The 72,089-nt window shown below is 36.6% G+C and overlaps 2 protein-coding genes across 3 annotated transcripts; one reads left to right on the plus strand and one right to left on the minus strand.

The window, feature by feature from the left end:
• Nucleotides 1-2,826: 2,826 nt before the first annotated feature.
• Nucleotides 2,827-31,611, minus strand: PUS7L (pseudouridine synthase 7 like). Its single transcript, XM_080812247.1, has 9 exons — nt 31,568-31,611; nt 27,493-28,412; nt 18,255-18,414; nt 17,587-17,779; nt 14,347-14,445; nt 11,509-11,590; nt 9,778-10,055; nt 6,756-6,809; nt 2,827-4,763 (listed from the first exon to the last, which is right to left on the minus strand). Exons 2-9 carry the CDS (start codon nt 28,394-28,396, stop codon nt 4,437-4,439), a joined length of 2,097 nt encoding a protein of 698 aa, XP_080668373.1. The 5' UTR covers nt 28,397-28,412; nt 31,568-31,611; the 3' UTR covers nt 2,827-4,436.
• Nucleotides 31,612-31,804: 193 nt separating this feature from the next.
• Nucleotides 31,805-60,265, plus strand: IRAK4 (interleukin 1 receptor associated kinase 4). 2 transcript variants are annotated; one of them, XM_080810916.1, is made up of 13 exons: nt 31,817-31,878; nt 32,661-32,717; nt 39,714-39,883; nt 42,605-42,750; nt 43,598-43,780; nt 44,678-44,838; nt 45,935-45,999; nt 48,586-48,700; nt 49,122-49,231; nt 53,490-53,673; nt 55,224-55,286; nt 58,645-58,803; nt 58,924-60,265. In XM_080810916.1, the coding sequence occupies exons 3-13, from the start codon at nt 39,723-39,725 to the stop codon at nt 58,957-58,959; spliced, it is 1,383 nt and encodes a 460-aa protein (XP_080667042.1). In that variant the 5' UTR covers nt 31,817-31,878; nt 32,661-32,717; nt 39,714-39,722; the 3' UTR covers nt 58,960-60,265. The 2 variants fall into 2 exon arrangements, with proteins under 2 accessions (XP_080667041.1, XP_080667042.1); XM_080810915.1 differs by lacking the exon at nt 32,661-32,717 and having other exon boundaries at nt 31,805-31,878.
• Nucleotides 60,266-72,089: the final 11,824 nt, after the last annotated feature.

Consider the following 72,089-nt stretch of genomic DNA (forward strand, 5'->3'; position numbering starts at 1 on the left):
AGGTTTCAGGATGAGCTGCTGAGAGGTCACGTAACATATTACTGGTCCCACAGAGAGCCATACGCGAAATGGAAAGAACTTGCTTGTTCTTCTCCTTGCCATTTAGCCTGCATATCTCTTTTGCAGATAACAAACATTTCGAATCAAATGTTATCTGAAAGAATATAACATGGCTAAAGCCCTCAAAAGCAGAGATATTATTTGATTTATTTTTGTCTTACCCCCTGGTACCTTATAGAGTGCCTTTAGTTTAGGGGTACTCAAATATTTGTTGATTATTATGTCAGACATTTGGCATTGCTTGGTGGCCTATCAAAAATAGGTAAAGCATGGGCGCCTGGGTGGCTCAGTGGGTTAAAGCCTCTGCCTTCGGCTCAGGTCATGATCCCAGGGTCCTGGGATCGAGCCCTGCATCGGGCTCTCTGCTCTGTGGGGAGCCTGCTTCCTCCTCTCTCTCTGCCTGCCTTTCTGCCTGCTTGTGATCTCTGTCTGTCAAATAAATAAATAAAATCTTTAAAAAAAAATAGGTAAAGCAGAAGGGCTCATGAAAAACAGACTAAGACAATATCATAAGACCTCAAGTTATCCCTAAAACAGAACCTTTCTGAATCTGAAAGCGAAAACCACAGCACAAACACTAAAACTTTAAACTATTTGTATTAACTGCCATTCGTGCCATTAAACACATAATACATAAATTTCCTTCTGACAATATGCTGGCATGAGCCACCAGAAGATCCATTCTGAAAATAATGCCATCCTAATCCACTAATTCCCTTACCTTACCCTCTTTGAGCCTTAACTATTCTTCAGGGCATTATTTTTTTTTAATTTTATTTACTTATTCTTCAAGATTTTTATTTATTTATTTGAGAGAGAAACAGGGAGAGTGAGAGAGAGCATGAGCTGGGGAGGAAGGGGAGAGGAAGAGGCAGACTCCCTGATGAGCAGGGAGCCCTATGCAGGACTTGATTCCATGACTCTGGGATCATGACCCAAGCCAAAGGCAGACACTTAACCAACTGAGCGACCCCGGAGCCCCTTCTTCAAGGTTTTTAATTGCAAAATTAATACACAAATATATTCTTACTTAAAAATCCAAATACTTCAGAGGTAAATTGAGAAAAAAAATGAGAAGTCCCATTTTCCTCACTTCCATATCTTCCTCCAACCTCTTTTTCTATCCTTACATTAATGCAAGGAAACTTCACTGTTAACCTGGGGCTTCATTTTTTTTTTCGGTCTCCTAAAGGTAGTTCCCAGGTGGAAAATATTGAAAACACTGACCTAGATAGTTCTTAAAGATCTTAATTTGAATGAATTGCTCAATACCCAGATTTAGAAAGTTATTTCCACTTACAAAAATAAATAAATCTAAAAGTGTACTGAATTATAATTATGCTAAGACAGAGTCAGATCAGATCTCAAGGGGAAGTCATTAACCATTCCAATATAAAACTTTCATCATATAGCACAGTAGCTGACATTGAGAATTTAGGTGCTGGACACTATTGTTAGAGTTCTATGAGGTTTTCTAAAAAAGGAGCAACTCTCTCACTGTTCTTTTTCAATATTAATATTGTGCCAGGTACCACCTAAAACAACCTCCTATGACCCACAATAACTTTGTATATCAATATGATACAAGTTCCAAAGCATTCTGGAAAATATTCCAAAATGATCTGGGAATTTCCTGATGGATCTCCTCTACTTTTATTTTGGTCTCAGAATCTCAAATGGAACCTTGTTTCTCTCAAGACATGCTCCAATATGCCTATTAATCAGTGGCAAGTAATACTGAGTAAGTAAAAAGGAAAGTCATTAACAAAAACTTGTTTTCAGAAAGCAAGTATTAGGTAGATGAAAACAGTACTGATCTACAAAGCATAATCAAGTTTAGCCACATACTACCTTGTTTGACCTTGGAGAGGTCAGTAAGCCACTCAGATATTTTCCCATCTGCAAAATCAGGGAAAATATTACCTACCTAAAGCTTGGGTACATGGATTAAAATGAGAGAAGTGACAAAGTGCCGGTACCACAAACAGTAAATGTTACTTGAATTGAAACTTGCGTATGACTTTCAGTTTAGCCTAAGTCAAAAACATCAGTGTTTTTAGCTTAATAAAAAGATCTCAATTTGTTTTACCTTAGTAATCCCAAGGAACTAATGCTTAGTTTCAAAAGCAATCTTGAAAATTAAAACTAATCCAAAGATTATCCTTCTGAAGGCCTGAAATGCCCAGGAAAACTGCAAAAAGCTAGGTGACTGGTCATCATATGGTCCAAAGTATATTCAAGGTCTAATGCTGAATAAAAATTAACATGTCAAATATTATAGGCATATTAAATAATTTTCCACATCAACAGTATCTGAATACATTTTATGGTGACTTGAAATAAGTTTAGTGAGTCTCCTTATGTATGGCCCAGTATTAAATAGATAAGATATCTAAAATTATAGTGCCATCTACAGGCAAAGAAAATAATATCAATGATAGCACATTTTAATGCTTTCATATTTTCTAATTGCTATTCAATATTTAAGAGACATCTAGAATTGAATAATTTACATAATTCACTTTCTGATTACATTTGCAGGATATAATTTAGCATGTGAAATGGCACATTTTTTTCTAATATAGCATTTTTCTAATATAGCATTTTCTAATATAGCATTTTATTTTCAATAAATATTAAGATGATAAAGGTAATTTTAAAAATCCAATGGTACTACAAAGTCCAATTTTTGTGTTCTGAGATTTATTTATTATTAAAATATATAATGACAAAAAAGAAACTTATTTTCATGTTTTTTTTCTCTTCCTTTCCAAACTTTCATCTGTGGATACTTATTTAACAATAACTAAGTAGCGGGTACTTTTCTAAGCTGCTTTACATCCGTGAACTTGATAAATTCTCCCAATAATCCTACGAGGTAGGTACATTGCCATTCTCATTTCACAGATGTTGAAACCAAAGCACACAAAGCTTAAGTAACTTGTCTCAAGGCCACATGCCATGTGGCAGAGCCAAGGTTCAAACTTGGGGAGTTTTTCCACAGTAACTATGCTTTTAATCACTACGCCAAAGCACCTTTCTTTGTAAAAGCTGCTTTCAGTGTGTATACTGCATTTGTAATATCTATGTTTATTTTTGAGTGGCAACACTTTCTCACATACCTAAACTTTTATCATCATTTTTAGTAAGTACATATTTTGCTATCAAGTCAATACATCTCATTTTACTTACTTTAGTTGTCTAATGCTGGACTTTCAAACTATTTATAATTTCTTTCATTTTATATAAAAATGTTGCAATGAGCAATTTTGCATTGCATATAACTCTTCCTTCTTTTGAATGTTATTTCCTTATGCTACTATACCCAAAACAGTTTCACTGACTTGAGTATATAAAAGTGCAACATTACTGACATGTAATGCTCTATACTGCTTTTTAAATTTCATCATGTTATACCACCAGCATTGAAAGAATGACTGGCTCTTCCTGATCAATATATACCACCCCTCCCAAATTTAACTGATATAAAGCGGTTAAGGATGATTTATGATATGGGACAAATAATTCAGTCTTCAAATGGGCAAAATGTTTTCTCCCTCTAGCAACATAGAAGGTGGAGACAATCCTATTACTTGTTGCTTAGGAGGTTGGTGTTATCTTGATTCTTTAAGTAAGCCTCAAAAAGAATCAATAACATACCCAAAGTCACTAGTAAGTGTCAGAGCTGGAGTCTAAGCCCAGGTGTGTCTGACTCTAAAATCTATGTTTTAGGTAGTAGGTAAAAATATCACAGAAAGTCAAGAGGGTCAACGTATACTGAGATAAAGAAACTGTATGAAAAATTTTATTTCAATCTTCACTGAAGATAAGTTATCTCATAAAGGGGTAAGCTACCCTGGGGTAGCTATCATAAACATAGGGATTATATTTCCCTAATGTGTTATTCTGATCAATAATTTCAAAAACAGAAAAGAATGATGATAATAATTAACAAAATGCTTCATTTCTCTTTCTCTCCAACCATATTACAATCTAGTTTCATCTACATTCTAAGCAAGGAGCTAGGGGATATAAACATTACTTCAAACATGTTTTTTTTCTTCCATGTTATCTTGCCATATTACTTGTTTTGAATAGTCAAGAAAGATTATAAATTTTATAGCACAGAATAAACATCACTGAAATATTAGATAATAGAAAGAACATAGGTTTTAGGGTCTTAAATTCAGACCCTGCTGCTTACTAGCTATAAGTCCTCTAGAACATGCTCACCAAACTCCTACTTCAGCAGGATGTTTTGTAATCACAGGAGATAAAAATTATAAGGCTCCTAGCACAAGGAAGGTGCGCAGGAAATTTTAGCTTCCTTCCTTTTAAAGAGTGGCATATATATGGTTGTATCAAGGGTAGTGGTTCTAAAAATCATGCTTCATTATCTCCCTCAGACAGACTGTTGCATAACATGAAGCGTCAAGATCGAAAGAGATCAAAAGAGATAAAGTTGCTTTATCAATGTGAGAACCTTCAGTTTTGACATCAGTATCATGTTCTTCCGTTAGTTGGTATGAGACATTACGGGGATGTTTCAGTATCTGTCTATAGCATCCTGGAACACTGAGTTTCAGAGTCGGTACTTTAAACCTACATGTCTGTAGTCCATCTCTGCTAAGTATTTCCTGGTACCACTGCCCAACTTTGTTCTTCGGGTACTGAATATTGTATCCAAGCACTGGAAGAACCACCTGTGCAGAAGAAGGACAAAATTACATGAAACAGCCTTCAGAAAAATATATGATCATTGTATCACTAAGATTCGGTATATAAGAAAATCACTGGGGGGGCACCTGGGTGGCTCAGTGGGTTAAGCCTCTGCCTTCAGCTCGGGTCATGATCCCAGGGTCCTGGGATTGAGTCCCGCATCAGGCTCTCTGCTCAGCGGAGAGCCTGCTTCTCCCTCTCTCTCTGCCTCCCTCTCTACCTACTTGTGATCTCTCTCTCTCGCTATCAAATAAATAAATAAAAATCTTTAAAAAAAAAAAAAAGAAAGAAAGAAAGAAAAAGAAAATCACTGGGGCACCTGGGTGGCTCAGTTGGTTAAGCGTCTGTCTTCAGTGCAGGTCATGATCTCAGGATCCTGGAGTCCCATGTCAGGTTCCCTGCCCAGCAGGGAGCCTGCTTCTCCCTCTCCCTCTGCCACTCCCCCTGCTTGTGCTCTCTCTCTCTCCCTCTCTTTCAAATAAATAAATAAAACCTTAGAAAGAAAGAAAGAAAGAGAGAGAGAGAAAGAAAGAAAGAAAGGAAGGAAGGAAGGGAGGGAGGGAGGGGGAAGGAGGGAAAGAACGAAAGAGAGAGAAAGAAACAGAGAGTAAGGGAGTCATGATCATTATGTCTCAGGATATAAACGTTACAATCAGCCTGAAACATGCTATTGAATGTTACACTACTTTGATTATTTTAAACGCTGCCAGGCAAAGAAAAGAGCTAACTAAAATCAAGAAGGACTCACAACAACCAAGGTAACCAGCTCAAGTCACATATTATTAGACAAACTATTGTTAATGTAGAAGAGAGGAAACAAGAGGTTTGGGTACATTTAATTAGTCGACAAAGATTTAATCTCAATGTAGTCATATAATCCTAAAAGCATATTATTTCTATAACAAATAACCCCTACTGCTCAGTGACATAAATGGTATTTTGGTTGATAACATTACATTCTTCTTATTTATTTAGAAACATGAGAGTGAACCAGTAGCACCAAATAGTGTTTTGCTCAGATCCTTATGAAAAGACACTACAGATTATAGGGCTTTCCTCCTTTGCTGATGATTTTAAACAATACCAAAAGGTAGTCAGAAAAGGGAATAATGTAGGGGCGCCTGGGTGGCTCAGTGGTTAAAGCCGCTGCCTTCGGCTCAGGTCATGATCCCGGGGTCCTGGGATCCAGCCCCACATCGGGCTCTCTGCTCAGCGGGGAGCCTGCTTCCTCCCTTCTCTTTCTGCCTGCCTCTCTGCCTACTTGTGATCTGTCTGTCAAATGAATAGATAAAATTAAAAAAAAAAAGAAAAGGGAATAATGTAAAAAATTCAAATACATACAACATGAATGGATTTCAAACTCATCATGCTAATTGAGAGAAGCTAGACATAAAAGACCACAAACTATATGATTCCATTTATTTGACATTCTTTCAAGGGCAAAATGATCGTGGCAGAAAATGAATGAACCGATCAGGAGTGGGGGCTGGAGCTGGGGGTGGGGGTTGACTAAAAAGGAGCACAGGGAAATTTTAGGGAGAGATGAAAATGTTCTTTATCTCAATTTCTCTGGTAGTCACAGGACTGTATGTTTATCAAAACTCTTAGAACTATAAACTGAGAAGAGTAATTTTTATTGTATATAAATTCTACCTGAATTATAAAGTAGTTAAAAGAAAAAGGTGGGGGCAGAGAACCGATCAAAATTTTGTCTTTTGGATACAGTAGCTACATGTAGATCTAAGCAATACCAATTTTTTAAAAAGATTTTATTTATTTATTTGACAGAGAGAGATCACAAGTAGGCAGAGAGGCAGGCAGAGAGTGAGAGGGAAGCAGGCTCCCCACTGAGCAGAGAGACTGATGCAGGGCTCGATCTCAGGACCCTGAGATCATGACCTGAGCCGAAGGCAGAGGCTTTAACCCACTGAGCCACCCAGGCGCCCTAAGCGATACCAATTTTTAAATAAATTTACCTGATGTATTGCATACGTGTCAGCTGATTCCTCTTCCTCAGTTACTATATGAACCTATATTTTAAAAACATGACAAAAATATGAATGATTCATCGCCTCAATTTTCCCTGTTATGTATAATTTGACTTCTATGCTGAATAAACATATACCCAAACAAGATTATTTTCACAATTTGTTTCTAGACTACATAAAAATTAGAATGATACTTGCTGTTTTGACCACTAAGAACTGAAGTTGGAGCACAAAGAGAATGGTGGTAGCATGACACCCCAAGGCGACATTTCCACCTCATCACCAGCAGCCTTTCCTAACTTACAAAGCTGTTGAGCTGAATCAAAAATCTGCCTCTGGGAAACCGCCCCTCATCTCTGTTGCCAACAAGTGCCATAATGCTCTCTGAGAAGTGGTGATTCTCAAAATGTGAAAATACTGAAAAACATGGTCAAGTACAGAAGACCATGTTTTATGGTTAGAGAGCTCCCTCCAGGTTGATATCAACTGATTTGTTTAATTAACAAACATGCTTTGGGTATATGGCTATTCTCCAACTAGGAATTCATCTAACTTTTTAACTGTCTGACACATTTCTCTATCTTGTTCACAGAGAAATTAAAAGAAAATCTATCAAGTTACTTGAAGTAAAGGTGTAACTGTTAGTCTAGTAAACCTATCAAGAATCAGATTAGTTTCCTACAATTTTTAACTGTAGTTGCACAACATTACATGCCCCATACACCATTTATTAGAAACTTTACTGTCTTTTCATTGTCATGTTTGAACATGTTGGGCCTGTAAATCCTGCCTTTTCTATTCGCAGTGCTTAGTAATAAAGTATAAATGATTGGTCCTCAACTACATAAAGACTTTTTTTTTTCTAATAGAAGGAAACTTAGCAAGATATGAAGGAGAAAAAGTTCTCCTTTCTCCTACAGCTCCAAAAGAAAACAGATACAGTTCTGATCACAAAACTGTCCTTGCAAATGTTACCTTGAACAAAAAAGTCTTATAAGACATGTATTTCAGAGATTATTACCATGTCTTGTCAGAGACTTCTGAAAATCTGAATTAGGAATGGCTAACTTACTAAATAATGTGTAGCCCAGGTAATATTTAAACGAACATGATTTCTGGAATGTGTGAAAAAAACATAATTTTTCACAATTTATCAAAAAAGAATCACTGACATCTCTTCCATTCATGAGGTAAAATAAGACCTATAATGCTGCTAGATTTCTTCTTACAGTTTCAGATTTTGTCTCAGTTAAATGACCATTCTTAGTGATTTATGCTCCCCAAGATCACTTTCTTATCTAAATACTCAAGCCACCCACTCAATGAAACAGTGAAGCAAACATCGGTCACTCTGGCTTGCTCAGCCATTACTCTCTTTTCCGATAGGAGCACCCTCATTTTCAGGGAGCTTCCCTCCCGGTTCTCCAACATGATTTGGGTGATATGGCTCCAGGGAGGATCCTTTGGAACATAGGCTTAGCCGATCACATACTCCAGTCCACAAGAAGTGGTCTTTCCTAGCCAGAGAGACTTAATTCCATGGCCCTTATTCCACTGGGAAGAAAAGTCCTCTTGTCCACAAGTTGTAAGAAATAAGCTTAGAGATGCTAATAACCATCTTGCCAGGGAAAGAACAAGCCAGACCAAGAATGGCTCTAACAGAGGAAAAGGTAGTTGATAGATGAAGAAAATAGGGACAGATTATTTAGGAGACCGGATATAGCTGTGTCTTCATCAGTCAGTCTCCGTTTTCAGAGCCAATGAATTCCTGTCTACTTTTCTTTAAGTTGGTTGGAGGAAGATCTCCATTACTTAAAACCAAAACCAAAACCAACCAATCAAACAAACAAACAAAAACCTTAATTCGTACATCCAGACTTCTACCATTAATTCAGATAAAGCTCCCTTTAGTTCAGTTTAGTTTAAGTTCAGAGTCTATGTTTCTTTATTTTTGAAAAACTGGGCCATGTTCTCTCTCTAGATGCCAACACCTTTTCTGTACTCCATGATTTCTCTGGTAGAGATCAACTCGGGCTAGGTCTTTTAATTCTGTTACCTGTGTCATGTAATCTGGGTCTTGATTTTCATTTCTATAACACAGGAGTTAAAAAAGAGGGTCTCTAAGATCCTCTTCTCATCTAAAATTCAGTGATGTTATGATGTTACATATGAAAGCACTACTCAAATCCCTCCACGTTTATAACATCTTTGTAAGACTAACTTGAGATAATGTTCTTTTTGCATTACATTACAAAATAAGCTTCTTTACTTGATTTAAGGAATTCAGTTTTATTATTCAAACTGCTTAAACCCACAAAGATAAAAGTACTAGTTGGATAGAGAGGAAATGAAAGAATCAACTTTTGTAATATAAATTGTTAAGAGGAAAAAAGCAAGCTTTGAAATTGCAATTATATAAAATCACATTTATATAAAAGAAATACACATATTACAAACCCCATATACCATTATTATAAAAAATTGTATTCTTTATCGTATTTTAAGTTCTGAGCTTTATCTAAGTCCTCCTTTTCTTTCCTCAGTGTTAGCTTAATAGAATAAAAATATACTCTCCTATGTATTTACAGGAAAGCACAGAAAAAGGTCTAGAAGGACATATGCCAAAAAACAGGTTGATTTCCTGGACACAAGAGAGAGAAAGACAGTAAGAGTGGTGAGAAGATGACAGCTTCATATGTAAACTTTTGATTTTTCACTTTTAATGATACTATTTTGTGCATTACTTCTGTAATTCTTTAAAACATATTCTTTAAAGGAAAGTCTACTATCTTTGTACCTTTCACTTAATGCCACTGACTATTTTTATTTTACCATTTACAAACATGTGTTAAACCTTAGCACTTAGCATAGAAGCAGATGATAAGCAAATACAAATAAAAATATAAAACATATGCTTAGTTCTAAATTGTTTCTCAAATCAAGGCTTCTGAAAATTAATGTTCCCAGTGTGGTAACTACTCTTTGACAACTTTGATGAAATGACACTTACTTTACTATTTGGGAAATGTTCATCAATATCTTCATCCAAACAGACCAAATCACCCTCTACTACTCTTGATCCATAGGTTGCAAGTCTGTAAGATACTGCCTCATTCCAAATTTTGCTGCTATATGCATGAACGTAGAATATGCGCATTGAGTGGGGAAAAGAAAACCATGCCTGGATACAACCCTCCTCCGTCATGCCAAAGCGATGCAACGACTCCAACAGTGCTCTCTCACGAACTTTGAATTCAGGCATCAAGGAAAGTGTGCCTTTAGCATCCTCTGAAATAAAGAGAAAATCAGTGAGTCAGCCACTTTCATTTAGAGGCCAGTTATAAAGACTTTTATTATACCTGCTAAATGAGAGGCAATGAACTATGCTCTTATAAACTTGAATATGAAGATGACGTTTAGCACCAACTATAAACCTGGCTACACCTGAAGACTTTGCCTAATAAAGGTCATTAATCATATGGTCCATTCTCCACTCACTTTCCTTGCTTTAAAAAAATAAAGCAGAAAGCACATTAGTAATACCTACTTCAAAATGGAGATAAATTAACTTGTAATTATTCAGATTTCTTAAAAAACAAAACAAAACCACTAAATAAACCTCTGAGCCTACATATTTTTAAAGAGCTATTATGAACATTTATACATAACCTTTTGAGTAAGAAAGGGTTGGATCCATCAAGGATGCTAACAGGCCTTGCTAATGGGATGCTTTTTAAAATTAAATGAACGAACTCTACTGCAAAGATGTTTATTCAGGTAGGAATCCTCATTTTAATAAATGTACCAGGTGTTTCTTATGCTCACTCAAGTTTAGGAATCATTGTCATAAAGAAATTATATTCTCAGAACTCTAAATAGATAGAAACATGCAAGTCATTTTGAGAGTCAAACCCACGTGGATTGACTGTAGAACCCAAACTCATAACCATTTTCTTTGGTGTTTCCCAGGAACATTCTGCATTTAAACCATGATATTGAGCTAAAGTGTCCAAATTGACTGGACAAAGTATTAGATATAATAAATATAAGCAAATATAGATATAGATATTAGATATATCTATATTAGATATATAGATATATAAACAAATATAGATATAGATATATAGATATAGATATTAGATATAACAAATATAAAGTGCACAAAGTATTAGATATAACAAATAAACTTTTAGGTAGTTTGTTTTTAAGTCTCTTCTAGTTGTAGTGTATACTTTCATTGGTACCAGTGTAGAATTTGAAATTCTTAACTCCTCTGAGGATTTTTTTTTTAAAGATTTTATTTATTTATTTGACAGACAGAAATCACAAGTAGACAGAGAGGCAGTCAGAGAGAGAGGAGGAAGCAGGCTCCCCGCCAAGCAGAGAGCCCAATGCTGGGCTTGATCCCAGGACCCCGGGACCATGACCTGAGCCGAAGGCAGAGGCTTTAACCCACTGAGCCGCCCAGACGCTCCTCCTCTGAGGATTTAGACCAAGAAAAACTAAGAAGCTATTTCTCCCCTCACTTCTACCCCCAAGCAAGAGTTAAAACAGACAAAAGTCCTGGATATCTAACCAAAAATGAGTCTTTGACATGTAATAAAATTATTAAATGTATAATATATTACAAGCTATTTCTTATCACATTTATGTAGCAAAGCAACAAATGCCCTCCTGCTGACATAACATTTGTATTACGTATTTGCATGACTATGTATAGGGTAAAGAAATTTTTAAATACCAGTTTGAAGAAAATATTTCTTTGCTCTATTTACAGGATCATCCAGATCTTCTGGTGTAAGAAATAATTTTATAGCCTCCACCTTTAAAAATCAAGCAAGCAAACACACGTTAAACAAAAATGACAAATTACTTTTTAAAAAAGATACAAATTCTCTGACACCATAAAAGAATAGTCACTTAAATAATATTTGAAACTATAATTTTATCTTCAAGTTTTCAAAAATTAAACAGCACTATATTTGGAAATAGATCTGCACAAAGAAACTTCATACATAGGTTTAAAATATTATGGACTGGAAAAAGTACCCATCATTTCCATAGTTCTACTTCTGTCATTCTTTACCTCTATCATCAAGCTTAGAATGCGAGTATGAAGTAATCATATAAAACTCAGACTTGACCAACATATGTAACAAAAATTGGGAAGGAAGAAAGCGTAGGGAAATGGTGAACCACTAATTTCATTTCTGTTCTCAAGTCTTGGAATTGTCTAATCTTTCAAATAATTGCCAAAATCTTTTTTTTTTTTTTAATTGCCAATTGGAGTACCTGGGTGGCTCAGTCAGTTAAGCATCTTTCTTTCTTTCTTTCTTCTTTCTTTCTTTATCTCTCTCTCTTTCTTTCTTTCTTTCTTGTCAGAGAGAGCGAGCGAGCACAGGCAGGCAGAGTGGCAGGCAGAGGCAGGGGAAGAAGGAGGCTCCCGGCCAAGCAAGAAGCCCAATGCAGTCCTCGATCCCAGGCTGCTGGGATCATGACCTGAGCCGAAGGCAGCCACTTAACCGACTGAACCACCCAGGTGTTCCAAGCATCTGTCTTTAGCTCCGGTCATGAACTCAGGGTCCTGGGATCGAGCCCTGCATCAGACTCCCTGCTCAGCTGGGAGCCTGCTCTCCCTCTTCTTTTGCCCTCTCTTCTCTCAAATAAATAAATTAAAACCTTTAAGAAAAGAAAAAGAGGGGCACCTGGGTGGCTCAGTGGGTTAGAGCCTCTGCCTTCGGCTCAGGTCATGATCTCAGGGTCCTTGGATGGAGCCCCACACCTGGCTCTCTGCTGAGCAGGGAGCCTGCTTCCCCCTCTCTCTCTGACTGCCTCTCTGCCTGCTTGTGATCTCTGTCTGTCAAATAAATAAATAAAATCTAAAGAAAAAAATTTGCAAAAGAAAGAAAAAGAGTCATGGTTGTTGAAATTTTTATGGGGCACCTGAGTGGCTCAGTCAGTTAAATGTCTGCCTTCGGCTTAGGTCATGATATTAAGGTCCTGGGATCAAGCCCCACATTGTGTTCTCTGCTCAGCAAGGAGTCTGCTCTTCTCTCTCTATCTCTCTCTCTCTGCTCCTCTGCCCTGCTCATGCTCTCTCTCAAATAAAAAAAATTGCCAACTTTAATATTTTCTTTTAAAAACTAAATAGATTAAAAGATGCTCCTTTTTTAAATGTCTCTATAAGGTCCTGTATTGTTATTGTTATTATTATAGGTCTTCAGTACCGTGATTTCTAAGTATGTGTTTTAGAATAGCAAAGGATCTTAAGATAGATTATTCAACCTAAAATTATACTCAATCTTAGAGTATTCATTCATTGATTCAAATATATATTCAGAAGCTAATTCATTCAAATAAATATTACTAAGCATCTGCTATGAGCTAGTAGGCACTGTGCACTATACTAGGGATAGAGTGTTGAGCAAAAGAGATATGATGTTTGTTTCCTGGAAAAGATCAAATAAACAATAACAGTAAAATATACTAAAACCTAAGATGGGAAGTCCAAGAGGCTTTGAGGTCACAAGATAAGAAGAATTCAATTTTTCTTGGGAGTGGGATGAAAATTTAAATTGAGATGCAGAGAATGTACAAGTTGGGGAGGGGATGCTTCAAAGGAAAGAAAATATGGCTTTCTAGCTGTGGGGCCAGCCTCTAAGTTGGCCCCCGATGATCTCCACTGGCTGGTACTCATGCCTACCACAGTCCTCCCCCACACTTATCAGGGTGGGTCTGTGCGCCCAATAAGTGGGATAGAGCAGGAGTAAAGATGTCACTTTCCAGATTACATTATAAAAGACATTGAGATTATGTTATGGTCTTATGGTCTCTCTCACTCTTCTGTGCTCCTGGACTCCTCTCTCAGGGAAGTCACTCCATGAGTAGCCCTATGGTGAGAAACTAAAGCTTCCTGTCAACAACCATGGGAGTGTGCTTGAAAGCAGGTTCTCTATGCCCATTCAAGTCTCCAAAGACTGTAGCCTGGTTGATAGTATGACTGCACACCATGTGAGACCCTGATGTACCCACACCCAGCAAGGCTGCTCCCAGATGCCTCACTCTCAGGAACACTGAGACAGTAAATGTCTGTCAATATAGGCCACTCAGTTTTGGAGTAGTGTGTTACACAGCAACTACTGATAACGCTCCAGCAAACTTCACAAAAATGAGAAGCATGGAATACGAAGTTTAAAAGACAGAAGAGCTTTTGTTTAAATGTTATGAGAAACAGGAATTTTATACAATTTGATGTCATATTTTTGGAACTGTAGGGTGTTAAGTTTTCTCTAAATCCTCTACTAAGTTTTTTTTAAGAATTTGGTGAGTGCTGGCCAATTCTCCGTTAAGTCTCAAACAAGTAATAAACACAGGGACACTGCATACAGTTTGCTTTATTATAATGTGATACTAAAAATATAGTAGCTGCTCAAAAGTGTTCAATAATGTAGTATATGGTATATGTATGTGTGTGTGTATACATGCATTTATATGGTGGGTTAAGAAAGCAAAGGGCTGGCTTATGTAGTAAGTACAACCAACAAAACAAATCAGAGCATAGTTTTATTTAAATCCATACCATTTCACTCTTCAGCAAAGCCAGTCCAATCTGGTCAGTGTGAACTTTCCTTCCCATCCCAAATCTCTGCGGCCCGTAGTAATTTACAAATCCTTTATTCTACAAATACAAGAAAACCAATTAATTAGAAGTATATTGTGGGGCCCCTGGGTGGCTCAGTCAGTTAAGTGTCTGCCTTCGGCTCAGGTCATGATCCTGGGGCCCTGGGATCAAGTCCCACAGCCTTCTCCCTGCTCAGTGGGGAGTCTACTTCTCCCTCTCCTCCTACTTGTGCTCTCTCGCATGCTTACTATCTCAAATAAATAAATAAATACAATCGTAAAAAAAAAAAACAAACTATATTGTTATGGATCGCATGCCCGTGTTCCCCCCAAAATTCCTATGTTGAAATCTTAACCTCCAATGAGATGATATTTAGAGGTGAGGACACTGGGACACATGACCTTTTTAATTAGGTCATGAGGATAGAGCTCTCATGAATGGAATTAGTTTCCTTATAAGAAAAGAACATGGAGCTAGCTCCCTCTCGTTCCACCATGTGAGAATACAAGAAGAAGATAAGGCTGGTGCCCTGATCTCAGGCTTCCAGCCTCCAGCACTCTAAGAAATAAATTTCTGTTATTTAAAAGTCACCAAGTCTATGGTTCTTTGTCACAGACCCAAAGTGATTACAATAAATAAGTATAATTACTGTGTCAGAATATGTAACCAAGTCTTTCTCTTCGTATTTATTTTAATAAAAGAATATTATAATCACCGATACACACATAAGAGCCAAATGGTCTGAGAAATGCTATAAAGTGAAACAATAGAAAGGAGAAAACCAAACAATTAAAAGACAGAAAATAAGACCAACGAAAAAGCTTTAAGAATATGTCAGCTTTCCATTCACATTACTGAAGGGATTGTGGGATGCAGGTCTTCCAGTGCTAAACCAGCAAAGTTCCACAACAAACTGTTTACCTAGGACTGGATCTGATTTTTGCCCTGAAGCTCTTTCTGATTTTGAGATGCTTCTGCTGTCTGGTGATGCTGGGAGTAAGAAATAAATTTACTTCAAACCCACCAAGTTTTGGTTCCTTTATACATAACAATTCATTTTTTAGTTATCTCAGTTTCTGAAGGCCTGGGTCAAGTCAATGACATGGCATCACTTCCCAGGAATAGAAAATTATAAATTACTCTGCAACCTTAAAGACACTGGTCAGGGGATAAACATGCTCTCACAAAGAAAACGCTGGGTCCAGATGGTTTCTTGAAAGGTAAGAATTTTTCATGCTAACTTTATGAGTATTTCTCATAACAATTTTTATTTCAAATTTAGAAAAATAGTATCAAATAACACTCTAGAATAACCAAAAGAGCTTTAAGTACCTCTTCAAATTACTTAGGACTGGATATGACAAAAGTTACAAAAGTCAAAGTTATAACCTTCTAAAACAAAACTTCAAAGACTTCTTATTTTCAGAATTAAAGGAAAGTTGGCTAAAGTTAAAATCATTCTTAATGGAGATTTTATGATAGGCAGTTGTATATTCGTAAATTCCAAATGAAAGATAGGCAATAAATGCTATCAGAGTCCAGAGAAACTCCTTTTTTTAAGGAATATCATTTAATAACAATTTTTTGAGGGAGGAAAAAGTTTAGATAGGTCTAGGAAAAAAAGAAAAACCCATCATATAAAGAATATACAATCACAAATAAATGTGAATTTAGAAAATCTTTAGTTGGAAGTCATTTTCCTGACCATAAGGCATAATACTGATTTAAAAACCAGTTTTGCTTATTTGTTTTCCTTTGGAGAGGAATAAAATTGTGTAAAAAGGTCTTTGTGGTCAAGATCTTAGATCAGTGTTTCTCAGTGTTAGCTGTAGAGTAAAATCACCCAAGGAGTTTTTAAAAAATACTAATAACCAAAGCTGCATTCCCAAATGTTCCTATTTAATTGGTTCGGGGGTAGGGACTGACTGCTGAGATTGCCTAGAAGCACTCCAGGTTGAGGATTACTAGTCTAGATCAGGGGTTGTCAGACTACTAACAGCCCACAAGTCAAATGTGGCCAACACTTTTTTTTTTTTTAAGATTTTATTTATTTATTTGACAGACAGAGATCCCAAGTAGGCAGAGAGGCAGGCAGAGAGAGAGGAAGGGAAGCAGGCTCCCCGCTGAGCAGAGAGCCCGATGCGGGGCTCGATCCCAGGACCCCGGGATCATGACCTGAGCCGAAGGCAGGGGCTTAACCCACTGAGCCACCCAGGTGCCCCAACCCTTATTTTTGTAAATAAAGTTTTACTGGGACACAACCATGCTCATTCATTTATGTATCATCTATGGCTGCTTCCACACAAGGGCAGGAGAGTGGTTGCAACAGAGGCCATATGCCTACAAAGCCAAAATTATTTACTATCTGGTTCTTTACAGAGAAGCTTGCTAACCCATAGTCTAGATGATCAGACTGAAGGCTATGGCATATTGAGATGCCTGGAAAATGTCACTTATATATTTTAAATAGTTATTATTGTAAGACATAATAAAATGTGTATGATTTACCATTTGTATGCATTGAAAAAAATTCACAATTAGATTGAGAAGAAAAAAAGATTGTGCATAATTCTGATAAGTAATATAACTATTTACCAAAGAGTTCTGGAAAAAAATCACTGAACAAAATTTCCTCCCAAATTAATCCCTTTGCCTAAAATACTATTCTAGGGGCGCCTGGGTGGCTCAGTGGGTTAAAGCCTCCACCTTCAGCTCAGGTCATGATCCCAGGGTCCTGGGATCGAGCCCTACATCGGGCTGTCTGCTCAGCAGGGAGCCTGCTTCCTCCTCTCTCTCTGCCTGCTTCTCTGCCTTCTCTGCTTCTCTGCCTTGCGATCTCTGTCAAATGAATAAATAAAAAAAATCTAAAAATAAATAAATAAAATACTATTCTATATGGCATATGCTAAAAAAACAAACACACAAGCAACAACAAAAAACACCTCTCTTCTTATGCAGATAGATTCCCCCCGTAACTCTATTTTTTAAATTAAAGTTTTGTTTTTTAATACAAAAAATGTACTCAGAAGAAAATTAAAAATAAGCCAAAGTACCCTAATTATCATTTTTTAAAAATAATGACATGCATATAAAAAGAAATGATACAAAAGAAAAAGAAGTTTCCCTTCTTGCCTCAACGTAAAGAGAAGGCCTACAAAGATTTTCCTGTAACACTATTTTAAAATTGAGTTTTCTTACCTTAACATTTTCTATTGCCTCCAAAATTCTTTCTCTCAGGTTTGCAGAGTCATTTATTTGGCTTCTTAAATTTCTGATGATAATATCAAAATGATTTCCTTTGAGCTGACCGAGTCTAAGGGAATCATCTACAGATCGAATATTAAATACATTCATTCTTTTCTTTTCAATTTCTTTTTCAATATTTTTCAACCTATAAATGATAAATCATATAGACTTGTTAAGTATTACACTTAAAAATTAATATAAGGTTTAAATGACAGTTGCCAGACAGCCACTTGTATCAGAACACTAAAACTTTTTTTGGAATTCAAAAGGTAATGCTATTTTAACAAATGTGCACTAAAAAAAAATTACTCTAGGATTATATTCACAAAGTTATTTTAAGAACTGAACAATGCAATCATTTAAAATCTGCCACTTCTCAAAGTTTGTGCCTTAAAACTACCTATATTTTCAGTGTAAATTTAAGACGTAACATTATTTAGAAGATAATTATATTAAGGCAGAATGTGCTGCTCAATAAGCCTTTAATCAATTAATTACTATTGATAGGAGGTTAAGATGCTCCTAGTTAATATGCTCTCTAGTGAGTTTTTAATCTCACATTTATTTATTTGATGCAATAAGAAAGTAAAGTTCTAGCTTATAAAGTATTATCAGATTACCTTTCTGGAGTCACTTTTCTAACAACCATTGCTTGATAGGTGATGGCTTTCTTGTCTTTTAGGCCTGCATAACTAAAATCTGAAGGAATCACACCAAGTTTGATAGCTAAAAATCCAAGTGCTTCAAACATTTCCAGATTTTCTTTCCGTAGGGTAAAGGCTGAAACAAACAAACAAAAATCCCAGATTACATACACACACACACACACACACACACACACACATACACAGAGCTACAATACATCAACTACCTTCTTAGTAGACTAATAGATTAATATAATGAATCAAATTATTAATGTAACTATTTTTTAACAAGATACAAAAGCAGTGTCTTAGATTTCAGCAGTCATTTGAAAAATGCTAATTGGGTCAGAAAAGGCTTATAGAAAAAACATCTGAATTCCTTAATTTGGCCTTTATATCTGAACTCAGTCTCCCTTTTCAGTCTCTGCATGTATATCCTGTATGACACAGAGAATGTCTCAGAATCCGTGGGTGGATTTAGAGCCTTCCACAGCTTTGTACTTTCGCACATTTGAATCCCTCTGTTTAAAATGTGTTCCTTCCATTTTACTGGCCACACTTGTGTTTATTCTTCATGATCCAACAGCAGCAGTAGTTCTCCCTTAAGTTCTTCCCAGGTTCCCAAGACTGAATGCTCCTAAAGCAGGGATCATGTTTGCTGTCTCAACTGTTATACCCACAGCCTAACACACAGCAACTACTCAAATAATTGCTGAATGAATAAATAAACTCCACAAGGTTGATTACACAAACTTGCATGTCTCCACAAGTTGTCATTATCAATACCGTGACACATGCCACCATGCATTATAATTTCTCTCTTTATGTTTGCCCACCCCATAAACTGGGAATTTCAGCAGTTTCAGAGATAAAAACAGCATTTGCTTTGTGGTAGGTGTTTAAAACAGGGTGGGAGTTAGATTGTGAAGGTAGGGAGAAGGAACAAGCCCAGTACCAACTACCACCAAAGAAGTTCCCCCAATATGCTGGCCTATACACCTGCCAGCATTGATAGTAACAAAATACCACAAGTCACCGTTCACCATATTTACTTATAAGATAACATCAAACTACTGCCCTCTTCCCTCAAACCATGAAAACAAATTTAGGTTTTTTTGCTGTAACTGTCATCAGCAGCTACAAGGGTTTCCCTGAATAGTGAATACTCTATGAAAAATGAACATTAAACATAAATGTGATTCAGGAAGTAGAAGGATGTGAAATGTATGTATATATCTATCCATCCATTTATGAATATATAAAATAGCTAAACATAATATCACATTTTAGAATATCATAAGTTGCTTAAAAGAATGGGGAAGATCTATATATTTATATCTTCATATGAATAATCTCTAAAAACACAAAAATAGTAGGTTTTAAAAATATGCATAGTGCACATAATTTATGGGAAAAGTTAAGAATCTACAATGCAATGTATATTTTCAATGTTTTAATTTCTACAAGAAAAATATTTTTAACTTAAGTGTCTAAAAATTGTTAAAGTATAAACAAACAGCTATAACTTCTGAAGAATATTCAAGCACTATCCATTACTTTCTAGATTTATTTTTTACCACCAGGGCCATTATTTTTTGTACTTTCATACAGCTCCCCAGATTTCTCCAAATTTTCTATTACAGCCATGATAAGTTAAATGTACTATGATCTCTGTTATTCTTAAAGAACTGATAAAAGAGGTACAAGGAAGGAAAGAATCATACAAGCTAATTCTGTGTGCAAAATCACAATTTGTTCTTTACACTTTTAGGGTATCCTAACCAAATAGATTCAAATATAAACATCTGATTCCAGGACAGCTGTTTTTATGACTTACTTCAAATAAAATGAAAAAAAATTTTATTCATTTGAGAGAGATACAGAGACAGAGACAGAAAGAGCACAAGCAGGGGGAGAGGCAGAGGGAGAGGGAGAAGCAGACTCCCTGCTGAGCAGGAAACCCAACATGGGGCTCAATACCAGGACCTGGAGATCATGACCCAAGCCAAAGGCAGATGCTTAACCATCTGAGCCACCCAGGTGCCCCAATAAAATGAAATTAAAAGCCCATTCTTAAAATGTAGAGAAATTGTAACCTCAAGATATTTCAGCTTTTTAAGATTTAATTACAAACTTGAAATAAAATGATTTCAGAAGATGTGCTGGCTAAAGATATAATGGTCAATAAAATAAAAATGATCCCTGCCTTGGAAGCATTTAGTCTTAGGAGGCTGAAAACAATTTGAGAAAGTGTTGCTCTCTGGGGGTTTGAAGAACGAAAAGAAGTATGGCAAACAATCAAAGCATTAAGATCAAAATATCAAACATTTCAGTATTTGTAGGATTTGTGGGACCCTATTATTTTATGGGGTCTATAGTGTCCTCCCTTTCCCAAATACATACCTGTGTAAAGGTGAGTTTTATTCTTTTGATTCAATCAAAACAAGAAATTCCAATAGACTGAATGCAAGAACAGATATTAGAATCGAGCTGACTTTTATTAAGGCAGATATTAGAAAGATTTGCAGAACTGTAAAATAATGCCTCTTGTCACTAATTTTTGAGTTGAAAAATATGGTTATTTTTCATGTTACTAGTAATAGGTTTCTTTAAACTAATTCATTATTTTTGATTTTCTGGGGTTTTTTAATTGAAGTATAGCTAACACACAATATTACTTTAGTTTCACATGTACAACATGGTGGTTCAACAACTTCTCTGTTTTAACAGGTTAGAAATCAATAGGTCATAACCACACAAATAAAAGTTGTTTGGGGTATACAATAACTTATAAGAGCTATACTCTTCAGGTGTCCTAGAACCAAATGTTTGAGAGTCAATTAAGAATAATGTGAAAAAATATAGTAGCCCCTCAAATATATCAAATCTGTGGAACTAGACAGAAATCACTAACATATCTTAAGAGTAAAAGAAATGCAAAATCTGGTGAAGTGTTGCAGCAGGCTGGCTAGGTGTTACAAACTTTTCAAAGTAGAACAGGAAACTGTTCTACATAGAAGAATACCAAGAGACCAATTCGTAAAAGTTTTAAAGTTTATGTGTTTGGTAAGTGGAATTTGAAAGGTCAAATCTGCCCCTGCCAATCTGGGCATGTTAAGCAAGTTGTTAAGCAAGCTCAGCCATGCAGGAAGGAACCTCCAGATTGTCTGAAATTATATAATTTGTTGCTGGTTAGCCTCAGTGCATAAGGATTTTTTAAAATTTGTGATTATTTAGAACTTAGAATATTTAGGAGAATCAAATCCATGATTTCGGTATTTGTGTTAATAAATCTGTGTCTTATATATGTGGAATGTTTAAGAGAATGAGACTTACCTAATTCTAATTATAAATGTGTATAAATTTATATAATTATAAATTATAAATGTAAATCAAATTATAAATTGATTTAAATTTGTCTTCTTACATTGAAATCTCATAAAGTTAGTAAATAACACAGGAATACACAGGAAAACTTAAAGGCCACCAAATTTATACTTTCAATTTATAAGATTTATAACATTTCCCGATTACTTGGAAAAAGTGAAGTGTTTAAAAAGAAAATGAACTATACTAAATTTTAAAATTCAATTTCCACTTCTAGCCATATTGGAATAATCAGTACTAGATATGACCTCCCATTATAAACAGATAGAAAGCTAGACAAAACATATGAAACACCTGTTTTTAGCCACTGGAGAACAGGCAGCACAGAATTATGATTCAAAAAGAAAAGGAAAACAAAGGAAGTGAGCCTAAAATACTGTGTGTTTTTGTTTGTTTTGCCTAGATAGTTTCTAGACCATAGCACAGGGAGGAAGAATCCAGGTAGAACACAGCATTTATGCTGAATTAAAAGGGTTAGAGGTTAGAGCTCAGGAAGGCTGAGTGAGCAGGAATCCACAGGGCAGAGTTCTAGATAAGACAAAGCTCTGTAGGCAGAGTTCCAGAAATCTGCATGGGTGATCCCTTGAGGTATCTGCTTATTAGTGATCTGCACATGCCTAAGATTAACTGCTATATACCATTTATCTAATATTGCATAACAAGTCACCCCAAACCTTAGTGGCTTATAATGTTCACTTATCTCTCATAGTGCCTGTGGGACAGGAATTCAAGAGCACCTTCGTTTGGTGGTTTGAGCTCAGGCTCTTCCACGAAGTTGCAGTTAGATGTTGCTGGGGCTATAGTTACTAAAAAGCCTGACCGGAGCTGGAGGATCTATTTCCAAAGGGACTCACTCTCATGGCTGACAAATTGGTGCTGGCTGCTGACCAGAGGCCTCAGTTCTCCAATGGACTGCCTGGATATCCTGACAGTATATTAGCCAGCTTACCCCACAGTGAGCAATCCAAGAAATATAGGCAAAAAGTAGAACGCTTTTTATGATCTAGCCTTAGATGTTACACACCATCACTTCTGCCATATTCTACTGGCCACAAAAGGCATCTGTGTGAATACCAGAAGAGCACTGAAAATCTACTTGGGGTTGACAACAATGATCCATCTTCTGGCACTAATACTATTAGTCTCACTACACACACCCCAAATTCAAAATATACTCTCTCTTCCTGTCAAATAAATGTACTTAATACCATTAAACTGTACACCTAATAGTGGTTAAAATGGTAAATTCTGTTATGTGTATTTTATAACAATAAAAATAAGTTTTTTTAAGTGTTCTACTTTTTAGATAGGTGTATTTATTAAGAATTTTTTTCAAATGCATTATTTTTGTTCTTACAAAAGGTTGGCCTGTGCAAAATATGGGCTAGGCATACTTTACCTTGGTCTTTTTCTTTGTTCTCAGACTTGTAGATATCCCAATATCTCCATACAATTCTCTGGTGAACCATCAATTCCTCCCCTTAATAAATCCATCCAATCATTCATAGTTTTTATAAAACTAATTTAAACTAATACATAAAAAGTTTCCACAATTTTTTAGTTCAATAATTCAAATTAATACGGTGAGAATTTCAAGCAGTATAAAATCTATAACTGCTTAAATCCCTTATCAGCAACTCTCCTTTCCACATTGAAAGCTACTTTTGCTTTTCCTTCAAAATAGATTTATCTGTTACCATTTACTGCATGCCTCATGCGTCAAGTGCTGTACTAGCAGCTTTCTCATGGATAAGGCAAATCACACACCAGACAAATTTCCAGGACAGAAGACATCCACATTTGAATAATTATATATATTAAAATTTTTCATTAATTATTTCATTTAATAGTTAGAATATCATTGTGAATTATGCTTTACCATTACCCCAATTTTAAAGTACAACCAAAAGTTACAACTTATTAAGTACCTTGCCCATGGTATTATTTTTTTCCATTTTTCCATTTGTGGAAATAAGTCTTAAAGAGATTAAAAAGTTCATAGACCTTTTTTATGAACTGAAGTCATAATATAAAATAAAACCCACAGAGATTCAAGGTCCAATCTCTTCATTTATACCAGAGTCCCTACATTATATAATCCTGTTTCTGTGCCTCATACAATCTGTGCGAATTTGTGTTGCTGCTTTTATCTTAAAAGCATTGCTATATAAGGCCAATATTTCTGATGAAGACACATGCAGAGATCCTGAACAATATCCTAGCAAACCAAATCCAAAAAAAAACTGAAAAAAAAATCATTCACCAATCAAGTGGGATTTATTCATGGATTGCAAGGATGGTTAAAAATTTGCAAACGAATCAATGTGATACATAACATCAATAAGAAAACCATGTGATCATTTCAATAGACACAGAAAAAGCGTTTGACATACTACAACATCCATTCATGATAAGAACCCTCAAAAAAGTACGTATAGAGGGAACATACTTCAACACAAAAAAGGCCATATATGAAAAACCCACAGCTAACTTCATTTTTTTTCATTTTATTTTATTTTATTCCAGTGTTCCAAAATTCATTGTTTATGCACCACACCCAGTACTCCAGGCAATACGTACCCTCCATAATACCCACCACCAAGCTCACCCATTTTTTATGAGAAAGAACTGAGAGCCTTTCCTCTAAGGTCAGGCATGAGACAAGGATGTCCACTCTCACCACTTTTATTCAACATAGTACTAGAAGTCCTAGCCACAGCAATCAAAAACGGAAAGAAATAAAAGGCATCCAAATTAAGGAAGAAGTAAAACCTTCACTATTTGCAGATGGCATGATACTATACATAGAAAACCTGAAAGACTTTATCAAAAACCTGCTAGAACTCATAAACGGATTCACTAAAGTCACAGGATACAAAATCAATGCACAGAAATCTGTAGCATTCCTACGCACCAATAATGAAGCAGTAGAAAGAGAAATTAAGAAAACAATCCCATTGACAATTGCACTAAATAATAAAATCTTTAAAAAAAAAAAAAAGATACCTGTGAATAAACCTAACCGAAGAGGTGAAAGACCTATATTCTGAAAACTATAAAATGCTTTCTTTCTGAAAGAAATTGAAGATGACACAAAGAGATGGAAAGCCATCCTGTGTTCACGGACTATAAGAACAAACATTGTTAATATGTCTATACCACACAAAGCAATTTGCACATTTAATGAAATCCCTATCAAAATATCAATAGCATTTTTCACAGAACTAATCCTAAAATTTGTATGAAACCACAAATGACCCTGAATAGCCAATGCAATCTTGAAAAACAAAACAAAATAAAACTGGAGGCATCACAATTCCAGACTTCAAGTTATATTACAAAGCTGTAGCAATCAAACCAGTAGGGTACTGACACAAAAACAGACACATAGATCAATGGAATGGAAAAGAAAATCCAGAAATGAACCCATAATTATATGGTCAACTAATCTTCAACAAAGCAGGAAAGCATATCTAATGGGAAAAAGACAATCTCTTCAACAAGTGGTGTTGGGAAAACTGGACAGCTACATGCAAAAGAATGAAACTGGACCACTTTGTTACACCATACACAAAAATAAATTCAAAATGGATGAAAGACCTAAATGTTAGACCCGAAAGCATAAAAATCTAGGAAAGAGCATAGGCAATAATTCTCTGACACCAATTGTAGCAACTTTTTCTGTAGATAGGTCCCCTCAGGTAAGGGAAACAAAAGCAAAAATAAACTACAGGCACTACGCCATAATAAAAAGCTTCTACCCAGCAAAGGAAATAATCAACAAAACTAAAAGGTAACCTATAGAATTGGAGCAGATATTTGCAAATGATATATCTGATAAAGGTTTAGCATGCAAAATATATAAACTCAACTTCCAGAAAAAGTTGTTAATACAACTCAACATCCAGAAAACAAATAATCCAATTTAACAACGTGCAGAAGACACAAACAGACATTTCTCCAAAGAAGACAAACAGATGCCTGCCTGGGTTGCTCAGTCTGTTAAGCATCCAACTCTTGATCTCTGCTCAGGTGTTGGTCTCGGGGTCATGAGTTCAAGCCTGCATTAGGCTCCAGCCTGGGTGTGGAGATTATTAAAAAAATAATAATAAATTGGATTATGGACATTGGGGAAGGTATGTGCTACGGTGAGTGCTATGAAGTGTGTAAACCTGGCAATTCACAAACCTGGACCCCTAGGGCTAATAACACATTATATGTTAATAAAAAAATAAAAAAGTTTTTTTAAAAAAGGGAAGGAGAAAGAAGAAGAAGACATACAGCTGGCCAACAGACACACGAAAAGATGAAAGATGTTCACCGTCACTTATCATCAGGGAAATGCAAATCAAAACTACAATGATATATCACCTCACACCTGTCAGAATAGCTGAAGTCAACAACACAAGAAACACAGGTGTTGGCAAGCATGTGGAGAAAAAGGAACACTCTTGCATGATTAGAACAGCCACTGTGGAAAACAGTATGGAGTTTCCTCAGAGTTAAGAATAAAACTTCCCTATAATCCAGCAATCTCACTACTGGGTATTTACCGAAAGATTACAAAAATACTAATTCAAAGGGATACATGCAGCCCTACATTTATAGCTGCATTATTTACAATCGCCAAGATATGGAAGCAATCCAAGTGTCCACTGATGGATTGATGAATGAATAAACAGGTTGCATATACATAAAATGGAATATTACTCAGCAGTAAAGAAAGAATGAAATCTTGCCATTTGCAATGACATGGATGGTGCTAGAGTAATGCTAAGTGAAATAAACCAGTCAGAGAAAGACACATACCATATGATTTCACTCATATGTGGAATTTAAGAAACAAATGAGCAAAGGGGGGAAAAACAGAGAGACAAATGAAGAAACACTCTTAACTATAGAGAACAAACTGCTGGTTACCAGAGGGAAGATAGGTGAAGGGGATGAGTGAAATACGTGATGGGGATTAAGGAGTACACTCGTCATGATGAGCATTGGGTGATTAAAATAAAAACTTAAAAAATAAATAAAATAAAATAATGTGTTTAACCAGGAAAAAAAATTAAAAAGCTTTGCTCTATCTATAAAACAGACCTATTCTTCATGTAGGATATAGACCAATTAAACCTGATCAGTCAAACTTGTAGAATAGGATTTTATCAGTTTCTTCCAGGCCTAGGAATTGAATATATCTGCTAAACAGTGATTTTCAAAATGTGGTCCCCGGACCGAGTAGAAAAAGTATCACCTGGGCATTTCTGAAAACCCTGCCCCAAACCTTGTAAACCAGAAACTCTGAGAATACAGCTCAGAAATCTGTTTAACAAGCCCTTTTTGTGATTTTTAATGCATGTTAAAGCTTGAGAACCTCCTTCCTAAAAGAGTGACAAAGAAGGAGCTCCTTGAAAGGAGGTTCTCTGCCTTGCGTGGTAAAGTTCATTTGTTTAGATAACAAGGTGTTCTCTTCACTTTCCCAAGCACAGCAGACATATTCTACTTATCTGAGTATTTAATTTTAATTAAAATAACTTCTAAAATATGAAATCAAGATTTATCTCCAATAAAACTTATTAAACACAAAATAACTCCTTCAACCTTGTACATTTCTGACTATGTTAATTATAAGCATCTGTGTTAACCACACTTTGATCAATAAGGTTAAATCTTAAAATTAGTGTAATTTAAAAGGCTTTATCTTCCACTAAAAACCAGACCCAAATATTTTTTCCGACAACCCTCTGGTTAAGTCTATTTAACTCATTTGAAATAATTCATCTTTCACACAAATTTAACTAACTTTATCAAAGAAAATGATTTATTACATTACCTGTATATATAACTTTTTGATCCCGGCATTCAAAAAGAGACCTCTTCCTGTGCTTGTGTGTTTTTTCCCGAAATCTTACTGTAATCACTACATTTGGACTACCAGTACTGTAACTGAGTTCAGGGAAAGATTTGGTTTCTACAAGGTTTCCAAACTTTTTGTTGACAAAATGATGGACTGCTTTTCTGTGGTCTTTGTTTGTATCAGGTTTAAAGGTAAATTTGGAATTTGCTTTCTTTGCATCCAAATATTTAAAAAAGTCCAACGCTTCTTCTTCAGATACCAAGTGACAAAGTTCCTTAAACTCAAGATTTGGTTTTACAACAATCTCACTGTTTTTACCAACAGTTATTAAAAAGGGGAATTTCTGCCTAACAGCACTATGCAAAATAGCCCTCTGGTTTTTGTCAAGGATTCTGCCCAATGAGAATTCAGGAGATAATCCAATTAGCTCAGTTTTAGAATTCCACTTCTCTTTTATATCACAGGCAAAGTGATTCAGTAATTCATTAGTTTTTTCATCTAACAAGTTGCCTAAAACGTCAAGTTGTTCTTCTTCACTTTTGGAAGTTCCATCACTGATAGTATCTTCCTTTTCTGAAGGAGATTGACCATTCTGGTTATCATCAAAGCACCCAGTGAAAGTATTGACTTCTTGGTTCCTTCCCCCTTTAAAGGATAAATTTTGAAAATCAAGTTTTGTTTTTTTGGCAAAATTATTTGGCTCAGGTTGTACTTTACTAATCAGCTCATTGGTGGCCTTATTAACTAACTGTCCCTGTTCATCAATCTCTATAACAACAAAGTCACTTGGTGAGCTTTTTATAGTGCCATGAAATCCAACATGATCAGTAATGAAACGCAAGGAACTAAACCTGATCCTAAAATCTGTATCCTCTTCCATTCTTAAATAACAATGCCTACAAAAGAAACAAAGAGGCAGTCAGTTACCAGAAAGAAGTTATGGATAACAAAAAAGAAATATACTTGTAGGATTTTTCTTTCTCCCTTTCAATCCTGAGTCCCCTCAAAAGGCATTAGCAATTTATTTCTATATGTCATGTGTATTTTCACCCTTTTATACCAAGATGAATTAACAGGTAATCTTTTCTGTTATAACTGATGATTTGCAACTTCATTCTTCACCCACTCCAAGCTTCCATCTATTATCCGGGATTGAAATGGATCAGTTTCAAGTTTACTTTAAAAATACCACCTGTTGGCCCACAAAGAAAAGACCAGAACATAGGACTTAAGGCTATTTGTCTAAATCCCATCCCCGAAAATTTCCAGCTAATTCCAGAGAATCTGTGGCTAGAGGTTTATATATTAGGGGTTAGAGATGAGAGAAAGGACTAGAAGACAGGAAGAAATAGTCCAAATTGATAGATAAATGAAGTTCTAAAAACCAGCTTGCAATTTGATTATGCTTCAAAACACACTTAAATTAATCCTGAGCCTTAAACTTTCTTGAAAACCCAGTTCCAGACTTTTACAGATACAAACTTTTGATGTTGACCCACAGGAAAATTCCAACCATGCTACTGGCATCAGAGAGAAGAACACTTCACAAATCTTAAGCAGTAGGTAAGAGAATAATCCTCTGAAAGAGCCTTTATTCACTCTTCACACAGCCCACAGTTACCATAGCAGATAGTGCTATATCAAAGATAAAATGCCCAGGGACCACATGCTATTCACATACTAACGACCTCTCTAGGTAACTCATCATCTTCTGGACCTTCATCCCATTTCTAAAATGTATTCTACTAATCTGAACCAATTTAGTAAAGCGCCCCATGCATCGTGTCACATGGAAAACACAGCAAAGTCTCTATATCCTAATTTCCTAGACTACATAAGGATATATTTATTTTCCTCTGTTCCTTTAATTTCCTGCACAGCCTCCTCAGTTTCTTGCCATAACTGAAACCTAGCTATTTCCCCATGCTGCTGCTTCTCTAGTCCTCTCAAGTGAAGGCTATTTTTCCTTTCACACCTACTTATCTTAGGACCTGGAGGAAGTAAATATTTTCTGTTTGCCACTTCTGCAAACCATTTCTCACTCCTCTACCTCCCCCAAATCCCAATTCCTTTGAAGTTCATGCGATCAGGCTTTAGCATCTGCTATCATCCTCTCTTCGTCCCCAGACTCCTCTTCATTCACAGATGATTTTAACAACTCCCTCAATGTCCTCCCATCCAGCATGACTTCCATGTCCATCCATATGCATCATCTGTTTAACACCACAGTCCCTCTGTTCCTTGATCTCCACTTCAAGTCACTTTTAATTCATCTTGGTCATAACCTTGACTTTCTCAACACCAAAAATTACATCAACTTTAAGCATCTGGCTCTCTGATTACTCTTGCTGTCCTTCCATCATTTAGCACTCCCATCTTAGAAATTCTTACATATTGTGAAGGTCTCGAATCTGCCTCTACTTAACTAGTCCACTATTGTCTATTCTCCACATGGCCAGAACGATAATTTGAAAGGTAAGTTAAATCATATCACAACCCTCCTTAAGACCTCTAATCATATTGATAATGAAATCTAAATTACTTACCCTGGCTTCCAGAGACCTCTAAGATTCTGGACTCTATCTGTTCTCCAAATTTATCTTGCACCCTTTCTCCATTACTCACTATACTCTAACTACAATGGCCTTCTTCAATTCCTTGCGTTAACTGTTCCCGCTGATTAGTCATTCCTCAGTCACAACTCTGAGAGGTTGTCCCTGACGGATATAAAGGAACCAACAGGACAATCTCTTCCCTCAAACCCTAATGAATTTTCTGCACAGTATTTCTATCTAATAACTTTATTATTTATGGTATATCTTTCCCAACTAGAAGTTAGCTCTATGGGAGCAAGTACCTTGTCTGCGTAACTCACTGATAATCTCACATTTAGAACAGTGTCAAGCACATAGTAAGCAAGCAATCAATACTGACTGTTGAATAAATGAAACAACTAGTACAAAATAAGAGCTGTAAGAGTAAAAGGGAAGAAAGAAGGGATCACTTTCACCTACGATAACCAGAGAAAGCATAATACAAGGGACCATTTAAGTCCTCCAAACAATTCAAGACATAGAAATAAGGTAGAGGCATATCATAGGTACATACAAACAAAATATGCAATGTGTTAGGGACAACTAAACAGCCCAGATACATAAACAATCGGAGGAAAAGTTTTGTAGTACAGTTCTGGAAAATACAGCTAGGATTAGAACCAAACTGCCAGACAGTGAATGCCCAACCAAGAACTTGGAATGCGTCGAGGGGTCAACATATAGCTACTGGAGGTGTTTGAGTAGAAAAACGACACAGTCCAAAAAGACGTTTCAGTAAGATGAATGACGGCACTGAGCAGATCAATGTGATGAAGAAGTCCAAGAGTTGGAAAGCAATGTCATCGAGAGCAGTTTTAGGACTGTCCTAGTAAAGAATAATGATGTACTCTTTCCTCAGTAGAAGGAAGAAGCTATAAAGACCTTCTAAGCTACTGGGTTAGCTAGAACGCCTTGGGAAGAACGTAACAATCAGGGAATTACAACTGAGCATCTTAGTAAAAGAGTGGAACTGAGCTGGAGGGAGGCTAGAAGCCCACGTCGAGTTTAACACAAATAGGCAGTATTCCTAGACAGCAGACTTCTTGACGAGGGTGCGGGGCGGAGAGGAGTGGGTGGTTTGGCTGACCCAAGGTTGGGGAATTGTTGACTGAGGGCAGATTCTGCAGATTTCTGCTGTTAGAAAGGCAGCAGGTAGCGCTTTCCCCCTCATGCTCTTCCTTCAAATGCCAACGTTCAACTGCAGTCACTCCTATTTGCTTTCCGCCACCAATTCGCAGAACTAGTCTCTGACGGCGTTGCCTTCTGGCGCATCAAAAGTACCCCGAGAACAGCCAGTGTCTCCACCTGCTTATCCCTCCACAGCCCCCGCCTGCCCCAACGCTGATACTTGCTCATGTCGCCTCCCTCTTTCGGGCAAAAAGTCGGGGGTCCCAATGCTAATCTCGTCATTGCCCCGCACAAAGCCCCACATCTTGCAAGAAGCTCTATGGGTCTACCTCGCGTCCAAGTTAAGGAATTCCTGGGCACAACGCTGCGCGCATGTCCGGAAGTCCTAAATTACTTGGTCTCCGACAGCGGCGTATTTAAAGGGGCAGGCTCCCACTTAAAGAAGAGCTTTACGCGAGACCTGGAATTTCTCCCGCTGCAGAGCCGCCTGGCGGCGTACAGAGGAGGTACGGGGCGGGGACTGGGGCGGGGACTAATATTTTGGGCCACCCCGTCCCCGTGCTCTCGCTAGCCGGGGTTCTTCCGCAGCCGGCTGAGCGGGGCGGTGCCCCGGCCGCCCTGGCGCCCAGGTACTGGGCAGGTAAGGAATTCCCGCCATGCGCGTCTTCTTCACAGGTCTTCCGCGGTCTGCGCTCCGGTCTCCATCCGTGTGCCCCAGGGTTGTTGAAGGACGATTTCGGAAGAAAAACCGCCTTCTGTCTTCAAAATGAGAAAAGTTAGAGAGGAAGTAGGGTGTGTGGCACAGTTTGCTCCAGGGTAGGTTGGGTGGGTTCCCGAGGATCAGTTCATCCGACCTGAGGAGGAAGCCGGGGCTTGGAGAGGCGGCTCCAAGTCCTTCTGTGGCTCAGTCCCACCTCGCGTCAGGTTTCGCAACTCCGAGGGGGTGAGCTGCGGGAACCGGTTTGCAAAATGAATTTCTTTTCCTGAGAACCAGGAAGTAAGGTCAGCTCTGGGCAGAGATGCTCGTCGCGTGGAAGGCGTTCTGGGCCTCCTCAAGATTCTGCCTAGCTTGTCACTCTGGCTTCCACGTTTCCAGGAAATTAGAAAGTGGAGAGGGGTGTAAGGATCAGATAAGTACATTGTCAGATGGGGAAAGTATTACCCGACTGCCTGAAGCAGGAGAGAAAACAGGGGGATAAAAAGCAGACCCTGAGAAAGGGAGAGCCCATCTGGGAACCAGGAGCTCTATTACTGCCCGAAAAACCTGTCTGCCCAAGGAGCCCTAAGAGGAGAGAATATTCAGGTCTGCCTTTTACCTGTCTGGGGTAATCCTGGAAAAGATCTGTTAGGAAGTTCCTATTTCTTTTGTGCTCTCATGCTGAACGTTCATTTGAAGTTTGCTTTCTACCTCTACCTCTCCAGGGCAAGCTCCTGATCTTGCGGGCCAGACCTGCTCCATCCACAGTCTTCTCCATCCAAGTAAATGTCGAGAAACGTTCAGGCCAGAAACCTTGGCGCAGCCTCCTCACCCTTCATTTCTGCACCTGGGATTCTGTTTGCTCTTCTTGGGAAACTGTCCAGCATCCTGGGACTGCCCCTTCCCTGCTACCACTCTGGTCCAAGCCACCAGCACCTCCCGCCTGGATCGTTGGTGTCCTCTGCTAGTTGGTCTCTTCCTGTTTCTCTGCTTAGTCTAGTATCCTTTACTCCCAGCAGCAGCCGCGGTGTCTTTTTTAAGACCTGAGTATAGAGCATATCTCTCCTATTCTTGAAGCCTCCACCGTCTTCTCACTCAGAGGATACACAAAGTCAATACAAAAGCTATAAAGCTTTAGGAGACCTGGTGCCTTACCGGTCTCATCTAATCTGCCACTTTCCTGCTCCTTCCTCTCCTGACTTACTGTCCCCTGCTGTTCTCAGTGAGCCCACTTAAAGACTTTTATGTTTTTAGTATTTCTTTTACCGAAAACTTCTCCCACGGATATCCCAGTGTCTGACTTTCCAATTCTTGAGACCCTTAGTCACAGTGCACCTTCACACTGAGGCTTTCTCTGACTACCCTGTTTGTTTGTTTGTTTGTTAAGATTTTTATTTATTTATTTGACAGACAGAGATCCCAAGTAGGCAGAGAGGCAGGCAGAGAGGAGGAAACAGGCTGTTTGCGGAGCAGAGAGCCTGATGTGGGGCTTGATCATGGGATCATAACCTGAGCCGAAGGCAGAGGCTTTAACCAACTGAGCCACCCAGGTGCCCCTGACTACCCTGTTTTAAAGTGAAACTCCTCTGTTTATTTTTGTCCACTCTATTTGGAACCATCTAGCCTAGTATAAAGTTTATTTGCTTATTGCCCGGCTTCGTCTATTAGAATGTAAGTTCTATGAGTTTGGTTATTTTTTCCTTATTTTCCTAATGCTTTGTCTCCAGGAACTTGAATCAATATCCAGCACAAAGTAGACACTCAGTAAATATTTGATCTATTTCAATATTCAATATTTCAGAATATTGAAAAACAATGTTTTTATGTTTTTAATACATCCAAACATTATATATATTTTTAATATATCCAAAGCAAGGGCACCTGGGTGGCTCAGTCATTAAGCACATGCCTTCCGCTCAGGTCCTGATCCCAGGGTCCTGGGGTTGAGCCCCACATTGGGCTCCCTGCTCCACGGGAAGCCTGCTTCTCCCTCTCCCACTCCCTCTGCTTGTGTTCCCTCTCACACTGTGTCTCTCTCTGTCAAATAAATAAAATCTTAAAAAAAATATATATATATATATACACACACACACACACATGTGTATATTCCAAAGCATTTTAAATTACTTAGAGTGAATTAAATCCGTGCTTGAGAATTATGTATTATTTTTAATATACAGCATACCAACACATATCCTAGTTTGAAAAGGGCAGCCCTGTATAATTTAATAGGTCCAGAAGTGTCACCAGCTTTTGCCCATGATGCTGGTACTGAGTTGTCCAGAAATAAAGACTAATGGTTATCTAGCATATTTCACTTAAGAAAGCATGGGAGTGCATAATGTATTTTAGGGAGGTTATAAATATATAAAAAATGCTGTGCTTAATAAAATAAGATTGCTGCTACCTGAAAAGCTTAACTATATTCTCAGACCTCTTATTTCTGCTCTGTCAGTAGCCCCTTACCACTATTCTGAAAACTGAGCTTTCATACAAATCTGCACATTTCTTTTCTTTTAAAAAAAGTGTTATATAAGAATAACTCTGCCATAAAATAATTATGCCAACATTTTTTAAAATCACCTAATAAGTGATAGGCACTTTGCATTTGTTGGTTTAAAATCTTACAGCAAGTCTTAGGTATTATCATTTCTGTTTTTCAGATTAAAAAAATAAGATCCAAGGAAATTCAGTTATTAAGTCTGGTCATAATTGGTTGGTGGAAGAGCTTCATTAGAACCCACGCCCATGCAACTTCTTCCTCCCCTCTATACTCTCTTCCTCTGATCAGAGTGCTAATGAATCAGTCTTAAAATTTCATTAATTCATTTGACAAAAATCTTTTATTTCCTATTTGGGGCACAGTAATTTGTCTTTTTGAGAACATCCATATGAGTAAGAGGTATTGATTTCCACAAGGAAACATTTGTTTTAGTATATTTCTCGATTATCATCTTATCTTTGTTCTTGTCTGAGTTGTCTTATTTGAAAATATGAATGGTCACCATGAGAATTAATGGTGTGAGAAAAGTCACGAAGATATTTATTTATTTATTTGTAAGCAATATATCTTTTTCTACTTATATTAATCCTAAGCACACTAATTTTTTTAATTTAGTTTTATTTTATTTTATTTTCAGTGTTCCGAAATTCATTGTTTATGCACCACACCCAGTGCTCCATGCAATACGTGCCCTCCATAATACCCACCACCAGGCTCACCCCCCCACTGCTCCCCTCCAAAACCCTCAGTTCATTTCTCAGAGTCCACAGTCTCTCATGGTTAGTCTCCCCCTCCAATTCTCCCAACTCACTTCTCTTCTCCATCTCCCAGTGTCCTGAACACTTTGAAAGAAGTGATACTTTTTCATTTTTTCTCTACAGTAATTTATTTTTTTTATTGAAAATGCAGAAAAGCAAGTGAAAACAAAACTCGCATAAAAATCACCATCAAGAGATAATCACAGTTAATGTTTTACTGCATATTCTTCTAGATGTGTGTGTGGTGATATATGAATGTGTGTTTAAAGTAAAATTTTAAATTCTGAGATTTAGAACTTACAGACATACAGAGAGAGAAGAATTGTCAGAGGCTTTCCTTTTTTTTTTTTTTTTTTTTTGGTAGCCCTGTGCCATCACCTCTGCTAGAAATCTGTGTATAGGAAAGCTACTGAATTTATTCCTGGTCCTAAGACAGACTTTTTATTCTCAATTTCCTGTAATTTAGTTGTAGCCTTTAGGATTACCAAGCAGTCCTCCTTCTACTAGTTTTGTCAATCACATTGTACTTCTTAAAATGGAGAGAAATCTGAGTAAATAAAGAAAAATAATGTGAACGGAGCCACTGCAAAGTCTATAGGCAGATATAATTTCTTAATTTAAAAAAAAAGTCTTTCTCTCACTCAACACAATATTATAAGTAGTTGCTAAAGCCCAGTTTGGTTGGGTCTCTGCTTAGGAGAACACACCATCTAAAAGAGAAGGCAGACACATAAACAATAAAATATGATAATTGTTATACTAGAAGAATGACTGGTGACAGTTTGGAGCAAAAGATATGACTCTCAGGGAAAGCCAACAGTGCCTTTTGCATTGAGCTTGAAGAAATCATAGGCATCTGCCCAGTGACCCTCAAGGTGATTGGGCAGTTCTTTTACCTAGCACTAGGTGACCTCACCTCCTGCTTCACCAAGAAAATAACCTTGTGTGGGAGTTCTCCCTCTCCCTTCAAATATGTCTGTATCCAAACCCCTCTTTCTAGATTTGGAAGAAAAATTTTCCTTCAGTTCAGGGCTGATGTCTTTACATATACTCTGTTCACTATCCCTTTTGTATCCTCAACCAAGCTTAACTCTTAAAACAAATCCTAGGGGCGCCTGGGTGGCTCAGTGGGTTGGGCCTCTGCCTTCTGCTGGGGTCATGATTTCAGGGTCCTGGGATCAAGCCCTGCATGGGGCTCTCTGCTCAGTGGGGAGCCTGCTTCCCCCTCCCTCTCTCTGCCTGCCTCTCTGCCTACCTGTGATCTCGGTCTGTCAAATAAATAAATTAAATCTTTAAAAACAAAAAACAAAAAACAAATCCTAAACCAGGAGTTTTAAGGGCGTGGTTGGGGCCCCCAAGTCTCTTTCAAGAGATTCATAGAGTCAAAATCACTTATGGGTAAAAGATTCATCCAGAGTACAATGGATTTTAATGAAACAAAGTTCATTGATACGGTTTCAGATTTCACATTGCAGCTGTTAGGAAATTATTGTATCAAGTTTCACTATAGTGTCAAAGAGAAGTATCTACTACTTTGTGAAAAGAGTATTAAAATTCCATTTCCAGCTCTATGGATTTTCTTCATATGTGTCAACCAAATCAGTATAATGCAGCAAAGTAAATGCAAAAACAGATATGAGAATCCAGCTGTCTTCAATTAAGCTGAATATTAAAGAGATTAGCAAAACTATAAAATAATGTCACTCTTCTTTTTATTTTGGAGAATGTAGTTATTTTTATCAAAATATATTATGTATGCTAACATGTAGTATATTCCTTATTTTTAATCAGTTAACGAATAAGTAATTTTTAAATTTTTCAGTGTCAATTTCTAATAAGGTAATTATTTGTAGATATAACCAACATAAACAAAAGCTCTTTGGATTCTACAGAAATTTTTAATAGTGTAAAGGTTATCGAGACCAAATTTGAGAATTTATGCCTTCCCCCGCTTCCCCTCAAAGCCATATTTCTTAGAAAATGCATTTTTACCATTCACTCACTGAGCCATTAAAACTTTTCTTAAGTCACCCACTTTCCAAATCTAACACACCTATCAGTGTTTATTGGACCTCTCTGGGTCTTATATACCAACCTATCCCCCTTTCTAGAAATCTCTGATATGCTATTGTCCTAGTTTTCTTCTTACCTCCATGGTTCATCAGTACTTTATTTTTTTTTTAAGATTTATTTATTTATTGGGGCACCTGGGTGGCTCAGTGGGTTAAATCTCTGCCTTCAGCTCAGATCATGATCTCAGGGTCCTAGGATAGAGCCCCACATCGGGCTCTCTGCTCAGCAGGGAGCCTCCTTCCCCCTCTCTCTGCCTGCCTCTCTGCCTACTTGTGATCTCTCTGTCTCTCTCTGTTAAGTAAATAAATAAAATATTTTTTTTTAAAAAAAGTATTTATTTATTTATTATTTATTTGACAGACAGAGATCAGACTCCTTGCCTGGGCCTAATCAATGTTCTCCGTGCTATTCCTACTGCCTGGAATTTCCTTTTAGGTTGATCCTCATTCCTTTTCACTCATCCTTCCAATCTCTCTCCCCACCCAGATATGTCTTGATTTTTTTTTTTTTTGATATGTTTTCTTCAGACTGCCTTCACTCAATGCTTGTCTGGGCCTCCACACCCTGCACACACCACTTGGAACATTTATCACTCACTGTAATTATTCGTATCCTCTGCTGGACTGAGAAGCTTGAAAATAAAGATTTTTTTCTCCTTTCTGTAGTTCTCATCACTTAGTACAGAGCCTGACATACATTGAATATATGAATAAATGAAAGGAAATGTCTTGTTTTTATAGAAAAGAGAGTGACTTGAACAGTGCATTGAGTTATACAAGTAGGGACCTATGGAATGAATTTTGGAGTCAGATATGAGTTCAAGTCCAACTCTCATTTACTGTCTTTGTGAAGTAAAGATGATAAAATTGCCTTCATCAATTTAAGGACTAGGTGAAATATATGAATCACCTAGTATGGTACTCGACAACAAATTCATTCATTCTTAACTCTTACCAGTAATATGTACAAGTCCCTAATCAGTAGTTATCTATTAACAAATGAAATGGAGTCACGGAGCTTACAGTCTAAAGGGGGAAGCAGATAATAAACAAACAAATAAATATATGATTACAATTACATTGTGCAGTGATGAAAGATAATTGGGTTGAAGGCAGATAGACCTACTTAGATGTGGTGGTCAAAGAAGGCTAAAGGGAAGAGGATACAAATATGGAAGCCTATGATACAGGGTGACGTTTTGGTTTTTTACTCTTATAGCTTTTGAATTTTGTACCACATAAATATATCCTTTACTCCAAAGATTAATTATGTTACATTTTAAAGATAAAAGTACAGAGGGAATAAGGAGAATAATTGACAGAAGAGTATCTGAATCCCTGTCTTGATTAATTAGACGAAAAGTTGCCACTTGCTGAGAATGAGAGGCATGGAGGTCAAATAAAACCACATGGAGAGAGGGAAAGGCATGAAATAGTCACTAAGGACAATGAGCAAAGGCAACAGGATTCACAGCAGTGTTGAAGGCTGCATGGAAAGAGGGTCTCCATAAATTTGTGTTCATACCGTTCTGCTCAGCTATCTAATTCTCTATACTTATGTTCAGCAGTGCCTGTGTACAAGTAGAATTGTGAAATGTATCCCTGGCTCTCACTTTCCAGGGTGGAGTGGCAAAAGAAAGAGGGGACTGAGGAAATCAAGGTTTTCTCTAGAGTGTAATTAAGGTGGTAAACCACAGGGTTTGGCTTAGTAGGGAATGAATTATTATCAGACAGTTTTGTTGGACTCAAAGTGATAGGAAAAGTTAGTTATTTACCATATCTTTTAGTTATTTCATTTTTTTTTACTTCTACCAAAGAGTGTTGGCGAATGTTTAAATAAATACTGATTGAGAAAAATATTTTAATTGAAAAATAAATATTTTATGAATAGAATTGATTCCTGAATATCTTCTGAATTTTCTGAAAAAGTGAATTTTTCACTTCTTTGTGTAAGTTGTACTTCAGAAATGTCAGAAAAATAATTCTTCAATTTGTCATGGATAATTATAGGTGGAGAAAAAAAGTAAGACCAGAGGACAATTAGACAAATAAACCACAATTTTAATTTCTTCATAGAATATCAATTAGTTGGGGCGCCTGGGTGGCTCAGTGGGTTAAAGCCTCTGCCTTCAGCTTGGGTCATGGTCTCAGGGTCCTGGGATGGAGCCCCACATCGGGCTCCCTGCTCAGCGGAAAGCCTGCTCCCTGCCCTCCCCGCTGCCCCCCCCGCCCCCGCCGCCTGCCTCTCTGCCTACTTGTGATCTCTGTCAAATAAATTTAAAAAAAAAAAAAAGAATATCAATTAGTTGACTTTGGACTGTTCCTTTATTATGGTGTAATCAGTTGCCGACATTTCACATATTGTAGCAAAATGTGATTTATAAGCTTACAGATGTCATCCCTAAAACTACCATAAAATTTTAATGAGAATTTTCCGTATTTTAGGAATAGAAGATGAACAAACCCATAACATCTTCAACATATGTGCGCTGCCTCAATCTTGGACTAATTAGGAAGCTGTCAGATTTTATTGATCCTCAAGAAGGATGGAAGAAGTTAGCGGTAGCTATTAAAAAACCATCTGGTGATGATAGATACAATCAGTTTCACATAAGGTAACGTATAAAATTCTCTTCCTTTTTAAATTCTTACATAACAATCTAGAATGATTAATAGATATAAATATCATCTAATGTTGCAATTCAGAAAATAAAACTCTCTCAGGGGAAAATAATGCTAATAAGTAACCTCTTTTTTTCCATTTTTGCAATTTTTGGTTCTTTCTCCATTATGTCAGCTAGGCTAGTGTTGTGATCTTGAAAATAAGTTTTTGGGTTAGAATCAAGATTCCCACTTTTACTCTAGTTTTCTGTTTAGCAAGCTGATAAATTTCCCTCTGCCTCACACTTGTCACATCCAGATTGAACATAAGGATATTATAAGAATCTCTAGTAAAAATTCTAGTGTGTAAATTTCTACTTCACCTTAACAGTATACTTCAAATTGACATTTTAAAGTTGCTTGTAAATATACACATCTGTGAACGGAAGTCTCAGTTCTTAGTGAGGATTTTACAACACTGTCTTCAGACTATCTCATTCTTCATCTCTGTTTAACTCTTCTTGATTTACTATAAAATGTGTGTACAGATTTTATTTTTGTCAGTGATTTCAACCCAAATTTCAGCCCCAAATCTGTGTTTGGAAGTAAGAAAAGACATTAATTTGTGATTTTCAGCATTAACCTGATAAAGATCCCAAAGCCATAACTCCCATCTTAGTCCTTATTCCTCATATGAAGGATAAATATCTTAAATTACTTGAAAGAAACTTAGGTTTAGGAATGCCTGGGTGGCTCAGTCCGTTAAGCATCTGCCTTTGACTCAGGTCACGATCCCAGGGTTCTGGGATCAAGTCCCATATCCAGCTTCTTGCTCAGCGGGGAGCCTGCTTTTCCCTCAGCCTGCTACTCCCCCTGCTTGTGTTCTCTCTCCCTCTCTCTGTCTGACAAATAAATAAATAAAATCTTAAAAAGAGGCAGATTAAGTTGAAAGCAACTTTCAAAAATAATTTATTGATATTACTATTAAAAACTTTTGGAGAATAGTTGAGACAATGGTGGTAAGGAGAAAAAGCTCTTCTCTACAGAATAATGGTGACAAATAATTATTGAAAGATTTATAAAAAGTTACCAATTTACAATCACCCATGAGGAACTGATGCATGCAAGATTCATCAGTGTCTCTAATACCACAAGATAAAAAGTTGTTGATGAATAAGATATGCACAGGATTTTGAAGTATTCCACAGGTTACTTATGAATTATGAAGGGTAAAGGTACTTTTATAAAGAAAATATCTGAAGTACACCTCCTTAACCAAGTAATCAAAGTTTGGGTCACTGATAATGGCACAGAGTGCATTATGTGGATCTGGTTGTGGTAGAGTGGGACGAACACATCACCTAGTTAGTATTCTTACCAAACACTTTTTTTTAAAGATTTTTTATTTATATATTTGACAGAGAGAGAGAGATCACAAGCAGGCAGAGAGGCAGACAGAGAGAGAGGGGGAAGCAGGCTCCCCGCTGAGCAGAGAGCTCATGCGGGGCTCAATCCCAGGATCCTGGGATCATGACCCGAGCCAAAGGCAGAGGCTTAACCCACTGAGCCACCCAGGCACCCCACTTACCAAACTTTTTTTTTTTTTAAAGATTTTATTTAATTTGATAGACAGAGATCACAGGTAGGCAGAGAGGCAGGCAGAGAGAGAGGAAGGGAAGCAGGCTCGCTGCTGAGCAGAGACCCTGATGTGGGACTCGATCCCAGGACCCTGGGATCATGACCTGAGGTGAAGGCAGAGGCTTTAACCCACTGAGCCACCCAGGCGCCCCCCAAATATTTTTAACCTGAATTTAATCATGAGAAAGTAGCCAGACAAGTCTAGACTATGAGACATTCTACAGGGTGTTTAGCTTACACTGTAACATGTATGCATGCACACACACACATACACACGGGGAGAGGGAGAAGGCAAGAATACAAGCGTGGCAAAGTGTTATCCACTGGCCAGTTGGTGTATCTAGGTGAAAGGGAAAGAGTTTTTCATGGTATTATTCTTACAACTTTTCTGTAAGTTTGAAATTTTGCAACATAAATAATTTGGAGGCAAAGCAGAAAAAATTGTTAAGTTTTTAAATGTTACTTTTCCAAACGAATTTTTGAAGAAGTAAGAATGAAAAACTAATCTGTTTTTCCTTTAATGTAATTGAAATATAGTAAGGATCAAAGGAATAATTCTCCAAGTTTATGCATAATATTCTTTTTCATTAAGGAGAATGATTTATTAAAAAATCCTATGGCTAGCAGAGTCATAAGTCAGGTTGGGAAGTAATACAGCTTAGTAGGTTGAGAGCACACCCTTATGTCAAGTGAGAGCTGAATTTGGATCTCAGTTTAAATACAGTGTTTTGGCTGTGTGGCTATGGGCTGGTTACTTGACCTCTCTCCATACCTGGCTTTCTCATTAATAAATGAGTGTTGTATCCGTAGTATCTTTGAGAATTAAATGAGTTCATGTGGGTGCATCCTGTGGCCCCCTGAGAAGATACTCAGTAAGTATTCAGTGTATGTTAACTTACAATATCATCACCTTCAGCATCATTTTCCCTTCTGCCTGTCTTCCCGGTTCTCTGTAATTCTTGCTGGTTTTCCTGCTGCCCCTTTCCTTTAATACTGTAGGAGGTACTGTGGGCAAGGCGGGAGCATGGGGGAATAATTCCTATTTTCAGCGAAGTCTATTACATACTAATTTTGGGTTTTTGTCACTTGCTTTTAAGGAGATTTGAAGCATTACTTCAAACTGGAAAAAGCCCCACTTGTGAATTACTGTTTGACTGGGGCACCACAAATTGCACAGTTGGTCATCTTGTGGATCTTTTGATTCAAAATGAGTTTTTTGCTGCAGCGAGTCTTTTGCTACCAGGTAAACGGAGTGTGAGTAGGGCATCAGCAACTAGGGTGGAAAGGCAAGTGGCAGAAATAGGAACATGTCTCCTTACTCTTATTTTTTTCTCCTGGTAGATGAGCCTTACATTTGAGACTGCTTTTCATTCTTTCCACGCTCCCCAACTCATACAAGCACCTTAGACATAAGGCACTGCGGACTTGCCACTAAGGAGATAGAGGCTTCATGATCGGGTCTGAGCCCACCATTCAAGTCAGGGAGTTTTGTGCCAGTAGGAAGTTTAGAAGGACGGAAATTAGTTTTTTGGGTTTTTGTGTTTTTTGCGTGTGTTTTGTGGGGGTGTTTTGTTTTGGGGGTTGGTTTTGTTTTTTGATTTTTTTTTTTTTTAGCTCTTTCTTTTTTTCACCCTCAACTTCTACTCCAATGGGATCTGTGGCCATGATTTCCCTACATTGTATTTTTTTGGGTCACTGTCTAGATGCCTTCCTCATAACCTTATTTTTTCCCTTTGGTGCCATTTACACCAGCAGTTCTCACTATTTTGTGTGTAGATTCCTGGCTCTATTCCAGACCTCATATCAGAATTCTTGACTTGGGTTAAGGCCGATGTTTTTAAACAAACACTTCAGTGCTTCTGATGTAGGTGGCTCATAGATTTTTTTGAAAACATCACCTTACCCTCTCTACTCATCTTTATCCAAAACTTACAAATTCATACTAGGTAGCTTTTTGTGTATGCTGTGAGAAAAGGAGGTTTAATCTGTGGAAATGGGAATGACATGAAATGATCTGAGTTCCTAGTTTAACTTTTTCATAAACACTTTTTCTTATGAAAGGACAACTTGTATCTTACTTCATTTGGCAGATGCTGTTCCCAAAACAGTTAATACACTACCTTCTAATGAAGCTGTAACGGTTCAGCAGAAACAGTTGCCTCTCTATGGCAAAGACAGGACATATGTGTTACCTGTGCAGAATCTTGAACAAAATTATATGCCACCTGACTCCTCAAGTCCAGAAAATCCAAGTTTAGAAGGTAGTGATACACGTAAGTAGCATTTGCAGTGCTTTCTGCTAGTGGATTTGTCATTAAAACCACCGTTGCTTTTAAATAAATCTCTCCTTTTTTTGTGCACACTGGCCATAGCTTTTTTTTTTTTTAAGATGTTATTTATTTATTTGAGAGAGAGCACACAAGCCATGGGAGGGGCAGAGAGAGAGGAAGAAGCAGGCTCCCTGCTAAGCAAGGAGTCGACATGGGGATCGATCCCAGGACTCTGGGATCATGGCCTGAGCTGAAGGTAGACACTTAAACGACTGAGCCACCCAGATGCCCTGGCCATAGCTCTTCTGTGGGTTTTCTTTTTTCTCTCCTGACTTACTGAGCACCATCATCATTGTATTAGTCAGTGTGTTATCAGTGAGTACAGGCAATAGGACATACAAACAACCGCAGAAGTATGACAAACTGTGTAAATATTTACATAACTTGAAAAGATCATTTTAGGGGACCTGGATGGCTCAGTCGGTTAAGCGTCTGCCTCCGGCTCAGGTCATGAGCCCAGAGTCCTGGGATGGAGTCCTGCATCAGGCTCCATGCTCAGCAGGGAGTCTGCTTCTCTCTCTACCTGCCACTCCCCCTGCTTGTGCTTTCTCTCTGTCTGTCAAATAAATAAATAAAATCTTAAAAGAAAGAAAGAAAGGGTCATTTTATAAAGAAAATAAGTGACTAGAGTTTTGGGTGGAGGATCACCAGGCAGAATTCTCAAGATGAAGCTTAAATTTTTATTTTTAAAAGATAGCTGTACTCTCTCCTATCACACCTAATCGAAAGTTGTAAATATTTGCATATATATGAAATAATCAAGTTGAAAAAATATTAAAGTTATTAAAACCAATACCTTTTTTATCAAAGTAATTTTTCCTTATTTTATTGACATTATAGGTTTTCATAGTTTTTCATTTTATGAGTTGAAGAATGTCACAAATAACTTTGATGAGAGACCCATTTCTCTTGGTGGCAACAAGATGGGAGAGGGAGGATTTGGAGTTGTATATAAAGGCTACGTGAACAACAAAACTGTAGCAGTGAAGAAACTTGCAGCGGTAAGTTATACGTAGGAGTAAAAAAGAATTAAAGGAAAAGTTGCTTCCTGGTGTGCTATATTGTAAATTTTAAATTAATCTTTGGGAAATATATTATTTCAGTGCATGTTTTCTTTAAACATCATTCTAAGTTGGTAGTTCTTAACACTTAAAAATTTGTTGAAAGCTATGGATCCTGTCCCTACAGAAATGTAGTTATGGGCATACACATATGAGTATACATGTAATTCCAGAAGATTCACAAAATGAAGTTGAGAAGCCCTGTTCTACATAGTGCTTCATGCATAATCAAGATGAAAATGGGAAGATACTAAGAAAATTTTGTTAAAACAACTTTCTTATGTTACTTTTCTCATTTAAAAATAAGCTTAAGGGGCACCTGGGTGGCTCAGTGGCTTAAAGCCTCTGCCTTCGGCTCAGGTCATGATCCCGGGGTCCTGGGATCGAGCCCCGCATCGGGCTCTCTGCTCAGCAGGAGCCTGCTTCCCCCTCTCTCTCTGCCTGCCTCTCTGCCTACTTGTGATCTCTGTCAAATAAATAAATAAAATCTTTAAAAAATAAAAATAAAAATAAGTTAAAAAATATAATAAAAAAGATTGGAAAAAAATTCTTGTCTAAGTCCTTCATTCCCATTTCTCCTAGACCATTCACCATGTACTTGATTTGTTATATTATAACTCTGTTATTATATTCTAGAAATATCCATATAATATACATTTATATGATGAAGATAGTCACCTGTTGTCATATATGTTACAAATATTTTGTAGATTTTGTCTTTTTCCCTTCAAATTTGCTTATGTTTTCTGTTACAACAGATGTTTTCTTCAGAATGCTTCTCATATTATTTCATTTTGTTTCTATAGTAACTCAGTGAGGTTTTTATGGTTATATGGTTTATAAGGTTTTTTTCCTTCCACTAACTAGCCATGGGACTTTGAACAAATCATTCATATTCAGTTATTCTGTAAAATGGGGAGAATAATGCCTTACATTTTAAAGAAAGCAAGATCAGCCAGGCCATCTTTTGCACCTCCTTTTAGCTTTAAGAGTTTTGAGGTTATTGTATTGTATTATATATTCTTTTATTTTTCAGATGGTTGACATTAGTACTGAAGAACTGAGACAGCAGTTTGATCAAGAAATAAAAGTTATGGCAAAGTAAGTTAATTTGACAACATGGTAGAGTGGAGAAGAGCAGCTCAAGGAGTAGGAGACCTGGTTTCTCACTCAGAGTGTGCCTTGAACTAGTGATATTTCCAGATATGTAGAATTAAACTAAAGGGTTTAGATGAAAGGAATTGAAGGAACTTTGATTCTACAAGTCTGTGACTACATATACTCACATGCCTGGAGCTTAAATCGCTCTTGTTACTTTACATCAGAGCAAAATTCCAAAGGATTTCAACTATGTTCCATTATCATCTTTGTGGCTCCCAAAATTCATGAGAAATAAGTTACAGAGGTACCAAAACAATTAGAGAATAATTGGCCCTTAGATATGTTAACAACCTTAAACCAGGAAAAACCTGTATGCCAGTATCCTTAGAAGACATGGATCCGGTATGCTTGACAGTATTGGGCGCCATCAGGAAGAGTGAGAGAAACAAATCAGGATTCTATTCTGATAATTGTAGTGCAGTGTATTTTGTGTGTCTGGTCTCATTTAATTTTCATAACAGTTGTTATAACCTTCCCTACCTTTTTTTTTTTCCCATGAGATTTAGAAACATTATATAACTTGCCCAAGACCACATAGCCAGTAAAAATCAGTTTTGGTTTTCATATCCAGACCTGTCTGATGCCAGAGCCTGAGCTTTTTTCTTTTTCGTTTTCATAAATTTATTTTTTTTCACTTCTGAAATGTAATTGACATCCAATGTTAATATTAGTTTCAGGTATAACATGCCAACTCAACAGTTCTATGCATTACTCAGTGCTCACCACAATAAATATAGTCCCCATATGTCATCTTACAACATTATTGATATGAATCCTGATGAAATTTACCAATTTTACACTCAGTTACACCCTTTGCTATAAATTACCAATTGTGATTGCTTAACCTCAAGAAAGAAAGAATAGACTGGAATTAATTCAGTCAGTAAAAATAATGCACACTGATTAAAAAAAAGAAAAGCCTCTTTCTTTCAGGATTTTTCCCCCATCACTCTGCAATCCTACAAGTAATTTGTTCAAAGTAGAGAAATAATAAAAAGCATCTCTTAAATATATCACTCAGAGCAAGCCATGGCTAATATTTTGAGGTACTTGCTTCATGATGTGTGTGTTAATTTTTCCCATGTCATTAAAAATAATTTTAAAACATTTTGGTAGTCTATTAGTTTTAATTTTATAGTATTGCATACTAATTATTCAGCATATATGATGATTATATTTTATTAAACCAGTACCCTACTAGTTTTGTTTGTAATTTTCAACATTACAAATTAAAGTTCCTTTAAATCTCCCTTTATATAAATCTTTAAATGCAACTCTGCTTATTTTATCAGGTAGAATGCTAGAAGAATCACTGGTTCAGAATGCATGAACTTCTTAAAAACTTTCCAAGTACATGTCCAAATGGCCTTATAAATAAATTATGGTAATTTACATGCCTACCAGCAATGTATTACAATTTAAATTTCACTGCTACTTCACCACCATTGAATATTATTACTCTTTCTTAATAAGTACCAATTTCTGGATCTTGCTAGCAGAATGAGCCAGCCAAGTTTCTTAACTATTAGTTTTTCTCATCTATAAAATGGGATAATAATAGTGGTTACTTCATTAAGTTATTGTGAGGATTAAATAAAACAGAGCAGGTAAATCACTTACCACAGTGCCTTCTATATAGTACAAACTCAGGAAATGTTACCTACTTGTTTTTAAAATGTGCCAGTAGGGGTTAATATCCACATTTGGTGAAGTTGCTGAGGCTCGGTGAGATGTTAACTTGTTAAGTGTTAATTTGGCCTATAGGTCAAATATCCAGGGGGGCAGCAGAGCTGAACTTTAAACTTAGGACTTTGCCCAGTTTTCTTTCTACTCTACCACAGATACCTAAGGTTTTGTTATAGTTCAGCTCTCTTTAGTTTTATTCCTTTCAAGTAGATAAAACTGAAATTAGGTTATAAATAATAAGATATCATTAAAGATCAACTGTGTATAAATTAGATGTAGTTAGAGATCAGATGTCTATAAATCAGTGCTTTGGATATGTTAGAAAATTTTTGAAAGGGTTGTCATAGCAGTTTCAACAGATTTCTTGAAATCTTTCCTGTAAAACTATCATTGAAAATTGTACTACACAAAGGTAATTATCAGGCCAGTCCTTAACCAAACTATCACAGGTTTCAAAGTTCTAAATTATTGAGCTTTTACTAAAAAATAGAAACAGTAGGTGCCTGGCTGGCTCAGTTGTTCTCAGAAGAGCATTTAATTCTTGACCTCAGGGTTGTGAGTTCAAGCCCCATGCTGGGAGTAGAGATTACTTAAATAAATAAAATAGAAAAAGGATTTTCTTCTAATGTTGATCAGTATTGACAAAGAACTACAGAAAATTATAAATGGTTACAATAAACAAATAAACATGTTATAAACATATGTATCATAATATATATAGCATATCATTATTTTCTTGTGCTTTTTTTCTGTTAAAGCTCTAAATTGAATAACCTCCAATCAACAGCTGAATATATGTATGTGTCATAATAATTTTGAGTGGTAAATTATTTGTCGTAGGTGTCAACATGAGAACTTAGTAGAACTGCTTGGTTTCTCAAGTGATGGAGATGACCTCTGCTTAGTCTATGTTTATATGCCCAATGGCTCATTACTAGACAGGCTGTCTTGCTTGGTAAGATATTTGTTCATCAGATTGTTTGGCTTTCTGTTTATGTATTGGAATACTAATATTCACCTTGTGACAAGATTATTTAAACCACATTAATCTTAATATTTTTCCTGCTCTTTGAAAATTATATGGTTGACAGATAAACAACTGGGATTGCTATTCTGTAAAGTGATAATCTTAAATACAAAATTACCAGCCAAGACAAATCTTTGAAGGTGCTCCTGTATATTTTTATTGTCAAATAAGAAATGTTGACTCTGACTTGATCTTACTTAGAGATTATTTTTGAACAATTTTTAAAAATTACAATCCCAAATTCTTGGTGATACAATATCATTTTCAGTAGTTGCTTGGAAAAATGTTCTGTTATATATTTTCTATAGATTTTTTATCCTTTTTTTTAATGGGTTGGTTACTTCATAAGGATGATACTCCACCACTCCCTTGGCATATGAGATGCAAGATTGCTCAAGATGCAGCTAATGGCATCAGCTTTTTACATGAAAACCATCATATTCATAGAGACATTAAAAGGTAAATGCTACTCTAAAAATGTTTTTGGAAAACCATCTTTGTAGAATAACTTGCTCTTACTCTTTCTATTCAAATTTCATATGCATGTCAACTTACAGTACTCCTTGAAAGCTCTTCTCATTAAAGCATCTATAATCTCCTTTATTCAAAACCCACTGAGCTATTTTTAGTACTCATCCTACATGATCTTTTTTTGAGTAGCATGGCATTTTGTTTCTCTTGACTACTTTTGCCTTGTCAAAATTACTTTCTGGATCACCACTGTTTTCTGAATCACTGTCATCCTCCATGGGTGCATTTCAGTTTTCTTTCTTCTTGCATAAATAGCCAATATTAATTAAGCACCTACTATGTGCTAGGCACTGTAGATAATATAGTTAGCAAAAGTAGCACATGTAGTGTTTGACATCAATCAAATGATCACTAATAACAGAAAATTAGTAAGTAGCCATAGTGTTTAATGTACAGTATTAGTATAAACAAGAGTTCTCTGAGGAAGTGATATTTTAGCAGAGATCCAAAGAATGAGTAGGAAATAAGTGGGCACAATTTGAGGGTAACTACAGAAGGTAGGGAGAAAAGCATTCTAGACAGAAGGAACTGCATTTTTAAGACCAGTATTGAGAGGGAACATGAAAGCATAGATAAATTTTAGGAAGTGAAATGAATACAGTATAACTGAAATGCATAAATTAAAGGAATGATTGATATAAAATAAAATTATAGAAGTCAGCCTGGCGCTAAACCTGTAGGATCTAACAGACTAATGTAAGGACTTTAGTTTTATTATAAATGTAATCGGATGCCACTGAAAAATTATAAGTAGAGATGTGGCATCATGTTTAAGTTTGGAGAAGATTCCTTTGACTTGAGTGTAGAGAACAGTTTGTAGGAAGGGCTAGTTAGGAGGCTATCACAGAAGTCTTGGTGATAGCAGTTCATTTTCAAAAGAAGTGAACAGATTTGAGAGATTAAGATGGCAGGACTGGGTGCTGGATGTCTCAGTAGGTTAAGCGTCTACCTTCGGCTCAAGTCATGATCCCTGGGTCCTGGGATAAAGCCCCAAGCAGGGAGCCTGCTTCTTCCTCTCCTTCTGCCCCTCTCCCCACTCATGTTCTCTCTCACTTGCTCAGCTCACTCTCTTTTGCTCTCACTCTCTCTCAAATAAGTTTTTAAAAATCTTGAAAAAAAATAAGATGGGAGGACTTCCTGATATCTTGGCTGCAGAAGGATCAGAAAGAGGGACATGTCAGGAATGACTCCTGGATTTCTAGCTTCCTGAATTGCATTCTGAGATGATTGTGGCATGATTCACTTACATGGAAAGCACTGGAAGAGGACCAGGTTGATGGTTGAGAATGTGAAATCTCTTTTGTACATGTTGTGTTTAAGATTCTTTTAAGATACAGAAGTGGAGGGCGCCTGGGTGCCTCAGTGGGTTAGGCCTCTGCCTTCAGCTCGAGTTGTGATCTCAGGGTCCTGGGATTGAGCTCCACGTCGGGCTCTCTGTTCAATGGGGGGCCTGCTTTCCCCTCTCTCTGCCTGCCTCCCTGCCTACTTGTGATCTCTCTCTCTGTCAAATAAATAAATAAGATTTAAATAAAAAGATATAGAAGTGGAAATGTTAGTGTCATATACAGATATGGAGCTGAAAAAGTCTGAGCTGAAGATATAAATTTGTGAATTACATATAATTGATAATTGAAGACCTACTATATGATTATAGTCTCTTAAGGAGAGATAGAGATTAGGAAAACATCCCAAGATTTAGTCCTGAGGAACTTTAAGACTTAATGGCCAAATAGAAGAGAATGATTTCAAAAAGGAATCTGAGAAAGTAGGCACAGAAAGGTCAGATGAGAACCTGGAGAGTGTGGTATCTGTGAAAATGAGGAGAGTATTTCCCAAAAAGGACTAGTCTAAAAAATGTCAGTTGCTTTTTAGAGGTCAGGGTAAGGGCTGAAGAATCACCATTTGATTAGTGCCCTGAAGAGCATTAGTGTCTTTACAGAGCCCTATTTCTGCACAGTGACTGGGCAGAATTCAGGATGTATTTGAGGAGTGAGTGGGAGCTAGAGAACCAAAATGTGAGTGTAGACAAGTCTTTTATGATATTTAGATAGTGAAGGGTGATTGCTGGAAATAATGTGTCATTCAGGAAACTTTTTTTAAGATGGCAGAGACTAAAGCATCTTTTTATGCCTATGGGGAAAGGGAGATGATAAAATAGAAGAGAGAAGTGAGATAATTTATGGAGTGAGGTTCTTGAGAACATAAAAAGGAGTCCAAGTAAAGGGATCAGCCATAGATGAGAGGACAGCACAGTCTCTCATCCCTTACATATTGGTATATTTCCTCTTGTTCTCACCTCCTGTCTCTTCTGTTCCCACAAAGTGTTCTTGCTGACATTATATTGACTTCACCTGCTATCTATGTGTGGGTGACATCAAATCTGTATCATCAGCCTCCGATACTATATTTTCAGTATCTCCAGACCTTCGGTGTCCCAGAAATCAAATTCATTTTCTCTTCCAAACCAAAGTCTTCTTCCCGTATTCCCTTCCTGGTCAAATGAAGTCACTATTCCTCCTGTCTCCCAAACTAAGGACTTCCTCATTCCTTGCATCATACTCATTACAAAGTTCATTGAATGTGCCTCAGAATTCTCAGTTCCTTTTTTTACTTCCAGTGTTCTTTCTTTATCCAGACTCTCACTATCTCTCATTTGCTTTAATACAGCTTTCCTGGTCAGTCTTTACCTAGTCTGTTCCATTTCTCAACTATTCACTACTATACCACCAGATCCTGTTTTTAAAAATCAAGTCTAGGGGCACCTGGGCGGCTCAGTGGGTTAAGCATCTGCCTTCAGTTCAGGCCATGATCCCAGGGTTGTAGGATTGACCCCCAAGTCAGGCTTCTCGCTCAGTGGGCAGTCTTCCTTCTCTCTCTTCCTCTGCCCCTTCCCTGCTTGTGCGTGCTCTCTCTCTCACACTCTCTCAAATAAATAAATAAAAATCTTCAAAAAGAAATCAAGTCTAATAGCACCAATTCCTTACTACGAAAACTTCTGCTGGCATCCTGCTCTCACAGGATCAAATTCATATTCTCTCCATGTTTCGTTGGCACCAGTTTCTTTCTTTTTTTTTTTAAAAGATTTTATTTCTTTATTTGACACAGAGAGAGATCACAAGTAGGCAGAGAGGCAGGCAGAGAGAGAGGGGGAAGCAGGTTCCCCGCTGAGCAGAAACGCTGATGCAGGGCTCGATCCCAAGACCCCAAGATCATGACCTGAGCCGAAGGCAGAGGCTTAACCCACTGAGCCACCCAGGCACCCCTCATTAGCACCAGTTTCTTGAAACTGGTCGTATGTTTTTATGTTTTCATCACTCTGCTCATGTTACTCTATTTGCCTGAAATGGCTTTTTTCCCCTCATTGAACCCTCACCTTCTAATAATTCTTGAAGACTAAGCACACTGTTCACCCTCTCCTTAGAATTTTTTCCAGTTCTTACAGGCATGCAGTTGTTCTCTCAGCATTGTGTACCTAAAATCACCATTATGGAGTATTTATTGGATTTTTAAGAATTATTTATGTACCTTTTTCATAGACGAGATTTGAAAATCCCTCCTCCATGCAAGACTGAGCTTAAATACTATTATACATAGTGATTCCTTGATAAAAATTTTATTGAATACAACTATGCATGTATGAGCAAATGCTTGTAATGAATAAATGAAGACCTTTTAACCATGTTCTTTCCTCTTTGAAAGATTTCAGATAGTACCAAAAAAAAAGAATAACACCTGAAACTAATATAACTGTGTGTTAACTGTACTGGAATTAAAATTAAAAACCTAAAAAGAAGAATAAAGAAATGAATAATTGAGACACTTTGGTTGGAAATTTGTTTTTAAGTGAGTTGAGAAATATTAGGAAAGGAACAAGAATTGTGCTTTAGGAGACCGAGGGAAATTTTCCCTGTGATAAATTACTTTGAGATAATGAAAATATCTCTCACTGATGTGGACAGTTTTATTTCATTTTTATTCTCCTAAAATTTTTCCTCAAGAAACAAAAAGGGAAAGAAAAAGATCTTTTCTTTCTTTAATCTGAAACCTAGATTTATTTATGTGAATTTCAGGTTTTTATGATATGTATTATAAAATGGTATAGTCTGTAACTATGTACATATGTTCTGTATATATAAATATGAACTGTTTGACTTGGTTGAAAAGAAAAATATTTTTTTCTTTTCAGTGCAAATATCTTACTAGATAAAGACTTCACAGCCAAAATATCTGACTTTGGGCTTGCACGGGCTTCTGAGAAGTTTTCCCAGACAGTCATGACTAGCAGAATTGTGGGAACAACAGCTTATATGGCACCTGAGGCTCTACGAGGAGAAATAACACCCAAATCTGACATCTATAGCTTTGGTGTGGTGAGTTTCACATATGTATTTAGTAAAAATAATCATTTTGGCTATAACTGTGAAATTGAAATAGAATATTTTGGAATACCTGTCTTGCTTAGCTTTCTAATATAAATGCGCGTGTTGTTTACTTTAACCCTTAGTTAAATGATAAAGTTTTAAAAGCTTCTCCAAATTTGTGGAACTTTGTAAAATGGATTTCTGAAGTATCTACAAGAAATGACTTTTTTACTACACTATCCTCATGAATTAGTATGAAGCTTACATAAAATAAGTGCATAAAATAGAGATGCCTGGGTGGCTCAGTTGGTTAAGCATCTGCCTTTGGCTCAGGTCATAATGCAAGGGTCCCGGGATCGAGTCCCACATCAGGCTCCCTGCTCACTGGGGAACCTTTTTCTCTGTCTGCCATTCCCCCTGCTTGTGCACATGCTCTCTCTCTCTCTCCCTCTCTGACAAATAAATAAAAATCTTTAAAAAAAAAATTAGTGCATAAAACAAACCATGTCATACAGCATACCTTTTAATGTCATATTTTTTCAATGAAATATTTTTTTAAAGATTTATTTATTTATTTGACAGACAGAGATCACAAGTAGGCAGAGCGGCAGGCAGAGAGAAAGGAGGAAGCAGGCTCTCCACTGAGCAGAGAGCCTGATGCGGGGCTCGATCCCAGGACCCTCGAATCATGCCAAACTGAAGGCAGAGGCTTTAACCCACTGAGCATCCAGGCACCCCTAAATGAAATATTTTTTAAAAGACATTCACTTTGGCATTTTCTGATATACTGGTCTGTTCCAAATAACTTTTAAGATGCAGTGAGTGGGAGTGGTTAGAGAAATCAAGTTCTACTTCATCTTATTTTTGCGTGTATGTTTCCTATATGGAAATTTAACTTCACAGCACTGTGAAGGTAAGGCACAGAATTGTAGGATATGCCTAAAATTTAGAAAATAATATATTCTAAAACCCAGAGAAAATTATTTTTGTGAAGAGTCCCCTGCAAGACAGGAGAAAGAATGTCCAGAACACATATTGAGTGGAGCTGATTATTTAATAACTTGCTAATAGAAAAGTACTGCTTGTGGGCATTGGTGGAACCCAAGGTTTCTGTGAAGGAGTGGTGGTGAGAAAAGACCAACTCATGTCCTTCCTGCTTTTTCTTTTCTTTTTTTTTTTTAATATTTTATTTATTTGAGAGAGAGAGAGAAAAAATGAATGGGGGGAAAGGGCAAAGGGAGAGAGAGAGGCTCTCAAGCAGACTCCCCACTGAGCAAGGAGCCCAGTGCGGGGCTCCATCCCAGGACACCGAGGTCATGATCAGACCTGAAACCAAGAGTTGGACACTTAATGGACTGAGCCAGCCAGGTGTCCGGTCCTTCCTGCTTTAATGCCTAAAAGGCATAATGCAATGTATGGAAATGATTAATCAGATTTCATAATAAAGATCCATATTCTTCAATTTATGTTAATTTAAAACAAAAACCAAAAAAAGATCCATATTCTTTTCAAATGTTGTCTTGAGTGTTACAGTAATGGACTTATTTTTGTCTTCATAGGTTTTATTAGAAATAATAACTGGACTTCCAGCTGTAGATGAACACCGTGAACCTCAGTTATTGGTAACTGAAAGATTTATTATTTTTTCCAGCCCTTTTCTCTTTGCATTTATAATCTAAATTTATATGGGTAAATTTGGCATCTAGCAATGTCTTTTTCTTTTTTTTTTTTTTCCTTTTTTTTTTTTTTTTTTTTTTAAAGAATTTATTTATCCACTTGACAGAGAGAGAGATCACAAGTAGGCAGAGAGGCAGACAGAGAGAGAGGAGGGAGCAGGCTCCCCGCTGAGCAGAGAGCCCGATGTGGGACTCGATCCCAGGACCCTGGGATCATGACCTGAGCCGAAGGCAGAGGCTTTAACCCACTGAGCCACCCAGGCGCCCCAAGCAATGTCTTTTTCTATTGGCAATCTTTTCATTGGCGATTATAAAGTGGCATATGGAAAGAGCATCACATATTTCTAATCTCAGCTCTGCCACGAAGTATTTGTGAAGCTTGGAAAAGTCACATATATTCTATGTTCTGGGTAAAACCGGAATAGAACTATATGACTGTTTTAGGTCTTCTACAGTATATTTTTATTTTGTTTACTTTCAGGGTGATTACTAACAGCTTTTTCAGCTCAGAGAGGAAAAACAAAATGGCTTCCACTCAGATTTGTATCAGAATGGAATTGCTAGTAGAATTTTCTATCCATTTCCCTAATGGGATTTTATTTATAAAGTTATGATAGAAAATATTTCCTGTGTATTTTATTAGACACTCATTGGCAATTATATAAATAGACTAACTGAATGCTAAAACCATAAGAAAATTATGCCTTACCTTTTTTTCCTATATAGTAAATTTTAAGAACCTGGAGGGTCTTTTTATAAAAATAAAAAATTACAGAAATCTTTTATAATGTAAAGATTTCAGAAATATTTACTATCATGAATAAGTTTTTCTTAAAACTAGTATAATAACTATGCTGACTTTGTTCTAATTTATGTATTCTAATGAGGCAAACCAGTGAGACAAATTCAGATAATATATGTATAACAGATTATTCCCCTAGAATGGAGATTAGGAAGTCAAAGGGTATGATATTTTTGCTGAAGGGATTGATGCCATTTTTCACTTTAAGAAAAGCTATAAGTTTGATATCTATATATTATAATATTGTTACTGGTGTCCCTTTCTAAAAAATACATTATAAAACTTCCATTGGGGCACCTGGATGGCTCAGTCAGTTAAGTGTCTGCCTTTGGCTCAAGTCATGATCACAGGTTTCTGGGATCGAGCCACACATTGGGCTCCCTTCTCAGAGGGGATCCTGCTTCTCCCACTCTCTCTGCCTACTGCTCCCCCTGCTCATGCTTTTTCTGTCTCGCTCTCTGAAATAAGGAAATAAATAATCTTAAAACAAAACAAAACAAAAAACCTTCCATGGTTCCCTGGATATGCATTAATGCAGTATTACTTGTTATATAACATTTCACATTGAAGTATATTTATAGAACATAATATTATTGTGAAAGTTATTATTTGCATAATATCTGGATTTTTTTATAGTAGTACACAGTGATACTTTGTCCTCATCAAGAAATAAAATTATCTGTCCCATTGGGTGTTGGGCATCAAGACAGAAGCCTGGGCTGCAGATAGTTTTGGAGCCATTAGTGTCAGGCGTAGATAAAGCTTTGGATATAGATTGGATTATACAGAGAAAGTGTGTGCATTAAAAATACAGGAGGACAAGAGGGAAAGAAAAAGAACTCTGTTTTTTCCTACCTTGTAATTTTTTATATTTTTAAGCAAATCCACCTGTCTAAAGGTCTAAATCCTTTTTCCTGAGACTTGTTCCACTTTTAAAATGTTATAAAAGCTTCAAACCTGTGGTTTGAGTAAGTATGAAATCCAGAAAAACACAGAATCCATCTCAGTCATAAATTTTACACATGACCACATAATAGTGAAAAATCATAAAACCTCAGGGATGACTATACTCTTTCACTTATTCTTAACGTTTGAAAGCGGTATGACTATAAACTAGTAAGATATTATCACAAGTATAACCAAAAGGGAGTGATCCTTCAAAGAAGCTTTGTATCACTAGATTCTGCCATCACTCAAATGCTTTCAAAATACATTTGAAGAGTTTGTGGGGAGTTTATAATTGACCTCATATAAATAGTCTTTTTCATGATATTAGTTTCCGAGGGTTTCTGTAAAAAATTTAACACAAACTGGGACTTAAAGGGACTGACATGTATTCTTTCATAGTTCTGGAAGTAAGAAGTCTGAAATCAAGGTGTTGTCAAGGTCCATCCATATTCCCTCTAGAGGGTCTGGGGGAGACTCTTGCCTCTTCCAGCCTCTAGTGGCTGCTGGATTCCTTGACTTGAGGCCACCTCACTCCAATTTCTGCCTCTCCGGTCACGTTATCTTCCCTGTGTCTGTTTTCTTCTCTTTTTGTCTCTTAGACAAATGCTAGTCATTGAATTTAGGGCCCATGTGGGTAATTTCAGAGGACTTTTTCTCAAAATGCTTAACTTAATTATATCTGCAGTGACCTTTTCTCCAAGTAAAGTCATATTCATAGATTCTGGGGATTAGGACTTGGACATATTGATTTCGGGGCCACTGCTCAACCCACCACATCATCCTTATCCTCATCTTCATCCCACCACATAGTCCTTGCCTCTCTCCCTATATATTACTTTTTTATCATGGCCCTGTCCCCTTTTTACTTCTGTCTTTTTCACTTTGATTCAATAATTTGAGTACCTATAGAGAAGTTTGCCTATGCAGGGAGTAGGAGTCTGGGTCCTGAAATTGGAATTGCTTTATCAGGAGCACATCAGGAAGTAAATCACCCTAAAAAAAAAAAAATTTAAAAAGGGGAGCAAATCACCCTGAGCCCCTAGTAAATGTTGCTATTGGGAATATGAAAGCCCTTAGCTCAGCAACATAAATACAAAAATTAGAAGGCAGATGGCTGATAGTATCTATGGGTGGGTGGGTGTATGTATCTATGTATGAATATATGTATAAATAAATAAATAAATAAATAGGGTTTCTCCTGTATGTCTTTAACTCTTAGTAAGTTTATAAAAATAGATAGTAAAATGAGTCCATGTTATTAGGAAGTAGATTAAATAATTCCATTTACATTCTGATTTCTTTGACTTTTATTTGAAACTCCTAATGAAGTTTTAACATTTGTTTTGGGATGCCTGGGTGGCTCAGTCGGTTAAGTCAGCTCAGGTCATGATCCCAGGGTCCTGGAATCGAGTCCTGTGTCAGGCTCCTCACTCAGCAGGGAGCCTGCTTCTCCCTCTGCCTCGGCCTGCTGTTCCCTCTGCTTGTTCTCTGTCTCTCTCTCTCTTTCTGACAAATAAATAAAATAAAATCTTTTAAAAAAATTTTGTTTTAAAGCTAGATATTAAAGAAGAAATTGAAGATGAAGAAAAGACAATTGAAGACTATGTTGATACAAAGATGAATGACACTGATCCCACTTCCATTGAAGCTATGTACTGTGTTGCTAGTCAATGCTTGCATGAAAAGAAAAATAAGAGACCAGACATTAAGAAGGTACTATTTTTTATATTTATTTAAAAAGTGAAGGAGGTAGGGTTTATCTTTTTTTTCTAAGTTTACATTGCAAACCAATTATTTAATACCATTTTTTTTTTCTGTCTTTCTTTTTGAAAGGTTCAACAGCTGCTGCAAGACATGACAGCTTCTTAAAATTTTACTGGAATAGACTCTTGGATTTTGGGGGTTTTTTTTTGTATACACCTGTCTAAACCATTTTTTAAACTAAAATTTTGTTTTTGTAAACATTCTTTTTTACCTTTAACCAGGCAGCATGGAGCAGTTTAGTGGCTATTAAAGCTTGTATAGGACCCCCAACAAATATACAAGCAAAAGTAGAGCCATGATATCAACCCTAAGCCCTAGCTTTTTAGTGTCACCCTCAGTTCTTGAGTAATCCCTCAGACCTCTCCTTGGAACCTCACCAAACATGGTTTGAAAACTACAGAATTAGCAACAAGGAGGACTGGACCATAGGGTGAAAAGACCCTAGGCCAAAGCCCAGTTCTGCTACTAATTTGCTGGAGCGCTTTGGGCAATCCCTTCATAGCTTTGAGCCTTGGGTTTTTTTCTCACTGGTATCATTAGGCTAATATCTGTTGTGCTTCCCTGACAGGTAGTCATGAAAATCAAATGAGGCAGCATATGTGCATGCACTTTGTAACATGTGAAGTGATATAAAATTTAAAGTTTATATACAATCCAATTATAGTCATTTGTTTATAGGATCATGTTCGGAATGTGCTATTTTAAGTTATCATTCACCACTAACCAAACATGCCCTGATGTTACTTCCATGATGATATGGTCAACATTAGATTATGTTACCTGGCAAAAATGAAGGAATTTTGCAGATGTTGTTAAGGTGCCTAATCTACTGACTTTGAGTATCAACATAGAGACTCTGCTGGGTGGGGCTGACCTAATAAGATGAGTTCTTATAAGAAGCCTAAGAGATTATCCCATGGGCCTTGAAGAAGTAAGCTACCATTTGTAAGAAGGCCATACTGGCTAAGCCCTAAGGATGGCCTTCTAGGCTGAGAGCTACCTTCCAGCTGTTAGCCAGCAATTAAAAAAAACTAAGACTTGGGTTGTATAACCACAAGAAACTGAATTCTTCTAGAAAAAATAACTGTTTTTCTTCCCATATTTCTGACCCACTGGCTTGCTTGCTAGCCAACTAAAAATTTTAAATTTTTCTCAATATGTTCTATGAGAATCAAGCAGGTAAAAGGAACAATTAATAAATGTTTTGCCTTAATTTTCTGATATGTAATTAAGAGAAATATAAGACACATTCTAAAGTATTATCGCCATATCCACTTTCTGGCCCTGTAACCGTATAAAATGGCCATACATCTCAGGGATCCATAGACCTTTTTATTCACTTTTAAAACACAGCATACCTCAGAGATATGGACAGTTCAATTCCAGACCACCACAATAAAATGAGTATCACAATGAAGTGAGCCACATAAATTTTTTGGTTTGCCAATGCATATAAAACTTATGTTTACACTACACTGTAGTCTATTAACTATGCCATAGCATATGTTTAAAAAAGTAATGTACATACCTTAATTTAAAAATACTTTGCTACTAGAAAATGCTATCGTCTGAGCTCACAGGGAGCTTTTTGCTGGTGAAGGGTCTTGCCTCCACATTGATGGCTGCTGACTGATCCGGGCAGTGGTTGCTGAAGGCTTGGGTGGCTGTGGCAACTTCTTAAATGAAGTGTGTCCCATCAAGTGACTCTTCCTTTCACAATTTCCATGTAGCATGCAATGCTGCTTGACAGCATTTTAGCTACAGTAGAACTTTTTTCAAAATTTGAGTCAATCTTCTCACACCCTGCCACTCCTTTATCAACTAAGTTGATGCAATATTCTAAATGTTATGTTGTCATTTCAACAATCTTCACGGCATCTTCACCAGGAGTAGATTCCTTCTCAAGAAACTACTTTCTCTGCTCATCCCTATGAAGCAACTCCTCGTTTGTTAAAGTTTTATCATGAGATTGCAGAAATTTAGTCACGACTTAAGACTCTACTTCTAATTCTAGTTTTCTTGCTCTTTCTACCACATCTGTGGTTACTTCCTCCACTGAAGTTTTAAACCCCCCAAAATCATTTATGAGTGTTGGAATCAACTTTCTTCATATCAGCAGTAAGACTGTTTCCCTTTCTTATCATGCATGTGTTCATTATAGTAGAACTTTAAATTTCCTTCAAAAAATTATTCTTGGGGTGCCTGGGTGGCTCAGTGGGTTAAGCCTCTGCCTTTGGCTCGGGTCATGATCTCAGGGTCCTGGGATTGAGCCCCACATCGGGCCCTCTGCTCAGGGGGAGCCTGCTTCCCCCTCTCTCTCTGCCTGCCTCTTTGCCTACTTGTGATCTCTCTCTCTGTCAAATAAATATATAAAATCTTAAAAAAAAATTATTCTTTGCATTCACAACTTAGCTAACTGTTTGGTGCAAGAGTCCTAGCTTTTGGTCTATATCAGCTTTTGACATGTCTTCCTCACTATACTTAATCATTTCTGTCCTTTGATTTAAAGTGAAAGATGTGACTCTTCCTTTCACCTGAACACTTAGAGGCCATTGTAGGGTTATTAATTTGCTTAATTTCAGTATCGTTGTGTCTCAGGGATTAGGAAGGCCCAAGGAGAAGGAGAGAGATAGGGGAACAGTAGGTCAGTAGAACAGTGAGAGCATACACAACATTTACCAATAAGTTCACCGTCTGATATGGGCACTGTACTTGGTGCCCCAAAACAATGACAATTATAACAGCAAAGGTCACTGACCACAGATCACCATAACAAATATACTAATAACAGTTTGAAATATTGCAAGAATTACCAAAATGTGCCACAGAGACACAAAGTGAAGAAATTATTTTGGAAAAATGGTGCTGATAGACTTGTTCAACCCAGGGTTACCATAAATCTTCAGTTTATAAAAGCTGCAGGATCTGCGAAGTGAAATAAAATGATTTATGCCTATAAGTATGTATTTTATTTTTTTCCACTTTACTGTGGTATAATTGACAAAATTATATATAATTCAGGCATTCAATGTGATGTTTTGATATATATGTATATATACATTGTGAAATGATTGCCACAAGCTAATTAACACAGTCATCACTTCACGTAGATACCTTTTTTGACTTTTTTGGTGTGGTGAGCACATTTAAGATCTACTTTCTTAACAAATTTCAGTATACAATACAGTATTATTAACTATAGTCATCAACCTATACATGAGATCCCCAGAAGTTATCATTTCATAACTAAAAGTGTTTATTCTTTGACCAACCTCTGCCCCTACTTCTTGAAAGTCTGTACTATGCCATTGTAAGAATGGACACAGATAGAAATGGCTTTTTAATCATTCAAATTCTAATGTCTAGAAATGATCAATATGGAGAAAATAACAATGAATCTCCAAAATTAATGCTAAGATTTCATTCCTTTAATGAAATTAGGAAAAAATCATCTCATGAAATACTCTGACTTTAAACAATAATTAACAAATAAAATTTTAAAAAAATAAAATTAATTCAACAAATATTCATTGATTGTTTTCGATTGTCCAGATACTTATAAAAGCAATGAACATATAATAATGAATAATACAAAGTCCTTGTTTTTTAGGAGTTTGTTCTCAGGAGAAAGTCTCTGTTAGATGGAGATGAGACACTGAGATGATAATTTAGAAGTAAATAAAACAAGATCAGGTAGTGAGAAGTATAAAGGAAACATTAAAACTATGTATTGTAATAGATTTCCTTGGCTAAAAAGCTTTAACAACACCCAAGCTCAAACAAACAAAACCTATCAGTGTATAGTCTCAGAAATGATAAACCTGTATTGTAACACAGAAAAGAGAAAATAAAAAATCTAAACTGAATCAAATTTTGTGTGTTTGTGCTATCAGAGGCCCTTAGATTAGCAATGATCCAAGAATAAGACTTTGTCACAAAATCTCTACTACTATCCTGGGGCAAGGAGTATTGTCTTTCAGATTATGTCAGGTATTTTCCTCTACTAGGCTGTCTATGCATCAGGGTAATTTGTTGAAGATAGTTATTGAGGTTATCTAACTATATGTCTGCTTGCGTTAACTCCATACTTATCTAGCAGCCTTTCCTTTTAATTTCGATTTCTTGCCTGGATTTGCCTTTTGGAAGATAATGCGCAATGACAAAGACTGTTACAATCTACATACAGTTTCTGTTGCAGAATGTCTTTTATGATTAGTAAAATCACATTCTAGCTTATACCTAAGTCTTTTGAAAGTTTAGGTAGCGTGAATTAAATCATTATTGATCATCTCAGGCTGACCTGCAATTCTAAAATTTAAACCTAAGACTTTGAGTGACCCTTTCTCCTACTATAGCCATTCTAATAAACAGATGGCGTCTAAACCTCCTTTTAGAATTATAAAGTAGCAACAATCCAGCAATTACACTACCAGGTACCCAAAGAGTACAAAAATACTAACTCAAAGGAATACATGCTCCCCAATGTTTATAGCAGCATCACCTATAATAGACAAATTATGGCAACAGCCCAAATGTCCATCAACTGATGAGCAGATAAAGAAGAGGTGATATATATACAATGGAATATTACTCAGCCATCATAAAGAATGAAATCTTGCCATTTGCAACAATGTGGATAGAACCAGAGTATATTCACTAAGCAAAATAAGTCAGAAAAACAAATACCATATGGATCTCACTCATATGTGGAATTTAAGAAATAAATATAGGAAAAGAAGAGAAAGAAGCAAACTAAGAAACAGACTCTTAAATGTAGAGTCTGTTAGGGAAGTGGATGGGGGGGAATGGCTTAAATAGGTGGTGGGGATTAAGGAGTGTACTTGTTTTGATGAGAACCAAGTGTTATATAAGTATGTTATTTAAGTGATGAATCATGCTCGTATACCTGAAACTAATATTACACTATGCTAACTAACTGGAATTTAATTAAAAATTTTTTTTAAATTTAACTAACATTATGGTAGTAATTATTTTGCGATATACAAGTATATTAAATCACTACATTGTACACCTTAAAATTACACAATATTAAATGTCAATTATTTCTCAATAAAGCTGGAAAGGAAAGAATTTAAAAGTTAAGCAAAGACTGGATATGTAGTTCCTCCTCCCCTTTGTAAAATGTCTAAATAATGACAGAACTTTTATTATAAAGTGAGGTATATCCCCATCACATATTTTAGAAGAAGATTAACACTCTTCTTTATAGTGACAAAACAGTTTGACTATTACTAGTGAGTGGCCTTAAAAATATGTTGAAATGGGGCGTCCAGGTGGCTCAGTGGGTTAAGGCCTCTGCCTTTGGCTCAGGTCATGATCCCAGGGTCCTGGGATCAAGCCCCGCATCGGGCTCTCTGCTCAGCGGGGTGCCTGCTTCCTCCTCTCTCTGCCTGCCTCTCTGCCAACTTGTAATCTCTGTCTGCCTGGGATCAAGCCCCGCATCAGGCTCTCTGCTCAGCGGGGTGCCTGCTTCCTCCTCTCTCTGCCTGCCTCTCTGCCAACTTGTAATCTCTGTCTGTCAAATAAATAAAATCTTAAAAAAAATTTATTAAAAAAAATATGTTGAAATGTTGACCAATAGCTTAAAAAAAAAGTTAATATCACTTCCATTAATGCCATTCTTTAGTCAAATACTTTTAAATGAATTCATAAGTTAGTAGAGGAAACATGAAATAGCTTACTCTGTTAACCATACTAGGAAAATCTGCCATACCAAGATGTTATTTATTTATTTATTTATTTATTTTTTGCCAAGAAAGGTCAATGATAACATCTGCTGTTAAACATTCAGGGCTAGAAAATGACAAAGGAGCTCCAAAAATGTGCCTCTCCATAAGAACAATGAAAAAGATGGCAAAAATTGTCAGAATTGACTTTTTTTCAGAACTAGGAAACAGCAACCCAAGGAGAATTTACTCAAGAGAAAGGGCTGAATCTCAATAGGAATGACAAGTTTTGTGGCATTTTAACTTGTCCTATTATAATCCCTTATGTCCCAGCCCAGTGGCAGCCTTAAAAAAAAAAAAAAGCAGCCCTGCTTTCTGGTACCAAAGGGAGCAGAACAGAGCTGGAGCTCTTTCAAAGCCTCATTCTGAAAGAATCGTAATTGTTTGACCTCTCTTGTGGTTCCTTTGTTAGATGACATCCTAAGTCTTATCTTTATTTCACCTGACTAAAGCTCACCTAGTGCTAAAAGACTCTCTGTGGACTCGTTTGTCAAAAATGTTTACTGGCAAGGGGCGCCTGGGTGGCTCAGTGGGTTAAGCCGCTGCCTTTGGCTCAGGTCATGATCTTGGGGTCCCGGGATCGAGTCCCGTATCAGGCTCTCTGCTCAGCAGGGGGTCTGCTCCCCATTCTCTCTGCCTGTCTCTCTGCCTGCTTGTGATCGCTGTCTCTGTCAAATAAATAAATAAAACCTTTAAAAAAGAAAAAATGTTTACTGGCAAATGTTTTAATGACAGCTGCCTGAGATGATGAATAACAGGATGTTTCAGTAGGCTAACTAAAAAGCTTAAAAGGAAAAGCTGATGAATAAAATGTTCATTATGGCTTTAAAAATCTCTAATATATTCCTGGGAACCTAGAAAACCCTGCGCATGTGCAAGGTCACACACATGCTGGAAACAAAAAGACCTGAGAAATCCCTTAGCTGTCACTTCTGGCTGACCTTGTGGCTTTGTGCAAGCAAGAAGTGAGGATTAAGACAGGGTCTAAACTGCCTGGTTTAGTGTGGAAGGTGCATCTTCACATGGATTCAGAGCCCTGGCCAGTATTGAGAGATTTATTGACTCCAGATGTTTAGGGAAATCTCTGTCTATTTAGTAGTGATGACTAAACTGAGTAGAGACTTCAGTGACCACACATCCAAAGAATAGAGACTTTACAGAATTCATTTATTAAAGTCATTAATCAACAAAAACAATTAGCAACAATAAGTCTTGGGGAGGGGACAGAGTGATTTCCAGAGTTGCAACATTATATTATTTAAAATGAATGGTTTTCAACAAAAACATACCAGACATTCAGAGAAAAAGCAAATTTTGGCCTATACCCAGGAGAAAAAAAGTAGAAACTACCCGAGGAAGCCCAGATGTTGGAGGTACTAGAGAAAGATTTTTTTTTTTAATTTATTTATTTGACAGACAGATCACAAGTAGGCAGAGAGGCAGGCAGAGAGAGAAGGGAGGAAGCAGGCTCCCTGTCGAGCAGAGAGCCCGATGCGGGGCTCGATCCCAGGACGCTAGGATCATAACCTGAGCCGAAGGCAGCGGCTTTAACCCACTGAGCCACCCAGGTGCCCCTAGAGAAAGATTTTTACCAGCTATTTTAAATATGTTCAAAGAACTAAAGGAAATCATGTCTAAAGAACCAAAGAAAAGTATAAGAATGTCTTACCATATAGAGAATATCAATAAAAAATTTAAAGTATAAGAAGGGACCAAATAAAAATCCCAATGTTGAAAAGTACAATAATTAAAATGGAAATTCACTAGAAGGACTTACCAGCATATTTGAGCAGCACCCCCTCCCCCAAAAATCAATAAACATGAAGATAAATCAATTAAGGGACAGAACGAAAAGAGAATGAAGAGACATGAGCAGATCTTTAGAGACCTATGGGACATTGTAAAGTTTACCAAGATACATGTAATGGGAGTCCTAAAAGGAGAGGTGAGAAAATGCTAGAAAGAATATTGGAAGAAATAATGAAAAAAAATTTTCCAAATTTGATGAAAAATATTAATCCAGACATCCAAGAAATTAACAACTACAAGTAGGATAAACTCAAAGAGATTCACACCTTGACACATCATGATCAAGAGCAGGGAATCTTAAAAGCATATAAAAAAAAAAAAAAAAAAGAAGTGACTCAGCAGGCATAAAGGATCCTCAATAAGATTACTAGATATATATTTACTATGGGTTAGGAAACCAGCTAATAAAACTTGTTAGAAAGGAATATAAAATAAAATTAAGGACTTTTTGTGCATGGATTTGATGCTAACAATTTTGGTTACTTGGGGTTTTTTAAAAATTGTTATTGTTTTTAATTTTATTTTTTCTTTTACCGGTGGATCCTCTTTACCCATTTTTTTCCACCACCTGTCCCATTTCTGGAAACCATGATCTGTTCTCTGAGTCTCTGAACTTGCTGAGATATTTTTGTTTATTTTTTTTAGAATCCACATGAAAGATTATATAGTATTTTACTTACTTTCTCTCTTTTTTTTTAAAGATTTTATTTATTTACTTGACCCAGAGAAACAGAGTGAGATTATAAGCAGGGGGAGCAGCAGGGAGTGGGAGAAGCAGACTTTCCACTGATCAGGGAGTCCAATTCAGAACTCTATCCCAGGACCCTGAGGTCATGATCTGAGCCAAAGGCAATGGCTTAACTGACTGAGTCACCCAGGCACCTGTATTTGACTTTCTTTATCCGACTTACTTTACTTAGCATAATGCCCTCAAGTTCCATCTATGTTGTTGCAAATAGCAGGATTTCATTATTTTTTATGGCTGAATAACATTCCACTGTCTATATATACCACAATTTATTTATCTATTCATCCCTTGATGATCACTTCAGTTGTTTCCATATTTGACTATTGTAAATAATGCCACAGTGATCATGGAGATGCATTTTTGGGTTTTTTTGTTGTTGTTCTTCTTTTTTTTTAAGTTGGTATTTTTGTTTTCTTCAGATAAATACCCAGAAATGGAATTGCTGGATTATATTGTAGTTCTATTTTTAATTTTTTGAGGTATCTCCATACTGTTTTCCCTAGTTCCACCAACTTACTTTGTCACCAACAGTGCATGAGAGTTCCTTTTTCTCCACCAACACTTATTCTATCTTTTTTTTTTTTTATTCTTGCCATTCATACTAGTTGAGGTGACATTTCATTGTGGTTTTCATTTGCATTTCTCTGATGATTAATGATGCTCAGCATTTTTCATGTACCTGTTGGCAATCTGTATGTCCTTTTTAGCCAAATTTTTATTCGTATCTTCTACCCATTTTTAAAAACTTTAGTTCCAGTGTAGTTAATGTACAGTGTTAGATTTCTCAGGTGTACAATATAGTGGTCCAAAACCTCCATATATGACTCAGTGCTCATCAAGATAAGCATCCTCTTGGGAGCTTGGGTGGCTCAGTTGTTTAAGCAACTGCCTTCGGCTTATCATCATGATCCTGGAGTCCAGGGATGGAGTCCCTCATCAGGCTCCCTGCTTGGTAGGGAGTCTGCTTCTCCCTCTGACCCTCCCCCATCTCATGCTCTCTCTCTCTCTCTCTCTCATTCTCTCTCTAATAAATAATTAAAATCCTTAAAAAAAAAAAAAAAGATAAGTGTCCTCTTAATCCCCTTCACCTTGTGCACCCACCCCCTCCACCCCTCTGGTAACCATATGTTTGTTCTCTTTAGTTAAGAATCTATTTTTTGGTTTGTCTCTTTTTTCCCTTTGTTCACTGTTTTGTTTTTTAAATTTCACATATGAGTGAAATCATATAGATTTGTTTTTCTCTAACTGTTTTATTTGGCTTAGCATTCTACTTTCTAGATCCATGTTGTTGTAGGTGGCAAGATTTCATTTTTTTTGTTTATGGCTGAATAATATTCCAGGGTGTGTGTGTGCATGTGCCTGTGTCTATGTGAAATTATCTTTATCCACTCATGTCTATGCATATCTTCTGCCCATTTTTTAATTGTTTTTGTTGTTGTTGTTTTGTTTTTTGTTTCTGCTATTGATTTGAATGAGTTCTTTATACATTTTGGATATTAACCCCCTATCAGAAACATGATTTTCAACTACTTTCTCCCAATTAATAGGTTGCTTTTTCATTTTGTTGATGATTTCCTTTGCTGTACAAAAGCTTTTTCATATGATGTAGTTCTAATAGTTTGTTTTTGCTTTTGTTACCTTTTTTTTTTCAATGTCAGATTCAAAATATCATCACCAATACCTATGTCAAGGAACTTAATACCTATGTTTTCTTCTAGGAGTTCTATAATTTAAGGTCTTAATTTCAAGTCTTTGTTTTGAGTTAATTTTTGTATGTGGTGTAAAGTAGTTGAGTTCAGTTTATTCTTTTGCATGTGACTGTCCAGTTTCCTCAAGATCACTTATTGAAGAGACTTTCTTTTTCCCATTGTACATTCTGCTCTTATGTCATAAATTAATTGACCATATGTACCTGTATTTATTTCTGAGCATCTATTCTGTTCTAGTGATCTGTATGTCTGCTTTTGTGCCAGTATCATACTATTTTGATTACTGTAACTTCGTAAAGTAGTTTGAAATCTGGGAGCATGATTCCTCCAGCTTTGTTCTATTCTCAAGATTGCTTTAGCGATGTGGGTTTTTGTCTTTCCATAGAAGTTTTAAGATTATTTGTTCTATTTCCTTCAAAAAATGTCATCATTATTTTGGGGCACCTGGGTGGCTCAGTGGGTTAAAGCCTCTGCCTTCGGCTCAGTTCATGATCTCGGGGTCCTGGGATTGAGCCCTGCATCGGACTCTCTGCTCAGCAGGGAGCCTCCTTCCTCCCTCCCTCTCTGCCTGCCTCTCTGCCTACTTGTTATCTCTCTCTTTCTGTCAAATAAATAAATAAAATATTTTTTAAAATTTTTTTAAATGTCATTATTTTAATAGTAATTTCATTAAATCTGTAGATTGCTTTGGACAATTTGGTTATTATGACAATATTGATTCTTCCAGTCTGTGAGCATGATGTGTCTTTCCATTTTTGTGTCTTCAATTTCTTTCACTATCATCTTGTAGTTTTCAATATATAGGTTTTCCCATCCTTCGTTAAATTTATTTCTAGGTATTTTATTCTTTTTGATACAGTTGTAAATGGTATTGTTTTCTTTACTCTCTTTCTGAGAGTTCATATCAGTGTATAGAAACACAAGAGATTTTTGTTTTTTGATTTTGTATTTTCCTGCAACTTACTTATTTTACTTAGTGGTTCTCAGTTTTTTTGCCGGAGTCTTTAGGGTTTTAGGTATATGTAATAGGTCGTCTGCAAATAATGACAGTTTTACTTCTTTATTTCCAATTTGGATGCCTTTTATTTCTTTTTCCTATCTAATTGCTCTAGCTAGGACTTCCAATATTGTGTTGAATAGAAGTGGTGAGAGTGGCCATCTTTCTCATTTCCCTGATATTAGAAGAAAGACTTTCAACTTTTCACTGTGGAGTTGATGCTAGCTGTGGGTCTTTATACCCACTTTGTTGAGAGTTTTTTATATGTTGGGAGTTTCCATCATTAACAGATGTTGAACTTTGTCAAATGATTTTTTCTGCATCTATCAAGATGACCATATGATTTTTATTCTTACTTTTGTTAATATAGTGTATCACATTCTCTGATTTGCAGATGTTGAACCATCTCTGCATGCCTGGAATAAATCCTACCTGAAATGTACTTTTTCTGTGGCATCCTTGTCTGGTTTTGGTATCAGGGTAATGCTAACATGAGTTTGGAAGAGTTCCCTCCTTCTATTTTTAGGAAGAGTATGAGAGGGATTGGTATTAATTCTTTTTTCAATGTATGGTAGAATTCATTAGTGAAACCATCTGGTCCTGGAGTTTTGTTTTATAGGAGGTTTTTGATTCAATCTCCTTACTAATAACTTACCTCTTCAAATTTTCTATTTCATCATGATTGGTCTTGGTAGGTTATATGTTTCCAGAAATGTATCCATTTCTTCTAAGTTGTCCAATTTGTATGTGTATATTTTTCGTAGTAGTCTCATGATTCTCTGTATTTATGTGGTATCAGTTGTAACATCTCCTCTCTTATATCTGATATTATTTATTTGAGTTCTCTCTCCTTTTTCTCCTCATGTGACTGGCTAAAGTGTTGCCAATTTCATTTATCTTTTGAGAGAACAAGCTCTGAATTTCATTGGTCTTCTTTTAATCTTTATTTCATTTATTTCTGCTCTTATCTTTGTTATTTCCTTTCTTCTACTAACTTTGAGTGTCCATGGTTCTTCTCTGTCTAGTTCCTTAAGGTGTAAAGTTCAGTTGTTTACTTGAGACTTTTCTTATTTCTTGAGATTGACATTTATACTATGAACTTCTCTCCTAGAACTGTTTTTGCTGCATCTCACAAATTTTTGTGTTATATTTCCATTTTCTTTTATCTCAAGATTTTTTTTATCTTTTTATTTCTTCTTTGACCCATTCATTTTTCAGTGGCATGTTGCTTAATTTCTACATATTTGTAAATTTTTCAGTTTTCTTCATGTCATTAATTTCTAGTTTCATACTGTTGTGGTTGGAAAAGATACTTTATATGATTTCAGTCCTCTTAAATTTATTAAGACTTATTTTATGGCCTAACATATCTTAGAAAGGTTCTACATGTGCTTGAGAAGAATGTGTACTATGATACTTTTGGATAGAATGTTTTATATGTATACATATATATAATTTGTTAAATTAATCTGGTATAATGTGTCACGTAAGGCTGATGTTTTCTTACTGATTTTCTGTCTGGATGATCTATCCATTGATGTAAATGGGGTATTAAAATTCCTTACTATTTTTGTATTTCTGTCTATTTCTCCCTTTAGGTCTTTAGGTGCTTCTATGTTGGATGCATAAATATTTACAAATGTTATATCCTCCTGTTGGATTGTTGCTTTTATCATTAGGTAACATCCATCTTTATCTCTTATTACAGTCTTTGTTTTAAAGTGTATTTTATCTGATATAAGTAGATCTACCCCAGCTTTCTTTTGACTTCCATTGACATGCAGTAACTTTTTCCATCCCTTCACTTTCACTCTGTATACATCCTTAGTCTAAAGTGATTTCTTGTAGGCAGTATATAGATGGGTCTTGGTTTTTTGTTTTTGTTTTGTTTTTATCCATTCAGCCAATATGTGTCTTATGATTGGAGAATTTAGTTCATTTACACTTAAATTAATTACTGATAAGTTTGTACTTATTGACACTTTGTTATTTGCTTATTGTCTTCTTTTGTAGTTCCTCTCTGTTCCTTTCTTCTTCCTTTGCTCTCTTGTTTTTCTTTTGTGGTTTGATGACTTTCTTTAGTGGTATACTTATTTTCCTTTCTCTTTATCTTTTGTGTATTTACTATAGGTTTTGGCGTTGTGGTTACAATGAGGCTTCCGTATAACAACTTGAAACAGTCTATTTTAAATTGAAAAAAACTTAAGTTGGATCCTATTCTAAAG

Source organism: Martes martes (assembly GCF_963455335.1).
Source record: "Martes martes genome assembly, chromosome: 8".
Classification (NCBI taxonomy): Eukaryota; Metazoa; Chordata; class Mammalia; order Carnivora; family Mustelidae; genus Martes; species Martes martes.

Coding starts and splice junctions, on each gene's coding strand:
- IRAK4 (XM_080810915.1), top strand. CDS start 39,723: ATGAACAAACCCATAACATCTTCAACATATGTGCGCTGCCTCAATCTT. Junction 43,781..44,677: donor TTTAGAAGGTAGTGATACAC/GTAAGTAGCATT, acceptor TTGACATTATAG/GTTTTCATAGTTTTTCATTT. Junction 49,232..53,489: donor ATTCATAGAGACATTAAAAG/GTAAATGCTACT, acceptor TTTTCTTTTCAG/TGCAAATATCTTACTAGATA.
- PUS7L (XM_080812247.1), bottom strand. CDS start 28,396: ATGGAAGAGGATACAGATTTTAGGATCAGGTTTAGTTCCTTGCGTTTC. Junction 11,591..14,346: donor CTTTGCTGAAGAGTGAAATG/GTATGGATTTAA, acceptor TGATTTTTAAAG/GTGGAGGCTATAAAATTATT. Junction 10,056..11,508: donor GAAATATTTTCTTCAAACTG/GTATTTAAAAAT, acceptor TCTTTATTTCAG/AGGATGCTAAAGGCACACTT.